The following is a 72,089-nucleotide window of genomic DNA, read 5'->3' as shown; positions in this document are numbered from 1 at the left end:
TGGACAATTGCATTGAAGGAAATTTCACGTTGAGTTATAGGAAAAAATTTAAACTATTCACATTCTAGATTGACATCACACAAATGTGTGTGATGACAATTAATCACGGGTGTATATTTTACATTTTGTGTTACAGGACTAACAAAATCTTGGGACTGAGTAGTTTAGCAGGAAGAATTACTATGAAGGATTCATCCCAGATCAGAGCAAGCTGAAAAATCCCTATTTCTCAGAAATGTTCCTGATAGTCCCAGTTTTACCAGGACTACTTTCCTTGGCTGGAGGTAAAGAACAAAACATCAGGAAAGCATAAAAAAACTTCTGCATGCTCATTCATTGAAGTTCTGTGTCTCCTCGGATTCTTTTAGGGAAATGGAAATGAAGGTGAGGATCTTATTCTTGAAAACGCTTCTTGAAGGATGAAGGGTTATTTGAGATCAGGCCTATGGCCATACACATCACAGTATTTCTAGTCTCCGTTGTCACAGCTGGCAGAATTAGTATTCAAGTACTGAGAAATATTTTTATAGTTCTGCTTCCTGAGAAAAAATAAGAAAGAAACGTTTTGGGTGCCAGGGTAAGTTTCAGACAAAACAAAGCGTTTCGTTGTTGGCTTTTGTGTGTGTGGTCCCATCTGAAAAACTCTGTAGTCAGTATCTGACCCATGATTCAGTAGAAGCATCTTTTTATTCCTCCTGTAATATTCAGTAAGAAAAAGCTTCGGGCAAAGATGCTTCAAAAGAAGCATTCTGCTTCTTTCAAGGCGAGAAACCTTATGCAGGGTAACCTGGCCAGCCTTCAAGGTGCCTGTTAGCTTCCCCAGGATTAAAGCCTGCAGTTCACATCCCCTTGGCGAGGTCTATGAGGGGACTGACATGGCTCCTAACTCACAGTCACCTCCTCTTTTGCTGCAAATTTTTAATACATTTAATTCTGTCAGTACAGAATTCCTGCAAATATATTAGTCCATCTTCTTTGTATAATTGCCAAATAACAAAGCTTCTGCCATTCCCACAGCTTAATTGTTTCTTATAATATGATATAGCAGGGAAAATACTAGCTGAGCCTATGTAAAAATATCAAGGCAAATATTAGGTATAAAATACAAACCAGTGAGTTACAGTTGGCAGAAGCAGATCTACAGGAGGTTCAACTACAAACTCTGGCAATATTGCAGGCCACCTACATGGCATACTAGCAGGGAGATCTTCTTTTCTAGATAATTTTCCATCACCTCTGGGCAAAATTGTACTTTCAACTTTAATTCAGGGGGAGGATTTACAGCTACTTCAGCACCTGTGAGATAATCAGGTAAGGGAATAATTTGGTTGCATCCATTACAGCTGAATCAGGCACGTTTCTGTTTTTGCAATGTCAAAATTTTTCTTTTTAGGATCTGATCCTGCCACTGGGCATTTTCACTCTCAAAGCATACCACTTCTAAAGACGCAGAATCAGAGGATGACTGAGGCTGGCTGTCACCTCTAGAGACAGTCTAGTCCAAACTCCTGCTCAAAGCAGTTGCCTAGAGCAGGTTCCTCAGGTACATGTCCTGTCCAGTTTTTAATACCTCCAAGGACAGAAACTCCACAAGCTCTCTGGACAACCTTATTCCAGTGTTTGACAACCTTCACAGTAAAAAAAATAAAAATGTCTCCCTTATTGTTAATTGGCCTTTCCTGTATTTCCACTTGTGCGCATTGACTCTTGTCCTGTCACTGGGCGCCACTGAGAAGATCAATTCTATCTGGCTCCATCTTCTTTACACCTTTCCCTCTAGCCCCCAGCAGATATTTATATACATTGAAAAAATCCCCTGAACCTTCTCTCCTCCCAGTTAAACAGTCTCAGCTCTCTCAGCCTTTCCTCATATGAAAGATACTCCACTGCCTTAGTGGACAAACTGCAGTGTGTCCTTCTTTGTTTACTACTGGGGACGCCAGGACTGCATATAGTGCAGATGTGTCTGACCAGGACTGAGCAGAGGGAAAGGATCACCTCCCTTGACCTGCCAGCAACATTCTGTCTAATGCAGCCCAGGAGTCTGTTTGCCTTGTATGCTGGCTTATGGGTAACTTGGCGTGCACCAGGACCTTCAGGGCCTTTTTTGCAAACCTGTTTCCCCGCTGGTTATCCCCAGGATCTACTGGTGTGTAGACTCATAGAATCATAGAATGGTTTGGGTTGGAAAGGACCTTGAAGGTCATCTAGTTCCAACCCCCCTGCCATGGGCAGGGACATCTTCCACTAGATCAGGTTGCTCAAAGAGCCATCCAACCTGGCCTTGAACACTGCCAGGGAGGGGGCAGCCACAACATCTCTGAGCAATCTCTTCCAGTGTCTCACCACCCTCACAGTGAAGAACTTCCCAATATCTAATCTAAATCTACCCTCTTTCAGTTTGAAACCATGACCCGTGATCCTATCACTACCCTTCTTGATAAAGTCCCTCCCCACCTTTCCTGTAGCCCTCCTTGAAGTACTGGAAGGCCAATATAAGGTCTCCCCAGAGCCTTCTCTTCTGCAGGCTGAACAACCCCAACTCTCTCAGCCTGTCCTCCTAGGGGAGGTGCTCCAGCTCCATGATTGTCTCTGTGGCCTCCTCTGGACCTGCTTGAGCAGGTCCATGTCATTCTTGTCCTGGGGCCTACAAAGCTGGACACAGTACTCCAGGTGGGGAGTAGAGGGGGAGAATCACCTCCCTCGACCTACTGTCCGCATTTCTCTTGATGCAGCCCAGGATGCGACAGGCTTTCTGGGCTGCGTGCACACAATGCTGGCTCATATTCAGTTTTTCATCCAAAAATACCCCATGTGCTCCTCCGTAGGGCTGCTCTCAATCTACTCATCGCACAGCCTGTGTCAAATGCCTTGCAGAAGTCCAGGTAGATGACATCAGTTGCTCTTCCCTTATCCACCAATGCTGTAACCTCACTGTAGAAGGCCATCAAATTTGTCAGGCATGATTTGCCCTCAGTGAGGGCCTTAGTGGTTTACCAATAACCTCCATATTTTCCATGTGCCCTAGTATATTTTCTAGGAGGGTCTGCTCCGTGGTCTTGCCAGGCACAGAAGTGAGTCTGACTGGCCTGCAGTTCCTTGATTCTTCCTCTTTTCCCTTTTTAAAATTCGGGGTTATGTTTCCCCTTTTCTAGTCAGTGGGAACTTCACAGGACTGCCATGACTTCTCGAATAGGATGGGTAGTGGCTTAGCCACTTCATCCACCAGTTCCCTCAGGATTCACAGATGCATTTCATCAGGTCCCATCAATTTGTGCACCTTTAGGTTCCTTAGATGGTCTTGAACCTGATCCTCTCCTACAGTGGGAGGTTCTTCATTCTGCCAGTCCTTGCCTTTGCCTTCTGTGACTTGGGCGGTGTGGCTGCAGCACTTGCCACTGAAGACTGAGGCAAAAAAATCATTGAGTACCTCAGCCTTCTTCATATCCCAGGTAACCAGATCTCCCATTTCCTTCTGGAGAGGACTCACATTTTCCCTAGTCTTCCTTTTGTCACTGATGTAGCTATGGAAGCTCTTCTTGTTGCACTTGGTGCCCCTGTTCAGGCTTAATGGCTTTCCCAGCATGATGCCTGGCTGCTTGGACAATTGATCGGTATTCCTACCAGGTTACTTCTTCTTGCTTCCACCCTCTGTAGGCTTCCTTTCTGTGTTTGTGTTTGTCCAGGAGCTCCTTGCTCATCCACGCAGGCCTCCTCGCATTTTTGCCTGACTTCCTCTTCATTGGGATGCATCGCTCCTGAGCTTGGAGGACGTGATCCTTGAATATTAACCAGCTTTCTTGGGCTCCTTTTCCCTCCAGGGCTTTATTTCATGGTACTCTACGAAGCAGATCCCTGAAGAGGCCAAAGCCTGCTCTCCTGAAGTTCAGGGTAGTGAGCTTGCTGTGCAGCTTCGTCACTTCCCTAAGGATCTTGAACTCCACCATTTCACTGCAGCCAAGGCTGCACTTGAGCTGCACATTCCCCACCAGCCCCTCCTTGATGATGAGAACAATGTTCAGCATAACACCTCTCGTTCTTGGCTTCTATATCACTTGGAGAAGGAAGTTATCATCAATGCATTCCTGGAATATCTTGGATTGCTTATGTCCTGCATATCCTGACCTATAAACTCTCAGTCCGCTCCTTATTCATCCTCAGGTGGAGCTTCATGCACTCCAGCTGGTCATCGACATAGAGGGCAACACCCCCTCCTCATCTCCCCTGCCTGTCCTTCCTAAAGAGCCTGTATCCTTCCATTCCAACACTTCAGTCATAGGAGCCGTCCCACTATGTCTCCTTAATGCAATAAGATTGTAATCCTGCAGGTGTGTGCAGGTCTCTAACTCCTCTTGTTTATTCCCCATGCTATGTGCAGTTGCATAGGGGCATTTAAGTTGGGCTCCTGATGAAGCTGACTTACTGGCTGGAGTCGTTGGAATTCAGCTGCTCTTCAGGTACTCTCCTGACGATCTGTGAGCCCTCTCCGGGCTCTGGGTGACTATTGCTGGCACTGGAATCAAACTGGTAGGAGTGGCATGGATTGAGGTTCCCCACCCCTGGCAACTTTAGTTTAAAGCCCTCTTCACCAGTTTGGCAAAGCATATGGCCGAAGATGCTCTTCCTCTTCTCTAACTGATGGACCCCATCAGTACCCAGTAGGCCAGGTTTCTCAAAGTGAGTGCCATGGTCTAAGTAGCCGAACCCCTGGCTGCGACACCAGTCCCGTAAACAATTGTTGATTTGCCAGATTCAACTGGCCCTTTCAAACACCTTCCCTTTGACCAGGAGTGTTGAGGGCATGGGATTATTTCTCTCTAGGGGCAGGACTTGGCATTTCCCTTTGTTGAACTTCATGAGATTCCTGTTGGCCAATACTGCCCCTTGGTACAGCACTAGTTACTGCCCTCCATCTGGACTTCATGCCCTGATCACAACCCTCTGAGGGTTTGATTTTCTCCATCACCCTCCCTGGGATCAAGTTGAGGGTGACTAGCCTGAAGTTCCCCAGATTCTTCTTCTTGCCTTTCTTGAAAATGGGAGTTATGTTTGCTTTCTTCCAGCACTCAGGAACATCCTCTAGTCACTATGACCTTTCAGAGGTAATTGTGAGTGGCCTTACAATGACGTCAGTCAGCTCAGTCAGCACTTTTGGGTACTTCCCATCAGGTCCTATGGACTTCTATACCTACATGTTCCTTGATCTGATCATTCTCCACTGAGGGTAAGTCTTCCCTGCTCCAGACTTTCCCACTAGTCTCAGGGACCTGGGACTGGTGAAGTCACGTATTTCCAGTAGAAAGACCAAGGAGAAGGAATTCAGTACATGAGTCTTTTCTATGTCCTTTGTCATCAGGTCCCTTGCCCCATTCAGCAGTGGACACAAATTTTCCCCCATCCCTAGTTGCTGATGTACCTTTCAAAGCCCTTCTTGTTGTCCTTTCTGTCCTTTGTCAGATTCAACTTCAGATGGACTTTTGCTTTCCTGACCTCATCTCTACGTACTTGGAGAGTGTTCCTGTATTCCTCCTCAGTCACCTGTCCCTGGTTCTACTTCTTACAGGCTTCTTTTTATGTTTGTGGGTTTTTTTCAGAATCTCCTCATTTGTGCATACAAACCTCCAGCTGTTTTTGCTTGATTTCTTGCAAAAGGGAATAAAACATTCTTGAGCATGGAGGAGCTGATTCTTGAAAATCAAATAGCTCTCCTGGGCTGCTCTCCTGGACTATCTCTCAGAAGATTCTTCCAAGAAGGTTCCTGAACTTGCTCTCCTGAATACAGAGTTGTGATCCTGCTTTTTGCTCTATTTCTTCCTCAGAATCCTGAACTCCCCCATCTTAGGCCACTGTAACCAAGATGGTCCCCAACTGTCACATCTTCAACAGGTTGTTCTTTGTAAGTATGAGATCCAGTAGACTCTCTTCCTCTGTTGGCTCCTTGATCACTTGTGTTAGGAAGTTGTCATAAATGTACTCCAGAAACCTCCTGAATCACTTGTGCCTGCTGTGTTGACCCTTGTGGTGGTTTGGTGTCTGGTGGAGTTTTGGCATGGTTTTGGTAGTGGGGGAGGGGACTACAGAGGTGGCTCCTGTAAGAGGCTTTGAGACACTCCCCCGGCTCCCATTTCAGGCAAGGCCAGACCAATGGTGCCTCTCGGAATAACTATTTAAGAGTAAAAGAAGCGGTTGAGTGAGCCTTTTGTTCGTGTTTCTTCGTTGGTGAGAGGAAGAGAGGAGGGGGATGGGAGAGAGCCAGCCCTGCGGACACCCCGGTCAGTGAGGCAGGAGAGGGGGAGCTGTGCCGGGGCAAAGGTTCCCCTGCAGCCCGCGGTGGGGTGGCGGCTGAGCCCCTGCAGCCCCTGGAGCCCAGCGGTGGCCCAGAGGTCGCCCTGCAGCCCGCGGAGAAGCCCAGGCCGGAGGAGCAGGGACCGGGCCCGGAGCAGCCGCGACTGCGGCCGCGCTGGAGCCGCCCGTGGGTGGGAGGGCGGCAGCCCCGGGAGGGACCCGCGCTGGGGGGTTCTGGGGAGCTGCGGCCCCGCGGGAAGGACTCGCGTTGGGGCCGTTCATGGAGGGCTGTCTGCCGGGAGAGGGACTCCGCGGTGGGGCAGGGGAGGGCTGCGAGGGCCTCTGTCCCTGAGGGGGAAGGAGCAGCGGAGACATCTTGTGCCGGACGGACCCATGACCCCCATTCCCTGCCCCCTGCGCTGGTGGGGGGGAAGAGGGAGCAGAGCTGAGCCCGGGAAGACCGGAGGGGTGGGGGGGTGGGGGGGTCGGGGAGGGGGTATTGTATTTGAGACCTAGTTGTATCTCTCATTATCCTTAATGGTGTTGGTTGTTTTATTATCATTTTATTATATACATTTATAATATAAATGTGTTATTATTTATTATTGTATTAAATGTGTGTTGTTTTCCCCAAGTTGAGTCTATCTTTTGCCAGTAACCATGACTGGTGAGTGAGCCCTCCCTGTCCTTTGTCTCGACCCTCAAGCCTTTTTGGTTGCATTTTCTCCTCCCAGTCCCTCAGGGGATGGGGTGGGGGTGAGCAAGCAGCTGCATGGGGCTTTTGGAGCCAGCTGGGTAGGCTCAAACAATTACAGCCCTCTAGCAGATATTTGGTGAACATGAGACTTCTTCCAGTTGTCTGAGGAAGGCCTCACCTACTTCTTCCTGATCAGGTGATCTGTAGCAGACACCCAACACAACACTGCCACGTGTTGGTCTTCCTTCTAATACTAATAGCTCTCAACTGGCTCATCATCCATCCCAAGGCAGATCTCTGTGCATTTCCACTGCTCTTTCACATCAATGGGTTCTCCCCCTCATTGCTGCCCGGGCCTTTCCTTCCTGAGCAACTAGTATCCCACCATTGGAGCACTCCAGTTGTGTGAGCTACCCCATGACATCTCTGGTATCCCAATGAAATCGTAGCCCTGCAACTACACACAGACCTCTAATTCCTCCTGATTGAGGGTGGGAGACCCAGAGTACATCCAGCTATCTCTGAGTTTAGCCACACATAGTTTGCAGGACTTAGTTTGAGGCAGAACAGAGAATGATCTGAAAGCTCGCTGCATATTTGAAAAGCAAACATTTTTCAAGTAGTTCTGTTATCACAGTCTTTGCAATTAATGTTGACGGCATTGGCTACATACACAGACAATGCTCTGCACACTACTTAACCTTTCTAATGAATGACTTCCTATTATTTTCCTCAGCTATAACTTATTGCAGTTAGCCTGACAATGATAATATATTAGCATATTAATGCTGGCACCCAACATACACCATGCTAAGCATGAATTGCTAAAAGATGCACTCATAAATAAGGTGCTTCAGGCTCTAGCACTGTCAGTTTCTGCTCTTCGATTAAACAACAAATTTTCATGTGCTTAATGCATCATGATTAATCATTTTTACTGTTCAAATGTCTTCAAACTTTTTTTTTTTCAAAAAAACACACAGGTTTTTTGGCATTTAAAAATTCTTAATTGTTAAAAATGGCTTCATACCTTGATGTCACCATCTTAAAAAAATGTATTTCTGTCCTTTCATACTCACTATTGCTAAATAGTGTCTACCCCTAGTTCAGTAAAAGCATGGAGACATATTTCCTGTGATGGAGTCTCTTACCAGACAACATTTGACACCATATCCAGAGAATACACCTTGTGGGTAGGTTTGGTTGTTGTTATTGTTGTTTTAAATTGATAACTTCAGTACAAACAGCATTCTTTGGAATATTTAGTTTCTCACTGAATATCTTAGCTGCATACTTACAGGTACAATTTAAAAAATGGGGAAAGAATTGTGAAGTAAATCACAATCTAATGACAAATCAATACTAATCTTCGTTATCTTGAGATTCTCTCATCAAACCCTGTTCTAATGAATGTTTTGAAAGCACCACCAGGAAAGTAAGATGAAAAGATTTTAAGTTTCATTCACATGTTCTGGGATTCTGTAGATAAGTAAGGGCTTTACTGAATTTCAAAGAAACACTAGTAAATGAATACAGGGAGGGTATAGGGGAAGAAAGCATAGCAAGACTGAGACCGCAAGAATTGCTAGAGGCAAAAAGCTCCAGGGGAGGGGAACATTAACAATCAAAATCATTGCTTTTGAGAGAGGAATTTAACTTTTCTTTCTGTCACTATGTCCTCCTTTTTTCTTTGGGGTAGTGTTCATTCCACCATGGAATGCAGTTTGAAAGACTGGAATTATTCTTGGTCATTATTCATATCAACCACGGAGGAAAGCTTTTATCTTGTGTTCTGGAGAGAGATAGACAGTGTTTGGGTAGTACTTCACTGTGGCAGTAATCCCACTGACATGAAGTAGGAGTAATGATAGAGGTAGAGTGACCATCAATACAATGGATGCTGATATTTGAAATGAAGCACTTGTATTCCTTGCTCACTTGTGTCCTGGATGGGAACATTATTTGCAACTCTATAGCATTTTTTTGTGACTAAAACCAATTTATGGTGTGCAACTTTGTTTACAGAAAGATCATCTGTTCCAGTTGCAAATCTTCGTGATTTCTGGCAGGCTGAAAGGGTTCTTAAGCAAATACAAGCCAGTTTTTGAGTAAAAGCCTTCACTGGTGTTTCTGTGATGTATCTTGCTTTTCTGCAGTTAGTAATGGCCCTGAACCTGCAGGATTTTTTGCTGTATTTCCTTGACAGGCAAAGCAAATGGAATTCAGAGGGTTTAGAATGGCTTTCCTTGTACCATCAAGCTTTACAAGAGGTCCCCCAGTGCTATGAAGCTTCAAAATTGGCACAGGAAGAGAGAAAAGGCAAAATAGGAATCTAGGAGAGCATGCAGTTTGCTCTCACTGCGCTTTGCTGTGCAGGTCTCAGCTAGTGAAACATGGCATAGTGTAGTTTAACCTTCTGCCTTCTGGAAGAGCACATGGAATGAAGAGTGCAGATATCATTCTTTTAATCTTCTGATCTTTTTCTTCACTATTTATTCTCGTCCTTGAATATCCAAAATATCTGTGTGAACATAGGTTTCTTATGTATCCCTCAGTTTACATACTTCTACTTTCTGACTTCATAAACTTAAGGAATAGGGTAGGCTGAAAGAGATATCTGCAGGTCACCTAATTCAATATCCTAGTCAAAGAAAGATCAACTTTGAATTTAGATCCAACTTGGAAGCTAGATAGGGTTGCTCATGACTTTACTACAGGTAAACTTATTTTACAGGCAGGTTATCTATATAGCTTTACTTTCTTGCAAAGGACTAATTCAGCCTGCATGAATTTATTCTGATCAAATAATAGCCGTACCACTTCACTGGAGCAGTACATTGTCTGTTGGCTTTACCAACAAGTTGTTGTTCAAGGTGCCATTACTGGACACCATAGAGCTTTGAACAACATGTCTTTCTGCTCATGAAACTGTCATTTACAGTCTTCCTACTAACATTCAGCAGTCTTTCTTAAGATAGAACTCCATAGTTAATGCTCCAGAGCACTAACCAACTTTATTTGGAACAGCTTATCATGTATGAATGTGTCTGAGAGATTAATCAATAGGAGCGTGGTGCTGTCATCACCCCTACAAATCCAACTTAATCTGTGCAAAAGTTCAATTATTTTAGATTACACTTATGAGAGCAGTAGAATAGAATACTCTGGATAAAATTCCTGATCTGTTTTGAATAATTTTGGAAAGGAATGATGGAGGAGCTTTTTGTTATGAGAGGAGTTGCCCCTTGCCTTTGCATGCAACACGGGAATAGTATTGTGCAATCAGACTATCAGTTCTGAGACAAGTAATTCTCATGATTAAGATATGTCTGTCCTACCTGGAGTTTACATAGGGTGGTATCAGAATCAATGTGTCCAATGCAGTATCTATAAAAAAACCCAAAAAACCATTTCCAAATTCTGCAATGCCTAAAAACAATTCTGTCCTGTATGGAAATGTGGGAGGCTTTGGGCAAAAGCTTAACTGATCTTCAACGTAGTTTTAATTGTCTCACAGTCCTACACATCACAAAAGACAAATATTTAATTATTAATGTGCTAAATAGCATATTTGCTAAAATATTTATATCTTTCTACTGACACTGTTGGAAATACTACCTATGTAATTTCTCACCTTATAATAAATAAGGAGAGCATAGATTAAAAAATTACAAAGCTGAAGATTTGAAGAGTGTTCTTTGGACAGGATAGCATAACCAAATAGAAAAAATAGTTATTATTGCAAGCACAGAAATCTACATATTTAAGAGAAAATGAATTCTCTTTATGTCATGGTATCAATGTTTACTTTTAATGAGTTACAATTTCAAAGAGAATTAATGAATTAATTACAATTAAATAAATACAAGGGATTAATTAATTATAATGAAATCTTAAATTAGTTGTTTATTCTTGTACGGGACAGATGGTATTTTGAGGGGTAAATTCTGTGAATAGTATTTCTTTGAGAATTACGTATTTGCATCACGGTCAGACTGAGTCTACTTGTTGCTAATAAATTTTAAGTATTTTATATTAAATCTCCCCCTGATTTTTCATTCACTAAATACACAGTTTACTCAAATCATGAAAGTAATCAGTAATAAATATGTTGTTGTGTTAATTTCCAGAGATATGTGTTATGGATTCTGTTTCTAGTAAATTGAGTTAAATATTCCATAATAGCTATTTGTTCCTTGTAACAATAATATTAAATTCAGCAATTTCATTTCTTGTGTCCACCCCTATGAGGAAAGTAAACTAAATAAAATAGAGATAACATAATTATTTTCTACTAAATATGTACAGGTTGAATTTAATTCTGAGTTAGGAAGCCAGTTTCTTTCCTTATTAGTGTTAATAAAGATGTATTTATTTCTTACTTCTGGTTTCCTGATTTAACATCAAACAATGCCAATTTCTGGATGGCAAGGATTTAATAGAAGGAAAATAAAGAAGAATCACTGGACACAAATTTAACTTTTCTGTTTAGTGCATGCTCTTATACTTATTGAATGAAATTGTGAATGTTTAGAAAAAAAGTCCTCTGCCCCCTGCATGTATTTCTTGAATTCTTTTTGAATATTTTGAAGTTGACATATAAACGTAGAACCACATAAACCAAAAGGGCTGAAAAAGAGCAGCAGTTCTCCTTTAAAGGAAAGCAATAGTTGTAGCCATCTTGATTCAATTTCTTCTTTGTCAATTTTGTTTTCTATTAGCTATAGCATTTTCTAAACCCTATTTCATTAGCTAATAAAAAAATCTCCTTAAGGGAAACTAAAACTTAAATTACCTATTGTTTTTAATATAATCTTGAATTCTGTTCTCTATATGGTAATTCATATGAAAGCTTTAATCTACAGTAGTATTCAAATTAGATTCTTGCTTTACTTGAGCAAAATCTTAACCTGACATAGCCTCAAATATGTTCTCAAGAAATAATTTTGCAACTGACATTCCATAAATAAGTAAGATTTTTTGGTTCTTGTAGGTCAAATTTTGCTTTATTAATTTTTACTCAGAAGCAGCAAAAAAAAAGGTTTGGTGTTTGACCAAAGATGACAAGTTCTATTCAGGGTTGTAGGTATCCAAGTTAGTCTAAGATACTTTAAATTAAAAACTACACTGCTCAGAACTCTTGTTTTGATCTTCTGTTAACTTTGAAGCTATCCAGTTTCCACACATTCTGTGTGTTCTGGGACCTGGCCAGATTTTGATGGGCCATATAGTGGAGCATGCCCATGGCCAATATGGACTCTGAAACTGTCTGTAGTCCACAGTTAGGACTCTGCAGGATTCAAGCCCATGATTATTGTCAAATCACACTTAATACACCTCACAAAATACAGTGCTGACCAGAGTTGACTTTTTAAAAAAGCTGGATCAGGAAGGAAGTGATGGGTTTCCTTGTCAATGAACAGCTAATATTTATATGATTTATACAGAAAATAGCAAATGTGACTTTCTTCTCATTTTGTAAGTTTCTTTTTCTGCCAGAGAAACAACCTCAGTCATTGCCGGTAAAAGAAGGAGAAGGGTCCGCAAATTCTCTACCTCTCTTAAGGTGTGCAGCAAGACCAGAAACAGAGATGCAGCATAAAGGGAGAATTCTGTTTCTGTTTGCATTACTACTTCCTTACTTCATCCAATACTTAAAAAAAAAAATCTCTCACACAATTTTACCTGCGAGATGACAGGGTCATGAATTCTCTGCCTTCTCCCTTTCCAGTCCCATGAATCCTTCCTTCCTTCTTGTACCAGAGCACGGCAAATGCAACTTCTGGTTGCTGGGCAAGCATCCCCATTGTTGTCGCCCTTCTGTAAGGCAGTTCTTTTCTCAGGATACTTTCTGGCCAGCTGAGAGAGCTCCCTTATGACATTTGATTATCTCTTTATGCTGTATGCAGGGATCCTGGATAACTGAGAGAGCTCAGGGCAGTCATATATCGTAAGGTGCCTAGGAGACATCAGCCATTATAATATTTCATATTGTATCTTTTTTTAGTGTCTGGGGTCAAGTTTCAAGACTCGGATTTAAGACAGCACTAGTACAGTCAGCTCAAGGAACTACAGTTTGCCACTGAAAGATATTTCATCTCCATCAGTCTTCTAACATATCCTCCTTTTATAGTTTATTTAATGATTTCTTAAAGGCCATCATGAGAAAGACTAATTGAGAAATATTACTCAGAGGAGTAACACATTTTACTGCTAGAGCTCTAAGTTCAAACAGGCGTAAAAATACGTAAAATCACAAACTTTCTGTTTAAGTTTTCAGTGAAGATTGACGTGTATGGTTAGACTACATTAGATTAGCAGTCATTAGTCAAAGGTGATAAAGTAGCCTAAATGTAATCTTTTGGGCACAGTTCACTGATTTTTAAATATTTTTGATCAGATGCAGACAAGTAGCATTTCTATAAATGTTCTTTCCAAATTCTTTTTGGCACTGAGTGTTACCTCCAGAAACCTCTTTTTGCACAAACAATCTAGCAAATTTAGTTACTGGCAGTGATGTTAACACAATGAATACTTTTAACACAACAGAAAACTAATTTTACACTAAAAAAAAGTTAATGCTTGCCTCAGCAAGGTAAAACTATTTCCCTGTCAGGGAAAAATATTGATAGTTCTCAGTATATTTGATTGTGTCTAATCAATTTACTAACACTATGAACTTGCAGTGAGCTGCTTACAAAAAACCCAAGATTAAGAACCTTTCTCTGGACTGTTTTCTTTACTTTGTGCACCATGATATCCTAAGTGACACCACTAATCTGCCAGAGCTCTGTAGACACCGTCTACAGTTCTTAACCTGTGGAATTTGCTGTAGTAAGAAAGGAAGTAATCACAAAAGGAATTACAAAAAAGTAACTGTTTATATAGCAAAGAAGGAAGCTTTTTTTAAAAAAAAAGAAACACACAAAAGCATCCTCTTAGAAGTTCATATTCCGTCACTGTTTTTTGCAGCCTGAATGGATTTGGGTTTTTTTCTCCTTAGTTTTCTCTCTGACTATGGAATGTTGATAGCGTCACACAAGATTGGCCTGATCTAGCAAGAAGGATGATAACTGTCATGAAAGCTCCCATGAGTTTGGATAAAACTTGGAAAACAGTGATTGCTTTCCACTGACTGGGTCTGCTTCTATCAAGCCAAAGCAACCTCTGCACTGATTACAGGGGAATTGCAAGAGCACAGGTGAACAAAGTGACTCCCGGTGCTTGAACTTACCAGTACCCTGAAAACTAAATGGTGCTACACAAATCAGTCTTGCAGTGCAACGAGATGTGTCCAGATATGAAGCTTTTCCTCTCTTATCAGGATTTTAACAGTGCCATTCACCCTGACTTCTGTTCTTCAGGCCCATCATCAGAATTTACATTTCTGCAAAGCTAAACCAAGTTTAGAGACATTTCTGCTGTGAGATCAGAATAGAGGGTCTACACAACACCAAGGATCTGTTCTTCTTAGTGTATAACAGAGCATGAGAACATCTGTCTAGAAAGCTTGCAGCAGTGACTAAATGATCCTTCAGGTTAGGGGAACATCCAGAGCCCTGAAGTTATTCCATGGTATGGCTCCGGTGCCCAGTTTCCTCAGTATAACAGATGTGCCAGAAATGGGATGATGCAATACTAAATCATTGTTGTACTTTAGCACGCCCCATGACTCTGAACCTTCACAAGGGGGTCTAATTCCTCAGTGACATGAACTGAGCAGCCAAACCACATCTCACAGGAAGTGTGAGATGAAGCCATATTTTTCCCTCGTACTTTTTTAGCTCAGATGCGTTTGGTCACAGAGCTTCAGAGAGGCTTCTCAGAAGTTATAGACTTAATATAACTGAATCTGTGTTTTGGAAACTATTATATTATGCTTTAACAAGTTAAGTAATGTGAAAACTTGTTATGAATACTGTTGGTAGCTGCCTAGACCAGTCTGGGTCCTGAGTGAGTGCAGGTATTGCTCGTGGCTGCAGACATTCAAGCTTTGCCCGGTGAGCCTTAGCTACAAAACATCCAAAATATCTGGTCTGTAGAGAAAGCTAATTGTGAACTAGCTTTCTGAAATGTTATTCTGGTTCTTAGGAATCACCAAGATCAGCAAAAACTTTCTTGTGTGAACTAAGAAGACTGCAAACTTTCCTTCTTTTGATTCTTAGTATAAAGGTTCTGATTCATAAGAGGGCTGGCATTAAAACTTTGTTCCATGAAAATTTGCTCCATTTTGGAAAGACATAATCCCTCCTAATTGAATACAGGAATGAAATTGGTAGCCTATACCAAGAGAATTTATTTTGCAAATCCTGATGAACTAACTGCAACAATATACAAGCAGACAAATAATTTTCTTTTTTTTTCCCTGAGATATTACTGGTGTTTGTTGATGAAAGTTTTGTAGGAACTAAGCTGTTCTGCTTTCCCCTGTTCTGTTTTATTTTTAGAATCTATCTGATAATAAGAAGAATCTAATGGATTCGTAGCTAGATTGCTTATTAATTGATTATTCCTTTTCTAAATGAGGTTATTTGCTTACCTTATTTTTGCAATTGTCAATATTTAAAGGCTTGGTTTTGCTTTTGCTTTTGTTTACAGAAAAGTTATTTTGGGGGCAACTAACAAAATAACCTAGCTTGTTTTCCTGCCTGGTTTCAAGCTCTTTCTGTTTCTTTTCTCTGATATGGCTGTTTTATTGTTGAATGAGAGCTTCACAAATGCGTGCTCACCTAAAACCTGACCTCTTTTGCCCGAAGCGTGCTTGGTCTTTCTGATGATAGAAGTGACAGTAACAACATTTAGGCTCTCTTAAGTTTTTCAGAAGCCTCTAGGGAAGCACCTTTATGATTACCTTACTTAAGTACACAGTACTTTAAGGTAAAACCACAAAATATTTATTCATCTAGATATTATTGGATAACCTGGGCTGCTAATGTGATTTTAACTTCAGACCTACCCCTGGTTTATTCCTGGCTTCTCCCAGTAGTCTGTCAGTCAAGTTAACAGGTACGATGTGCTGCCGCTGCTACATTTCAAAGGATGGTGGGACTGTGACTCCAGCATGTACTTTTTTATAGTACATTTCTCTGCACATTCCAGGTGTTTCAGCGTAAGACACAATGTGAAAAATGGTGTAAAATCACAAACTGTAATGCCTGCCTTTGTGGCAGGATATTGTCATTACACTAGCAAATAAGGAAGGCTATATAATAACAGTTCTGGAAAAAACATTTTCAGAAAAGCTGCTTGTAAGGTCATTGAGATGACCTTGGTTTTACTTTAGTCCCTTAAACCAGAACTGGAGATGGTTGTTTCCGAAAAGGAAGAGAAAATTGAAAGCAGAGGACTCTTCTTTGTACATGAAGAGTCAGACAGAAGGCTGGGCGGTTTGGATATGTGTGCATGCGTATGCATGAGAGAAGCAGGGGAGGAGAGAGGGATGGTTAGTTGTCTCTTTACCAGCTGTTCTTCTTTCCCATTGACTTTTTGGAGTGCTCTTTCTTCTGCAAGGAAAGGGACCCAGTTTGGGAAGAGTCATATCATTTATTTTTTTTTATCATCCACAGTGATTTCAAAAAGCAGTTAATATAGACAGATGATACACTGCTTTTCTGAATTGTGTCAGTTGTGTATTGTGAATTCCTCATTTACAGATGGCAATCAGTAGCTAGAAAAGCCCATGAGTATGTGATGGTACAGTAAAGTTATATCTTGGGATGAATCTTAAGTATGGATTCTAAGGCTTCCACTAAAATTACTCCTTTCATTGTACGGGATTTTCAGTCGACATGCAGGTACTGTTTATCTTGCTCTAATATTTTCTTTTACAATGTACACTGATTGGGTGGTCTTGAGTCCAAAATATTTTTCCAGTCATATTTTGAATACAGTGACCTCTTGTTTCAATCAGGCTGACTGACTTTCTGAATGCATAAATGAATGAAATAATGAATTAGGTGTTAATGTAGTTAAGTATGGGTAAATTTACTAGCTAGAAGTAAATGGATTATTGGTAGCACTGTAAAATACTCAGAGAAGTATTGCTACCATTGTATTGCATATTAGCCAATGCATTGATTAAACAAAGATCTTTGTGATACAAGCAAGATCTAAAAGAGTTAGTCTGGAAAACTGTTTTTAAAAATCTGTCTTACTTTGGCTTGCTTGTTTTCACTCACATTATTTCCTATATTCCCGATAAGCAGCTTTCTGCTTCATTTGTCCATGGCTCTGTAATATGTAAACTACTAGCATACAAGGAAATACTTAAATTAAAACACAATATACATTGATTTCTTCTTAATTCCCTAACGAAATTTTCTTAATACATTTAATAAGACTATGTCTCAGGAACTACTATTCTTTTAAGGACCTACACCTCCTCTTAAATCAGAATTATTTGTTTTCCCTTAACTCATTTTTTGTTCCAAATATAATTTTTCTTTTAAATCTTCTACCACTGTTAATAATTGCTGTTATTCCATTTCAGAAAACTATTACTGGTCTATCTTTGTGATTTTCTTTTTTATTTAATTTTAATGTTTTCTTAGAAATTTAAAGCCTAATGAATTTGCGTGTTGTATGATGGAATTTAAGAGCTTTTCATCAGGGACAGCCAAATTCTATGGCAGAATCTGAGTTTTAAGAGCGTAAATAAGGCATTTTTTGGATTATGTTAGACACATTTGGTCAGATGAACCTATGCTAAGACTGCTGAACAAGTCCGTGACTCTCAGAATAATAGGATAAAGGATTTTCTTCTCATCTCATAACTGAATTACAGAGAAAGTACCTTGTTCCATGCTACTGTACCAGGTACTTGAGATTCAAAGGTAAAAACCTAAATTATAAACACCACATATTTCATGATAACTGTTCTGAAATTTCTCTCCTCAGATACAAATCTTCTCAAATGGATGTCTTATACTTGATAAAGACCAGATCTGAAACCAATTTTTTTTTTGTCCTTAAAGGATTAGTTGCTATAGGATTAGGATTTAAAAAAGGGAAATATTCAGTGGAGAATTAAGGAGCAGCAAAGGCCAGAATATTTATTACTTGCTTGGATGAGTACTTCAGTAAAATCAATGGAATGATTTACATACACAATTCCTACTTGTTCTGAGCTGAATTTCAAGAGCTATATAACTTAAGTGTATGTAGGAATAATATATTGAAAATGAAATGTTATGTATTTGTGTTAACACCACTTGTCTGTTTAGAAATCTGACATTCATAGGATATAGACTAAAAGAAACTCTAGTTCTTCCTACCATGTCTGCAAAAGCATATCAGAGAGCAATGAGGACATAAGAAGCATTGACATCATGCAGGACCAGGGACACAGTTTATATGTATTTGTTTAACAAAATGTATTCTTCTATTCAAAAGTGAAAAAAGGTCATTGTCTTTTAACTGAAATGAAAACAGAATTATTTTGAATGAGCTGAAACTGTGCGTAACTGAAGTTTGCTAAACTTCTTATTTGTCTTTACATTAGTTTTCATGGGTGATCTCATCACAACTCTTCCGCCGTGTGGGTTTAGGGGATAAACCAGAAGGATAGGAGAGCATAAAAGATTAATTGGCCTAATTCCAGTAAATGAAGAATATTAAAGACATGGTATTGAAAAGTGGGCTTAAATCTAAGGGATTTAAATAACATTTTTGAAGTTGTAGAGAGAGAGTGGTTTACACATGTGATTAAAATTTTTTTTTTTTCAAATGACACCACCAGACAGCTAAATTTGTTTCCAGATCAAAGAGCACATCTCCATGGACCATGATCTTGCCAGAACTGTGGATCTGACTCCCAAAGAAAGGCTGAGCTTCATTTTCTTTTAAATCTTCATTCCTGGATTTTCTTTCCAATGGAAACTAAGTCACAGGAAATACAGACGTATTTGAAATGTAACTGATTTCACATCATCACCCAGAAACTCAAAAATCCACTAGTCTTGGCATAGCCCATAGTAATCAGAAGAAAATGTTCAGAAGCACAGAATATTATAAATTAAAATCTATGACAGCGATTATATAATGATTGTAAAGAATAAAGAAACAAAACAGACCCCAAATGACTCTTAACATTTTTTAAAATAGTGTTGTTTTTTTTTTTTTCAGGATGCTCTTGGCATGATCACAACACTACTGAAAAAATCAAGAAGGCTGTCAGTCAGACTTTTTATTCAACACTACTGGACAGTAGCTATATGATATCAAAAGCATTTGAAAAGTTGTTTCTCATTAAAAGTGAATGTGGATTAGTTACCACATCACTATACACACAGACAATCCAAGAGATAGGAAAAGGATTTTTAGCCTACAATATGAATAGTTCAGTAGAGGTATGCTTAGACTGTCAAATATACCTGCTCTAGACAGGAACACCACACTGCACATGAATATCCTCTCTGTAGTAGATTGACTGTTCCCAGCCTGTCCAGAATTTGTTGAGTCTTTATGTCTTATCGTTGCATAACTGGGTTTAAAGGGCTTCAGTCTGAAGCGTCCAGATAATAAGCTGGTTATGATGTGGTGTATCAGAATGCTCATTATGGTACAAAAGTGAAAGTATGTGCTGTGTTTCCTAAAAGTGATGTTATGGTGGAATTATACTGGAGAAGAAAAGCAGCAGAAGCTGAAATTGGTGTCCATTGCATCACAAACTTAGAGAAGTCTGGAACCACACACAGATTTCATTTCAGAAGAAAATTACAATTACTTGTTCACACCAAGAAATAACCTGGCAATAAACTAGTATTTATGTATTTTGGATGACCAGTAACTAACACCTGGAACTGAACTATAGAGATAAATTGTTTAACACTATATATGTAAGTTATACTCAAAAATTGCTCCCGTCAAAGGAGCACAGATTTTCATCTGTCAAAAGCACATGAGGTGAGGTGAGGTTCTGGAACATAAAAATTGAAACAGAAATACAAAGAGGAGAAAAAACTCCATGCCCATAAGTTTACTTGAAATTTTGCCTGGTCCTTAGTGGATTTTCAAGATTCCTTCCAAGGCAACTCTTAGCTATCTTGCTGAGGCAACAAATCCTGAATGATTTGTACACTAAGTATCAGTTCCCAGTGCCAAATTTTTCAGTAGAGAATCTTTTTAACAACTTCCCTTTTCACTGGCTATCTGTGGGATATGAACTGAGCTATAAAAACATATCTTGATTCCCTACTATTCATAGACTCATCATAGAATCATAGAATTATAGAATCATAGAATAGCTTGGGTTGGAAGGAACCTTAAAGATCATGTTCTCCAACCCCCCTGCAGTGAACAGGGACATCTTCAACTAGATCAGGTTGCTCAGAACCCTGTCCAGCCTGACCTTGAATGTTTCAAGTGGCAGCGCATTTACCACCTCTCTAGAAAACCTCTTCCAGTGTTTCACCACCTTCATCATAAATAATTTCTTCCTTATATCTAGTCTGAATCTACCCTCTTTCGGTTTGAAAACGTTACCTCTTGTCCTATCACCACACTCCCTGATAGAAAGTCCCTCCCCATCTTTCCTTAGCCCCCTTTAAGTACTGGAAGGCCGCTACAAGGTCTCCCCAGAGCCTTTTCTTCTCCAGGCTGAACAACCCCAAGTCTCTCAGCTTGTCTTCCTAGGGGAGGTGCTCCAGCCCCCTGATCAACTTCGTGGCCCTTCTCTGGACCTGCTCAAGCAAGTCCATGCCTTTCTTGTGTTGGGGGCTCCAGAGCTTGAGGTAGTATTCCAGGTGATGTCTCACGGGGGTAGAGTAGAGGGGCAGAATCACCTCCCTTGACCTGCTGGCCACACATCTTTTTATGCAGCCCAGGATATGATCGGCTTTCTGGGCTGCAAGCGCACACTGTTGGCTTATGTTCATCCTATCATCCACCAGCATGCCCAAGTCCTTCTCTCCAGGGCTGCTCTTGATCCACTTATTGCCCAGCCTGTATTTGTGCTGGGATTGTCCCAACCCCAGTGCAGGAGCTTGCACTTGGCCTTGTTGAACCTCATGAGGTTCACAGGGGCCTGCTTCTCGAGCTTGCCCAGGTCCCTGTGGATGGCATCCCATCCCTCAGGCTTGTCACTCAGCTGGGTGTCGTTTTCACTCCTCTTACTCTTAATGCAAATTATTTTATTGTGTAGTGTCATTGTCACAGGACAAACACATTTCTTAGCCATACAAGGCTGTCATGAACTCTGATTTACTGTTCCTTTATTAGATGCTTAGTTTTATTTGACTCCCTGCACTCCTCCCCCTCCAGCGTAAATTAGTTGCAAATTTCCTCTCAGGTGACACCTGAGATGTGTTTTTGAGTGGTATTCAAAACATTTATAAGTTTTCTGTATTATTTTTAAGACCATCATTACATATTCTGGAATCATTATGACAAAAAAAATTTTCTCATACAAATGTTATTTTAAATCTGCATTTTTTTTGTTTATTCCAAGCATTACAGAGAGAACAAATCACAGAAAAAAGATGCAAGATAGAGTAGCAGAGGGTTTGCTTTTGCTCTGCAAGACTTCTGCCTCCAGTCACAATGTTAGTTTTAGGGAATGTCATCAACAATATCTAGAAGGAATCTTAACACTCTGTGTATTACATTTTTAAAGCCTCCGCTGCTGAGGAAGAAAGAATGAAGTGTCTTACCTTACTGAGTATGTGGGAAAACCCAAAGCTCCTACCATCTCTGTAAAAGTCTCGTCCTACCAGGTACTGAATATAACTGGTCCTGAATTTTAGGTTATCTTGTTCAGGAGAAATTTCTACATTTGAGAAAAAAAGATTACACAATTTTTAGTGATTTTTGTTTTCCTTTAACAACAGATGTTGCTAAAAGTTAACTCCATAAACAATGTAAGGCTGTACTGACTAAATGATGCTGAGGTGTTTAAAGAGGATCACGTTGCTACATGCTTCCTGTTGTTTTTATAGCATTGCTGCACAGATATTCCTCCAACATTCATCAGAGCCAAAGAACAGGAAAGGTATCATTGCAAATAGGACTTTCAGAAGAAAACAATAACATTATTCCGTTATTACGAGCTTTAGAAGGAAATACTTTAACTTTTCCTCAGGTATTTTTTGGGTCCCTTGAACAAGTTTACATGCCCTCTAAAATTAGAGCAATCTTGAAGGGCAAAAAAATCTCTTTACTGTATATCAAAGCACTCAGTAAATGTTATCTTGGAAAGACTCTGACACTGCTTTCTACCTATGTCTTTGGCAGATTCATGACATACTGACATATTTTCAGGATGCTTGAAATTCGTAACTTGTATCATATTTCACTGATTTGCTCTGTTTTTATGATAAGTTCTTATTTTTCACCTATGAATAATGTCATTAGAGCTTTACTACAGGATTCCAAGGGTAAGTTTGTTTTTTAGTTGATTTGTTTTGTTTTGGTTTTTACTATCCTTAATTAAAATCTCTTATTTCATTTTTTTTGCTAATACAGACAGTAAGTCTTTGGACCTCTTTGCTGCAATAGCATAGTGCTGACTCATGTTCTACTTGTTTTTCCAAGATTTTTCTGGAATAGCTGGGGGAAAAATAAGAGCTAACCATGCAAGCAGCGACTCAGTGAAGTAGAATACAATGAAGAATTTCACATCATCCTGTTTCCCATCCCACCTGCATTTGCCTACAGGCACTTGAGATGGACCTTGGTCATGCAGCATTCACAGAGAACATGTGAGAATCTCCCCCATCATGCTGTCCCCCAGACACTTCCCTCACTAGGCATAGATAGTCTTGCCCACTTTGACAGGTGAATCCTGTCCCTGCTCAGCAGTCCTCATGTATGTAGTGCCTCCTACTAGCATTTTCTCTTTTTCTTCTCTTCTGTGTGTTTTTTTCATATGTTAATATCCTAAGTCAAGAGAAATACTTATACTGAATGTAAACATAGTGGAATAATTAGGGGCTGTTATTGTGCTGCATCTTGCAAAGTAACCCAAACATGTGATTGTGTCATTCCAGATGACTGGAAGTCATAGTTTCATTTAGGCTATATGTTTGCCTGACAACTAAAACAAGGAGGCAGGAATTGGCTGATGTGTGCTACCAGATCATCAGTGCTATATAACAGCAATTTAAATTCTTCAATTGGTTTGGTACTGTATACCCATGGTAAATTATGTGACAGAAGAATGACAGAAGATACACGTTTGGGTGACTGTCAGGAGCATTGCATTTTGGAGATTCTGAAGGACTCAAATTCTGAGAATACAATCTTCCCAGACCATGTTGCTTTCGTTTTATAACCTGGTTTAACATGCTAAACTAATAAAATACACTATCTGAAGATTATGCCTGGAAATCAGATGTGATTATAATGAATAATCCTCCCATTTTAAAGTGCATTTTAAGAACTTTGAACTGCCAGTATTTAAATTAGTTCAGTTACACTTTGTAAAGCTCCATAAAATTTACAGCTTTATAAGACTAGCTTGGAGGGTTGATAACACTGACAGCTCTTCGTGGTTTGATAGACATACTAAAAATGTTAAGTAAAAAAAAAAAAAAAATATTAATCTCATGTAATAGAAACAAGACCTCATGTTTCCTTGAATGTTTCAGGCAAATTTGTAGAAATCAGAAAAAAAAAGGTCCTCTTCTTTTTCTTGCTTTCTCATTATTAGTTTAAATTAGGGTAGAAAGCAGAGAAAACATAACATTTTTGAAGTAACTGACTGAAAACAAATCATCCAGAAAAGGAGAGGAGATGGTATATGGAAAAAGGATGTGAGTAGGAATCACTACTGTGTATGAGATTCAGGAGAAAATGAAACAAGGCTTAGGGCAATGCTTCCCAACTTGCAAATGAATCTAGCTATTTCTCCCCAAGGCTTTGGAAGAAAGATAAAAGTGAAAGACACTGTCAGTATTGTCAGTTTCAAAAGTTATGACATAGGTCTGTGTATGACATAGAAGTCCTGGACATTTTTTCATTTAAATTATGCATCTGGGGGAATTTTTATTCTCCAGGTGGCTTTTCAGTTTTCAGAATGTCCTTGACATGTTTCACCTCAGTCATGATACTAAAATTTGATCTTTCTAATGAAAGCTAAGATTCTTACAGAACCTGAAGGCTGAATGAGCAGCATGCAAAAACATTAAATATCCTTATAAAAAGTCAGAGATGCTAGCAGTGCATTTTATTAATCCTTGCTTAATACCTCATAAGTGCTGAGGCTCCTCAAAATTATTAAGAAGCTTTAATAAGAAAAAGGAAAAATGGATATCATACTTTGTTTGGACTCCACTATGGATCCTCACATCCAAGTTCTTTCTGTGTAATATATCCATTGAGACTTTATCATATGGTAGTTTGATTACTACAACATCCTTGACAAATGAAATCTTCCCATGTTCCCCACCAGAACACTACTGGAAAAAACATCTTGTTCCGTTAACATAAGTAATCTTTCTGAATCTCCCTATCGGTTCTCAGTTTTCTTCTACAATTAACTATTGATTCTTCTTAACAAATATTACAGTTGATTCTTCATCATTTAGTCTTAGATTTCTTTTTCACTGATAAATAAGTTTTAATATGTACTGAAATTATTCTGCAGAAAGCTTGTCATTATTATCCAGTAAGTTGGTCTAGATGATTCAAGGGTCCCTCACATACAAACTGAAAATGAAAGGCATAAATATGAAAAATATATTCAACATAGGGTTAAGCTCTCAATGAACTGAACACTTGAAAAGAGCTTGAATGAATGGATGTAATGGCTGTGTTACAGAACTCTGCACTGTCTTGACTTGGGCTGAGAACACTGGTTTGTTTAGACTAATGAAAATGGAAATTGCAGAATGAAACCAAAGTGGCAGGCCCTGGGCCAGCTCCTACTGATGAAATTGGAGATTTTTTCAGTGTCTAGAAATAGTATCACATAAATTCTGCCAGATATCGTAGTTCTGGGATGATATTTGTGGGGTTGGCAAGGTATGTTAGATGGATTCAAGTTTCTAGATAAACATTTCACACAGCTCAGTCCCAGATGCTTTTACAAATCTAGAAATGTAGAGAGACAGAATCCACACAAATTTATTCCAGTAATCATGCTAAGCAAATTTTTTGTTCAAAGGAGAACATTTATTTATCCCAAATCAGTAGTAATCTGGGTTCTACTCTTTAAATAGAGGTTTAAAAGCCATTTGGACTAGAAACTGTACTATTTGCAAATGCAGTAACAGAAACACTGACGATTTCCCAAGTATGGAGAAATCAACTGTTAAAGAGCCATTACATGCATAGATTAAAGACACTTAAACTTATGTGCTTCTAAGCCTTAAATACAAAGTTGTATGATAGTATAGTATGAGCCAAGGTTGTGTATAGATGACATCATGGTCCCTGAGTGTGTTCCTCTCACTTTACTTTTGTATTGTTCATCCTGTTAAAGTAGTTAAAACTATCACACTAAATTACTCATATAAGATCCTCCTGCGGTCAATGAAGAGACATGAATCACTTTTCAGTGGAGTTTATTCCATCAAAAGACATCTGTCTGAGATGAGTGGATAAATCTCCTTATGAGAGCGTTTGTCCTTTTACATTGATCATAAAAGAGCCTAAATGACTAGCAAAACCCAGACATTACCTTTTAGCTGGTTAAAGTCAGGTAACAATAATCCCACTGCCAATGCTGGAGCCCTTTAAGCCTGTCTATCTCATCTAGGATGCATAGCTTGTTTTACAATTTACTGCCTCACAGTCTGCCCTACACAAAGAAAGTCTATTTCTTCTTGATGAATTTTACCTTCAGTTTTCCAGATACGCCAACTATCCTTCCTGCACTAACGAGACATGAAAAACATCACACTAAGCTCCAAGCTGCAACTATTGGGAAGGCTTATTCTCTTGGCCTTTCTAACATCAGAAGTTGTTGAAGTCCTTTTATTTTATCTTTGCTAAACAGAGAGATATGAAGATAGCACTGAAAGTTTTGTTCATGTTACTACAGTCTTTCACTCTAGTGTGGTTGATGTCCCTCTAGTGAAGTAGAGAAGGATGATGTGAAATGTACAACATGCTCATGTAGGAGCTGCTTATGCAGCTGAACACTATTCACAGCCAAGTACAGAGGAGCCAGAGCACCTCAATCGGTAAGTGCCTTGGGGCTGACAGAATTTTTTTAGAGGTTTGAAATGTGTTCATTATTCACCCCAATTCCCCTCTTCGAGATATTCTTTGATATCTATACAGAAGTGAATTTATATCATAGGATTCTACTCACTGAGGTCATTTACCCTCCGTACAGATATTTATATTTGAAAAAATGCTGGAGGGAAAATTGGAGTAAAAAGAGAAGGAAATGGCAGATAGTTGGACACACTCTACAACTGAAAGTAGATTTGTGTTATCTTGGGAAAGCAGACTAAAAGAAATTATTTGATTTTTTCCACTGAGGGTTTAGTGAATCAAAAATTAGGAATATCTGAATGATCTTACAAGTTTAAGTAAGTGAAAAAGGGCAACTGCTTTTAAAGAAATATACTTCTTTATATAAAACATTTTTTTGAAGAAACTTATATTGACAATAATACAAACAGAGAGGACAAAAATCAGCCTTTCTATTGATTCTAATTATTCATTCCATTGTTTTATTGGAATTTTTGCCTAAAGGCAACGGAGGAAATCAGTAAGTCGTCTGATATAGTGAAACACACAAAGTCTTTTCATCACCTGCATGTGAGAAAAAACAGCGTATGCAGGCTTTCAGAAGTGGGCTTTATTGAACTGAAATTTCCTGTTCCAAAAGGAGTCGGTTCACTTACATATTTCTGCTTTATAATTATAACTATACAGCATGCTCTGAAGGAACTAAATCAAAATTAATATTCCACAGGACTTGTGGAAGGTAGAGAGGAATTGGTATAGTTGAGTGACTCAGAAATAAAATGGTAAACATATTGAGAAATTATGAGAATAATCTCTTTCCTTAAAGATGACTCAGCACTGAGATGTCAAATGTCAGCCTTCAAGTATGAGCTGTAATCTCTTTATTAATCATCCATAACAAACTAAAGTATTTCAAGCAGAGATGTAGTCTTTTGTAATATATTGGAGGGAACCACAGGATGACAGTTATGACTACATCATTATTAGAAATATGCTGAAAATTTTGGAAGTTTAACATACATTTCTTTAATAATCTCACAGACATTGTTGACTGGCAGCTACTATGTTTGATTACTCACTACGTGAGGAACACCAGTTCAAAGAGCACCCAGAATAGTAAAGAAATAAGGAGGGATTTACTAACTAAACTTATTCTGTGTGGAATACATAACAACAAATTGAAGAGAATTTTGATTGAAACTACCTTTTATAAGTCTTTGATCATTTCCTGTAAGAATGGAAACAAAAAAAATGCTTTATTTCCCAGAGGAGAGGAAAACTACAGAAATTCAATCAGGATTGTAACTTCTAGGCTGCTAAAACTTCAGTGTTTTTTCCCACCATGTAGATTTGCACATCTAATGGCTAAATTATTTTTTGCTACATGAAAATATTATGCATAAATAGAATTAAAATTTTAAAATCCTAAGCCACGTATTTCTTTTAGCATTTATGGTAGCTGTAGTCAGACTTCCTTGTAAAAAACTATATATGGCTTGGAAAAACAAAGCAGAGAAAATGAGTATTTTATATTATGAACACTAAACATGACAAATATCAGTTTATAGTAGCAATCCAAGAGCTATCTCAAATCATATCAACTATCCTATTCAAGTCAGTAAGTAACACTGTTTATAATAATGTTCCACTTGTCGGCTTATTTTCATTTAAAATATATTTTATGGATACAATGTATACAAAATAACTTAAATCCTCCACAAAAATGTTTATATAATAGCTCCCCACACTATGTTGTTCCTAGAAGTAAACTCCAACTTGCCTTTTTAATTTTTTTTTCCTTTAGCTGTGGTTTTCTTTGCAGTTTCATTTTGCAAAAGATAAGTGTAATTAATTCATGATTTTCTTGCAAGGTTGGGGATTTTTGTGGGTTTTTTCTCCCCTTTTGCTACAGAAAGTACCCTTGATTTATTTTAATCGTTCTATTAGATTATATTATTTGCATAGATGAGTGCCTTACAAGTAGAGAGAGACAAGAGTTTAGTGTATGAGAGCAAAGACAAGCACAGAAAAGTAGTGCTGGTCCCAGTGTTTAGCAGAGCTTAATATAAAACCCAAACTCTTCCAAACTTTACTGTTGTTCAGAAAGTGAGGATTTTGCCAATTCTTCTGCCCTGAGATAAAAGTTGCACAGAGAAGGTTGCAAGTATCAAAAAGATACATAAATCATACCTCTGTATTTACATCACACTGCTTTTCAATCATGTGCCATATCTGTCTGAATTTGAATTCTAATTTTGAATATATTTTCATTCTGTTAATCTATATGATATCATAAATAGATATTAGACAATTAATACCTCTTCTGGAAAACCTGGTGTTTAGTATGGACAGGAATACAGGGAAGTATATTAAAATAAAAAGACACAAACTTCTACTTGACGTAAGTAATTAATATTTGTAAGGCTGCCAAGTTTGCCTTTCTTAGTTCATAGATTTTTCTCATATACATTAAACACAAATGTTTGAATTCTTGTCAAATATCTACAAGCCTGTAATTATACTTTCTCTCCTCTGCCCAGCTGAGGAGGGGGAATGATAGAGCAGCTTGGTGAGCATCTGGCATCCAGCCAGCATCAGGCCACCACATTTACATATCTAAGAATTATCATTAAAATCCGCGTTCGTCACACAATCTTCACAACCTTCACAACCTTCACTTATATCAACAAAAAACAGGAGACAGTTGTCATGGTCCACTCAGTGGACTCGTGATGGTTCATTTGCTGTGGTCTGGAAGTGCAAAATTAAGGCGACCATGCCAAAGGGGTTTGCCACAATCAAACAGTGAAACTTTATTGTTTGCCTGTAAAGCAGCATGCGACAGGTAAAAAGGGTGAAAGGAACAGAGAAAGTAAAGTGAAAAGAGGAAAGAGATCAATAGCTACCACAGTGGGTCCAAGGGGTCCCTATGGTCCCAGGTCCAGGCATCATCCCGCTGGTCCTAACGATCGTCGTGATCCTTGGTGGGAGAAGCTTCCAAAGTTTGGGTACTGAGGAGCCCTTCTTTACGCCAAGTAGCACACCTTGCTCCTCCTCTGTATCTCCACCTCTTCTTCGCTCCATTGATGCTGATTGATCCTTCTTGATAACAGTTCTCAGGCTCATCCTTGGCACAGCACTCTTTAGCCAAAATAGAGCCGTCTTTCCTCCGCAAGGCTCCCTCCTTTGGCTGTTATGATCCCGCACAAGTTTTTTCAGAAGGGAGAAGCAGATAGCAGCATCTCTATCCTTTTGCTCTTTCCTGCCAGACGCAGCTCTCATCCTTGCTCTGTCCAGGGCATAATGTCCTTACAAGCCTGGCATTCCATTCCCAGGATCAGCAACTGCGTCTCAGGCAGGCTGCTGCAGACTTATGTCAAGATGTTAGCCTAACTTTTGGGGTACTTTACTGTTCATATCTCTGATGACAAAGTTGAGACAACGCTGTTTTCGGACCAACTCTTACAACGGTCTTCCACAAACTGCTCCAGCATGTGTCCTTTCCACCGGGTGCAGTCCTCCAGGAACAGACTGCTCCAGCATGGGTCCCCCATGGGCCACAAGTCCTGACAGCAAACCTGCTCCAGCATGGGCTTTCCATGAGGTCACAGCCTTCTTCAGGCATCTGCCTGCTCTGGCATGTGTTCCTCTACAGGCTACAGAGTGGATATCTGCTCCACCGTTGACCTTCATGGACTGCAGGGGGACAGCCTGCCTCACCATGGTCTTCACCACAGGTTGCAGGGGAATCTCTGCTCCAGCACCTGCAGCACCTCCTCCTCCTCCTTCTTCACTGACCTTGGTGTCTGCAGAGCTGTTTCTCTCACATATTCTCATTCCTCTCTTCTGGCTGCTTTGTCCCAACGGATTTTTTATTCTCCTTCTTAAATATGCTGTCAAAGAGATGTTGCCACCGTCACTGATTGGCTCAGTTTCGGACAGCAGTGGGTCCATCTCGAAGCCGGCTGGCATTGGCTCTGTTGGACATAGGGGAAGCTTCTAGTAGCTTCTCACAGCCACTCCTACACACACCAAAACCTTGCCACTCAAAACCAGTGCACATTTTTTTTAACAGATTTGTGCAATCACTCTGCGTGGGAATTTGCTTGTTGAGATCTTCAGGAATGCTGGAGTAGAAAGATCAGAAATCCCCTGCAAGGGTCTAAAACACGGATTTTTCCTATATTTGGTCAATATTTCATCCTGGAATTTTTCTTTGGAAACAAATACACATAAAGCATGGACAAATTATCAGGAAGGATATGAAATCTGCATTGAGAAAACACAAAACATACTCCTTGAACAAAGACAATGATTTCTTTATATATAGAAAGTTGTTAGAGATGAGTAACTGGAAAGAGCAGAGATAGACACGAGGATGGGATACAGTTGCCTAAACAAAGGCTGCTACAGACTTTTGAAATAGGGCCTGGTTTTACTGATACACCTTATTTTAGACTGCTATTCTGTATTGAAAGAAATTTTACATTGGAATTAACTATTTATCTCCACAGACTATAATGATATCCTTGACTGACTGACTTAGATATGCAGTTATGCAAGATGAACCCCACGCCAAGCATATATCAATATAAGAAATTAATGTTGTGATTAGTATACTGAATGTTTCTCTCAGATATTCTCACTCCTCTCTTCTGGCTGCTATGTCCCAGCAGATTTTTTTATTCTCCTTCTTAAATACATTATCACAGAGATGCTACCATCATCACTGGCTCAGTTTCAGCCAGCAGTGAGTCCATCTTTGAGCCAGCTGGCATTGGGTCTATCTTCACTCATTAACTTGCTGTACATGGCATCCTTTAACTTTTAGTGAAAAAGTATTCTCATTTAAGAATGTTTGGAAAAGCTGGAGATGGATAAGAGAAGACACTGTCTAAGTCTTTTGGTAACTTTTTAAAAATATACTAGTTTTAGTTTTAATTTAAAATTAAAATTTCTTTGAATTAGGTAATCATCCATTTTAATCTAAGACACAGAAGCAGGAATTTCAACAACTTTGAATTTAATTTTACCATAAAAAAAGAAAATGAAAAGTTTTTAAACACAAAAAAGATTGTTTTGAGTTTATTTTAAAGGATTTGGTGAAAAAAATCCGTAATAGACTTAACTATAAATACATATATTTTTAGCAGAAGCTTTAAAATAGCCTTTTCCTGAACTCGGTCTAATTTATAATGAAGAAGTCCTTCCTTAAGAAGTTCCTTCCTTAAGTGAAGGGGAAAGAACATGAGTAAATCAAAGGACATCTAACAAAATGTAATGGGTTTGCATGGCAAGGTTTTGGTAGTGGGGAGAGTTACAAGGGTGGCTTCTGTGAGAAGCTGCTGCACATTTCCCCTATGTCTGACACAGCCAATGCCAGCCAGCTCTAAGGTGGACGTGCCGCTGGCCAAGGCTGAGCCAATCAGCGATGGTGGTAGCTCCTCTGTGATAACGTGTTTAAGAAAGGGAAACAATGCGCAGCAGCAATTGCAGTGAGTGAGAGGAGTGAGAATATGTGAGAGAAACAACTCTGCAGACACCAAGGTCAGTGAAAGAGGGGGAGGAGGTGCTGCAGGCACTGGAGCAGAGGTTCCCCTGCAACCTGTGATGAAGACCGTGGTGAGGCAGGTTGTCCCCCTGCAGCCTACAGGCGGTGGAGCAGATGACTGCCTACACCCCGTGGAGAACCCCACGTCAGAGTAGGTGGATGCCTGAAGGAATCTGTGACCCCGTGGGAAGCCTGCACTGGAGCAGGCTCCTGGCAGGACCTCTGAACCTGTGGAGAAAGAGAAGCTCATGCTCGAGCAAGTTTGCTGCTAGGACTCGTAACCCCATGTGGGACCCACGCTGCATCAGTCTATTCCTGAAGGACTGCACTCCATGAAGGTGACCTATGCTGGAGCAGTTCGTGAAGAACTGTAGATAGGTAAGATATTCTCATAGGGAGTCATTTGAACAGGGAAGCAAGGTGGTAACTTGTAAAAAACAGAGAAGAGGTGATTGCAATTGTCAAGATGAAAGATGATCATTAGGTCCTAATATTAGATTTCGGAGGGAGAGCAAAGCTAGAGCTCTTAATTTCTTTCCTTTCCTTAATGGATAGTTTAGGAAATTCTCTTATCTGCAGATGTTTTATTCAGGAATTACCTCATAAAGATGTCACTAAAGCTGAAGTGCACAAATATAAGATATAGGAGAATAGGTACTGAAATGTAACATAATTACTAAAAATGAGGCCTCTGAAAATATTTAATTATGAAGTAATGCAACAGACTACAATTTATATTCTTAAATGAGGCAAGTAATTTTTGAAAGATATAATAAGTATAAACCTCATATTAAAAATAATTTTAAACTTTTGCATCATAAGGAAGTCTGGACATGTTTTGAAATATCTAATTAATCTTCCCTCTTACTTTGCTGTGTAATCAACAATGTAGCCTAGAGCCCATGCCAATGCCAATTGCTTTCTTGATGGCTAGAACATGTCAAATTCTCAAAATCAAATCCTTTCTCTTGAAAATATCCAGTTCACGGTTCAATCCAGCTTTTTTCTAAAGCCATGCAGTAACTTTCAATCCATCAGAATTTGATGATTTTAAAAGAGCAATTTAAACAAAATAACTTGAGTAATTAATTCTTACCAAAAATTTATTGTGTTTTATTTGGGGAAAAAGGGGAAATAAAATGGTTTCTGTTTTCCTCTTCCCCATTGTTCTCTGGCTTCTTCGTCTTCCATTTACACACTATGAATAATAAGGCCAATGAAGAAAGAAATTGGTATATACAAACTGCTGCTGAAAAGTTCGTATTTTCTACCGTATTTCTTTTAATGTCTCTCAGATATCTTTGACAGTGATATGACATCCCCTTAGTACTTATATATGACAATATCCTGTTTTTTGTTACTCCTAACCGTAATGTTCACAGCACTTTGGGAATAATTCTGTACAAAATCGAAACTCCAAGTCCCTGTAGGACTGTTCAGAGTTTATGCAATTCACAGGTATAGCAGAATGTATATGCCCATTAGTACGATTTCGAATTTCTTGCTAATGTAATTTTAAAGAGACATTTTTTAAACTGGAAGGAAAAAAACATGCTATGCATCCATATATATATATATATATATATATATATATATTTTATTCAGAGAAATTTGCTAGATTGAAAAAAAAAAACCACTTTAAATTTGATCTGGTTTTATTTTCCAGATTCACAGCAACCCTAAGAGGATCAAGACTTTATCATGACATGAGGTATACAAACTCTTCAACAGGAGCATTTTCTGTCTCAGTAGTTCACAGCTGAGTTTAATGAAGAGGAGTGGCTTCACCTTGAAGTCAAGATTAATCTAATATTTTAAGACTAAGATTGCTGATACAGAAAGTCCAGGGTATATTTCCAAGTGAGTCTGGATATTGAATAACAGAATAGATTGCTTGTTTTTATGAGAACAAAGGCAGCATTTGATGTCTGAAAAACAAAGGCACAAAGTGTATTAAACATTTGTTCTGAGGAAAAAGAATAAAAAGACAGTGGTTTCATTATCAACAGTTTTCTGAATTTGTGTAAATCTTGAAGTCTTCTGTTACGGTTTTGTAATAAAAATAACTATCACTTGATGTATTGCCCAATATTCTAGTTATTAAGTGCCACATTCCCTTTGTCTAAACTTCATCTAAACCCTAGTGTAGGGGGATTTCCAGTGCAATGATAGGCCCCCTAACAAACACGATCCTCCATTTTATGTCATTGTGTTCCCCCAGTGCTTTAACTTCTGAGCTTGAGACTTCTGCTCAGACTTCTGAGCCTGTCTCAAAAAGCACTGCCATCAGGAAAGTAAACTTCTAGGACTGCAAGATAAATGAACACATATATACTCTGTTCCAATTCCTGCAATGATCTTGCATCACAGATTAGACCTTCACACAGCAATGGCTCAAAGTTAAACACTTGTATATTCCTATGCTAGTTAGAGCACTCATTCAGAAAATTATAGAGCTGAACTGTACATCTTTGTTAACCAAAGGAAGTCTAGATTACTATTACATAGCTTGTGGCTCCTGGGAGCCAGGTAGAAGAACATGTAGAACCTTAAATATACTCAACAGGTAGTTGCTAATGGAATTTGACAGAACATAGTGTGGTTTGGCTAACGTTCATGAAGACAAACAAAGTTAAATGGAAAATATCAATTTAGGTACGCATTTTGCCAGACATATCAGATATAGCTTAATATACAATATATCACAGTGATCATACCCGTCTAAAGGTTGCAAGAGTTACAGTGTATTATGCCTTTACTAGGAGGAGGATGATAAATTCACTGGTTACTGTGAAAGGAGGAATCAGGGAAATTTCTCACTGGCAAAGGATAATGAGAGGAAGGGAAGAAAAATAAAACAGATGGTGGAAAAAAATCATTAAAAGATGGAAAACAGCAAGTTCAATTGGAAAGAAGCAAAGTATTCAGAAGTAAAATATGAATTAGAGCATAAAAAAGATGATGGAAAATTCCAGTTGTCCCTACTTTATCTTTTAAGAAAGACATTCCCATCTGATATGGTAAGGCATATATTTCATATGACTTAAGGCAACCAAGAGTTAAGAATCTAGTCTGCGATGGTCTTGCAAGATCTTTCTGACACACTGAAGAGAAATCACCACTTACACCTGTGTCTTTGTTGAACCTTGTTGCAGTTTAACCCCAGCTGGCAACTAAGCACAACAGAGCTGCTCGCTCGCTTTCCCCTAGTGGAATGGGGGAGAGAATCAAGAGAGTAAAAGTGACAGAACTCATGGGTTGAGATAAAGACAGTTTAATAGGTAAGGCAAAAGCCATGCCCGCAAGCAAAACAAAATGAGGAATTCTTCATCACTTCCCATCGGCAGGCAGGTGTTCAGCCGTCTCCAGGAAATTAGGGCTCCGTCACATGTAACAGTTACTTGGGAAGACAGGAGGCACCATTCCCCTTCCTTCCTCTTCCCCCGGCTTTATATGCTGAGCCATATGGTATGGGATATCCCTTTGGTCAGTTGGGGTCACCTGTCCCAGCTGTGTCCCCTCCCAACTTCTTCTATGCCCCCACTACTTGCTGGTGGCGTGGTGTGAGAGGCAGAAAAGGCCTTGAGTCTGTGTAAGTGCTGCTCAACAGTAACTAAAACATCCCTGTGTTATCAACACTGTTTTCAGCACAAATCCCAAACGTAGCTCCATACCAGCTACTATGAAGAAAATTACCTCTATTCCAGCCAAAACCAGCACACACCTTAAGACTGGGATTTAAGAAAATGGGATGAATCATCTTCTGCAACTGTCATGAACTACAGAAAGGAAAAAACCAACAGTAGACCTTTTCCTTTAAACAGTTTAAGTTAGGTGAGATGACTCCCACTCATGATAATCACCTCACTCATATAACTGAATACTCATAATTTACATAAAAGGAAGTAGAATAACTTAGTTCTTTCTAATATCCATCTGAAAGTGAGCCATTGAATTTGGTTTCTCCACATATATCTTAAATAGCATCTGAAATGCATATACTCGCTTTCTTCCAAATTGGAGCAACTTGGCAAAACTTTGGAGTGTTTGTTAACCTGAAGCTTTGTCTACGAAAGTTTTTACCAAGTGACACAACTCAGTTTCATCTAAAGGACAACATTGGATGGTATTACGTTACCATCAAGCCTGTAAAGATTGAAGTCTGTATTTCTGAATAACATCAAAATAAAGGAAAATACAAAGTGGGAAGAAAGTCTAGGTCTCTCAAGCTGCAGACAGAGCTTCTCAATTCATGGTGTGCATGTCCAAATTCTGTAACAATACATTACATCTCAGTTACCAGATCATTAAACAACTCTGTCAGCTTTTCAAAATGTTAGTTCTGAAACCTAAAGACATTAGGATTTTAAACAAATGCTAAGGTTAGATTTTTCTTGCAAGAATACAAAGCTTTAGCTTTTTTACACCAAGACTTATACCTTTATGAATATTGTATTTATAATGACATTTCTCAGTTTAACTAATATTTCCAACCCTCTCCACCTTACTCTGTTCACAAAAGTAACTTAGATACCCCATATAAATAAATATTGACTTGACTTAAATATGATGAGATGGAGATAGGATGGTCATAGATAGCATGGAGAGATGTTTCTTCAGTATAGAGAGGGGTTTGTACTGATTTTTAAAGTATATAAAAAAGAGAAACAGAAGAAGTAAGCAAGAATCAAATTTCAGGGGGTGGGGTGGGGAAGGTTATTGACCCAGCAAACTTGTTAGTTTTCTTGTCTTTTTGATTAACATGATGCATATGATCAAGTGGGTTAAAACAATGTTTTACTGAGATCACAGAAAGCCCTATGGAAATTATTCCAGCTTTGCAACAAACTCACAATGAGTCTTACCATTAAGAATGCTTGTGAATATCTGGAGTCTCCTTCCGTAGATGTAAGTGAAGAATGCAGTAACATCAAGAAATTGAGATTATTTAATTGGGAGTTTCAGACCTATTCATGTCTTCTTTTTTTTCTTTTTTTTTTTTGGAACGTAATTTTCCCATCTGCCTTACCTCTCCTGTCCATGCCTTTCTCTCATTACCACCCCACATGCACCCTGTCTCAGGTCCTGCAATCCAACTCTCTTCCCTCCAGCACCCTTCTCCCCCAGTCTGACTGCATTTCATGCAATTTTTTCAAATCCAACCTTCCACAAATCTGGCCTTTGTTTTATCCAAACTAAAACCCCAGCTTCCATTGGAAACTCCTAACAAACCCTCACAGCTGAGCTACTTTCTTCCAGTTGCAGTCCGAGTCCTGATCACAGGTCCCTTCACTTTACGTCACCTCCCATACCTCTGCTTTCCTCATTGCACAGAGAGCCTCTGCTTCTTATTTAATTAATTGCTTTTATGCATTAAGAGTGCCACAGCCTCACTTGCAGCTTTTACATCCTTGATTAGTGCCTCTTTTGGCTGAAAGGATGTGAGTGAGTTCTTGCTGGAGAGCGAAATGAAAGAAAAGGAGGAGAGGAGACACAAAAGCTTGACAGATTTTTTTCTTCAGCTTCTTGAACTATGGCAACTTTTCCGTTCTCTAGTTACATTTCATGCTTCCCTGCCGGTGTTTCCTATTATAGAACCACTGATTTAAATACAAGATACTAAAGTTTTTCAATAGTTTATAAAAATATCCCTGAATCTTGAGCCTGTTCTGAGAGTGAACAGTCACCTATTGTGGTGGGAAGCTGAAAGCTGGCAAAGGAATAAAAAAAAAACCAAACAACCAAATTAAAACCATCATTCAAACTTCACCTAAATTATACTTTACATGAGTAAAAATCCAGAAACCTAATTTCATAGCTGTATTGCTGGGAAACAAACATGGTAATATGGTGGAGTGGCAAAAAAGTGCTCCCTTCTACTCTACAAAATAGCTTAATTCCTCGTTCTGTGTTCATCTTTCTCTTACTTTTCCTGAAGTCCTAAAATAGTTAGCAAAGTACATACTTACTTACAGATGTTCATTCCAATATTGACAGACAAAATGTTAAGAGTAAAGATAGAGGTAAAATTGCAACTGCAGAGAAAGCTTTTTCTTAAAAACAATGAAGAACACAGTTTCCAGGGCAAAAAAAAAGCCCAGAGAGTAAATAAATGATCACACTGTCATTGTCTGCTAATGACTTCAGTATTGAAAAAATAAGTAAATGTGTATTTTTACTCAAAAGATTTGATCAGCTTAGTTCTATCTCGAATAATCTTACCATCACTCTAAATCAGCTGTTACAATTGCTTTGGGAAACAAAGGAATATCAAGAGAACACTTAGGATTATTTTTCTGCAAAAGCATCTTGGTGTTAACATCACTTTTTACAACAACATTTTGCAGAAGCATGAATAACAAGTGTTCACTCTTATTACTGCAAGTAGTGAATGGCTAGAGATAGTCTGTTTTTTCTTTGGTCAAATAGGAAAGAAGCTGATTTCCAAATTCCATTAAGCTTTGCATCAGTAAAATTAAACCCAGGATAAAACTTAATGTATTAAAAACATGCAAAGGCATGTTTGCCTGTCACCCTCAGCTGAGCAAAAAACAGCAGGAAAAAAACCTACTAAACATTGTCCAACTACATTTTTAGCTCTTTTAACTTAAGTTCATTGAATAATCAGTGAATTTGTCAGTGACACCTTGACACTCTCACTCAGCTGACTTCCATGTTACCAGTCAAATCACATTTACACATGAAGTTTTTAAAGGACTTTTTTCTCAGTCTGTCAATACTATTTCTTCTTGTTCATCCTGGGTATCAGACCTTGGCTTTACAGGCTTGTCTGTCTGAACATTTTTCATTTGTGTGAAACTTTCTTTAATTATTTGGTTTTATCAGTTTTATTTAGTTTTCTTCTGAAATGGGGGTTATGCCTATTTTGTATCATGCTCGTCTTTGCATGATACAACCGATTTTAATGCAGACAGTAGTAACAAGTGTTACTACTGCAAGTAGTGACAATATTGCCTGTGTAGAGCAAGGTATTTAAGACTCTAATAGTGATGTGGTGTAGAGAAATACAGTCCTAGTACAATAACAGAAGCCTTGAGATGTGGAGATGCAGGGTGGATATAGAAGAGTACAGGCAGAGAACAATAAGAGATGAGGCACAGGCTGGGCGCTGGGGCCCCACAGATGTAAACAGCTCAGCCATGGTCATTAAAGAAATGCAGACCTGGAGCTTGACAAAATAAGGTTTTAGAGCTAAGAAAGAGAATAAAGAACACAGAGAGCAAAACTCAGGAACATAGCTAAAATGCACCATATACACTACATGCGGAAATGCAGACCAATGAAGAAAGAGCAAAGTGTAAAAATGTGTCAGCAAACATGTAAAAATAGCTGCAGCTGAGTTAAGAAGGAAGAGAAAATAATGAAAGACAGAGGACGAAGTAGAAAACACTAACATCAGCATCACACTCTTCCCAGCGAGGAAAACATATTGCTGTACATCCACCAGACTGAAACCGTTAAACAAACAATAATACCAGACAAAGAGGCAGAAACTAGGAAGGCTGTATATGAAAATTTTATCTCCATTATTATCGTGGAGACCTCTTTTTTTTTGCCTCCCATAGTAACAGTACCCAGTGTAGCAGTTTCAACTATTTATTCCCCATATAGTCGTACCCATTTCTTTATTAACTTTTTCTCTAATGGTTAGATCTGTCCTAATAATATGTCTTGCATTAGCATTAGACAATTATAATTTCAAAAGTAGTAAATAAGTACATACACACTCTACATATATACTATATATATACACACGCTATATATATAGTGTATATATATATACAGTGAATATATATAGTTATATACTGTGTGTACACTGTACATATACAGAATTAATTTTCTCCATAATATTGGGGTTTTTTTTGGATTTGTGGCCAAAACAGTTCATAACACAGGGATGTTTAGTTACTGCTGAGCAGTGCTTGCACAGATTCAAGGCCTTTTCTTCCTCTCACACCACCCCACCAGCGAGGAGGCTGGGAGTGCACAAGAAGTTGGGAGGGGACACAGCTGGGACAGCTGACCCCAACTGACCAAAGAGATAGTCTGTACCATCACAACATGCTCAGCAATAAAAGCTCAGGGAAAGATGAAGGAGGGGCTAGGGGGACATTTGAATTTATGATGTTTTCATCCTAAGTGCCCATTATGTGTGATGGAGCCCTGCTTTCCTGAAGATGGCTGAACGCTTGCCTGCCCACGGGAAGTTATGAATTAATTCCTTATTTTGCTTTTCTTGCACACACAGCTTTACCTGTTAAACTGTCTTTACCTCAAACCATGACTTTTCTAACTTTTATCTTTTTGATTCTCTCCCTCATCCCTCTGTGGGGAGAATGAGTGAGCAGCTCTGTCAGCCTGAGCTGCCTACAGGGGGGTTAACCTACACTATTTTAAATATGGAAATGTTGTATGTAAGGAGAATGTAAAAAAAATAAATTCAGGAATTTGTCTAAACACCAGACTCCGTTAGGTTTTCTAATACAATGATGTGCTCTGATAAAAATCAGTCTAGCATAGCCAGAAGAATTTAGTGAACCTAAAATATATATGCAGTTTAAATTTGTAGTCTACAATATGCTTAATAGCTTTCCTCTCAGACCGCATACCACATGACAGTGCATGCAGAATGCTTTGTAAGAACCAATTCATAGCTTCATTTTGATAAAATCACTGTGAGTTGGTACCTCCTGACTGCAGATCAAATACATAGACAAGAATTTCAATCTGAGGATTTACAAATCATGTTTATACATAGGTGCCTAGGTTGAAGTTGGTCAGGGTGTTTAAATAAAAGGATTTCTTGCTATGGCCTGTTTAAAATTGTTTGTGCAATGAAATTCTGGTTTTGTAAACATTCAGTTTTTGTGGATATTTGGAAATGTAGTGCATCTATATTTCACACTAGTGCTGTGACTACATGGTGATAGTGCATGAACCTGGTCTGTTCATGAGTCTCTCATGGAATAGAGAGATGGTTATTTCTACATTGCCTCCAAATGATGGATGAAATTCATATAATATGGTGGTAGTTAGGCAATCAACATTTATCAGCATTTTACATATTTTTTTTCTGTCAAGTGGAAATAGAAAAAATAACTTCCACAATGTCATAGAAAACAAACAATAGATAACTGAAAATAAATCATGGCCATAAACTAATCCTGTGGAGATTCTTTGTCACAACTTTGTATTTAAAATACACATTGACAAGGACTTAGTAGGCTGGAATTCTCCATAAAATCATTTTAAAATAGATGCATCCTAGCATATTTGATGATTCTTTAATTTACTTTTTTTCTTAAATGCGGGTGTGACTAAAAAAAAGGAAGGCTAAAAGATCAAGTAATGCAATGAGAAGGAAGAATGCTAAACTCAGTCAAAGAGAGCTTGATTTTGTTGAGGAAATGAGAGGAGTTTCACATATGCAGCAAAAAGAGAGCAGGTAGGGATAAATAACTGCTAAAAATCAGTGAAGTCTCTTTCCACAGAAAGCATAAACTGAAATAAGAGATATTTCCCAGTAGTCTGCAGTATTTGGTGCTTTCTTTTCTCAGTGAGAAAAGCAGTTGTAAGTTCAGAAATCTGGTACAAATCCTATGTGTTGCTGTATACATTTTCTATGACCATGAAGTGTCATATGAAGGAGCTTAAATTAAAAAAACCCAAAAACCTAACCAACCGACCAACCAACCAAAAAATCTAGAAATCCACAACTTCAGTAAGGTCTGAGGAAACCTGTGAGGAACCTACTTAAGTGGTCCAAAGCAAATGCTCAGGCAAGTGATTGGGCCAAGAGCACTGTCTTGCAGGGGCACACATGATATTGCCATTATGGAAGGGAAACACTAACACCCTCAGGAACCCAGAGGTGAAATCCTAGAATCATAGTAGTTTGGGTTGGAAGGGATCTTTAAAGGTCATCTAGTCCACCCCACACCCCCTGCAATGAGGAGGGACACCTTCAAGTCAGAGCCCCATCCAGCCTGACCTTGAATATTTCCAGGACTGGGGCATCTACCATGTCCATGATGTGTGAACATTGTGGCTGGATTCCCTGGCAGAAATCATCAGTGTCTGACAGCAATCATTCAGCCAGCATCTGCCACAGATGACTTAGAACAATATTTCCACCAGCCAGTGTTATATACACTTTCTTGGATAAATCAGCTTGTGAAGTAATTTCCACATACATATGGGAAAAGCTGCTTTCAAATACAGCCCTGAAAACCAGCACTAAACAGCTCTCTTCTCAACACCTTTCACTCCAGCACATTCTAGTATGCTTTTTTTCTTTTTCCCCTCCCAAATGTAGCTGTTCATTGTAAGGTAAGCTCCCTTAGCAATATTCCACTGCCAACAGCACTTTTTAAAGAGCAGTTTCTAAACTTTCATCGTGGGATACTTTTTACACACCATGAATTTTATTGGCAAAGCACAAAGAAACTTTCTATTTTAAATACAAAATTGTGAAGCATCTTTTACCTTTTTCTTCATCTTAGCACTACTCAGAACTAGTACTCAGAAGTGAACCACTGGTCACATCCACACTGTATGCTCTTCAGTCTAGATCTTCCAGTGCTCCTTAAAAAAAAAAAAAAAGTTTGTTTTTTTTGTTCTGTCATTTTTTTCATTTAAAATTGTCTAAATGACATAGCAGCGCAGCAGTTATTATTTAGTTACAAGGGATAACCGAAGACCAGCAGACAGTGGCTCTGTGGAGAAGTCCCTGGAAGTCCTGTAAGACAACAAGTTGACCATGAACAAGCAGTGTGCTCCTGCAGCAAAGCAAGCCAACAGTCTCCTGAGTGGCACCAGGCAGAGTATTGCCAGCAGGTCAAGGGAGGCTTCCCCTCTGCTCAGCCCTGGTGAGACACAACTGAGTGCTCTATCCAGTGCTGGCCTCCCCAGTACAAAGCAGACATGGGCACATTGAAATGAGTCCAGCACAGGGCCAAGAAAATGATTAAGGGGCTGGAGAATCTTTGACATGAGGAGGGACTGGGAGAGCTGGGACTATTCAGCCTGTAGAGGAGAAGGCTCGGGAGATCTTACCATGTGTACAAATACCTGGTGTGGGAGACGGACAGGAGTGTAAAGAAGATGAAGCCAGACTCTTCTCAGTGATGCCCAGTGACAGGGCAAGACACAATGGGCACAAGATGAAATACAAGAAATGTTAATTAACCATAAGGAAGATTTTCCCCACCCCCTTTTTTTTTTTTTTTTTTTTTTAATCTATTGTGAGGGTGGTCAGACACTGGAATAAGTAATCCAGGGAGGCTGTGGACTTTCCATCCTCATAGATATTAAAACCTGACTGGACACAGTTCTGGGAAACCTGCTCTAGCTGACCCTGCTCTGGACAGAGTTTAGACTAGATGATTGTTACGGGTTTCCAGCCCTAAATATTCTGTGATTCTGTGACTGTAGGTGTAGGAATGTACGGAAGTGCAAAGCATATGGGCATAGTATTAGACACAAACATGGTAGAGAAATTTTGCTCTTGGAATTGTTTTTGGACTGAACTATTCTCCTCAAGAGTACTTTCTGTTCACTCCGGAAGGTACCTAGGACTGATCTGCAGGCTAATGTGGAAAATCAGAGAAACAGAGGAATGGAGAAAGATATATGCAAACAAACCTGGCAGTTCAAATAAGTTATTCACTTTCTTTTTACAATAGCTTTTCTACAAATCTGAAGATTCTATTTAGACTAAACTATTCCAACTCTTTCTATATTTAAAGTCATGCTTACTATAACTCTGATCATTATTTGACATTAAAGGTACACTTTTCTTAAGAACTGATTGATTTTCAGAAAAGAAATATGCATTAAACTAATGTTAAAGAATAATACTGTACATAATGTCACTTATCAGCATAAGTGATGGACTTTTTCCTACTATACTAGAACTATGTAGTTTGCATATGATTTCTTTTATATCTTTCATCAACAACATGTGATGGGCAACATTTAGAAAGTATTTCTGCAGAAAAAAAAAGCTCCAACATTTTTTCTTAGAAGTTCCAAAAATTGTACTTTTTTTTTTTTTTTCTGATACATCTCTGCAAACATTCTAGTCTATATTTTCTCTTTAAAAACAAGGAAACTTTTAGCCATAAAAATTTGCATTATTATTTCTCAACAGTAGTTTAACTAAAATTCCAATGGGATGCCAATGGAAGTATGTTCACTGAGTTAAGTGGATTCTGGGAGTAGTCCCCGTTCAGGCTTCGTGTTTCTGACCAAAGTGGTATTGTATTAAATAGAGAACTGGCAAGAAATATTTAGTGTCTCCTTCTACTGTACACTACTATATAATACAGCAAATTCATATCAGCTCAGATCTTCTGTCTAACATAACAGGAGTCAAATATTAGACCTAGCTGACTTTAAAACACCTATGCATTTTTCCTTGAATAAGTATTAGGGAATTGCTTATATAATTTTGTAAGTATATACCTAGTTGTTAGAACTCAATGGGAAAATATTAACCGCCTGAAAGCATTATTATCTGTGTAAACTACCTTCTTATAAAATTCTTTTTCAAGATCTCATCTCTTGACTTGAATTCCAGAGAGAAGTAGATACTGAATATTTTTGCACAATCTTTCCCATGCTTTAAATGTGTTTATTTTGTGTATGAGTGGACAAACTTAACTATGGAAGAAAAGAATGATTGAAGTTCAGGGAAAATTTCCCATAAATTCAATCATTCATTGCAGCAGATGTAGCTGAATGTCATCCACAAAATGATGAAATAGGTATAAATGAAAAAATTAAGGTAGAAAAAGCTCTTGTAAAAATAATGCATATGTAACGATGTAACTGAATGAAAAGACTGAGATAAAAACTGCCATCCTACATTCACATATGTCTAGAAACAACTCAGGACAGGTAGATACCAGAAAATGTCCAGGAAAAGCTACCCAATAAAACTGAGTGTCTTCAATCTGTCTCCAAACTAAAATTAATATAGACAGTTAGGAACTATGAAAAAAGCCATCTGTTAACTAGTGAACATAAGGTCCACAGAGTCAGTATGGTACAAAGGCAGAGTCAATTAAGTTTTATTTAAAACTCTGTTTGATTCCCAAAGATCTGAAAGTTCTTCTGCTGAAATGAATCTCAAAATGTTGAGCAAACTTAAAGAAACAAATTCTGATATAATAGAGAAATTGTGTATTTTTTTATTTACTGTTTCCCAGTAGGACTTCCTGTCTTCCAGAAAGTCTACAAAAAAGTGAATCCATATACTCATCACCTTTTATATTTCTCATCTCAATTTCCGAGTTTGCTTTGAAGATACATAGATTTTCTGGCAAAATTTTCCTTCTTATTTTTTAGTTTTTTAAAAAATCAAAATGAATTTGTGAGGAGCATAGACATATATATCTGACATGTTAAATGAACAAATTTCAACTTGCTTCTCCCTACCCCACATTCTATTTTCTACCTGATAATGAAAATCCAAAGGAGTATTTTTTTTCTAATAAAACCGTGCACTTACATGAACACACTGCCCTTATTTTGAGGATTAAGATTTGATTTTATTCAGCTGGTTTTTAATAAGAGAGGAAGAAACATGTTATTACCAATTTTACATGAAATGACTAATCAAAACTCAGGGACTTTTTTAGGGTTTTTTGAACTAGTTCCTATTGAGCCAGCTAATGCTATTAAGCGCAGTGTTCATATACAAAGAATATAACATGTTATATTTCTCCTATCAGTAAAAAAAAAAACAATAAAGCAGAAAACAGTTGAAACATATCTCTGAAGTTGGTTAGTGAGGTAACTAATGTGCCAACATATTTTGTTCATATACAAGAGTGGTCCTTACACTCATATTCAAAGACTACTTTTTATTCTCAGTAAATTCCTGATTGTATTTGTACATGGCCCTATTTTGAGCAAGGTAGGCACCTGTTTAGGTTGGTAGTCCTGCTTTCATTTCATACAAATTAACCCAAGCAAGGTTACTCCTAAGCACACAGGTCTCAATGAGATTTAAACGAATCAATTACAGCTGTGCAGCTGCTGTCCAGAGCTTCAGCAACACACAAGTCTTTGTAACTGACATGTAGGGTGTGATAAAACTTTTGGGCTGCAGCATTCCCAGGGAAAATATTAAGCACTGATACTATCAAAGGTCTTGCTTGATCTGATGTAGCTCACTTCACCTTCTCAGTCAAGGCATTATAAGGTGATAATCTGTCTTAATAATAGGGCCTCTGTAGAATCATAGAACAGTTTCAGTTGGAAGAGACCTTCAAGATCATCGAGTCCAGCCTTTGTCCTAGCTCTATCAACACCAGTAAACCATGTCCCTAAGTACAACATCTACTCGTCTCTTAAACACCTCCAGGGACGGTGACTCTACTACCTCCCTGGGCAGCCTGTTCCAATGCCTGACAACCCTTTCAGTAAAGAAATTCTTCCTAATATCCAGCCTGAACCTCCCCTGGTGCAGCTTAAGGCCCTTTGCCCTTGTTCTATTGTTTGTTACAAGGGAGAATAGACTGACCCCCGCCTCGCTACAACCTCCTTTCAGGCAGCTGTAGAGAGCGATAAGGTCTCCCCTCAGCCTTCTCTTCTCCAGGCTAAACAGCCCCAGATCCCTCAGCCGTTCCTCTTACGAGACATGCTGCAAATTCTTTACTAGCTTGGTAGCCCTTCTCTGTACCCTCTCCAGCACCTCAATGTCTTCTTGTAGAGAAGGGCCCAAAACTGGACATAGTACTCGAGATGTGGCCTCACCAAAGCCATTTTACCCTAAGCATCAAACATTGTCTGTAAAAGTTCAGAGTGAATTTGCTGGGGAATCTGCAAAAATGGGTATGTTTGTTAGATTACCTAATACCAGAATACGGAAAGAAAGGAGACTAGGCTCTTGAAATATCCTTTTTAATTTTGGGATTCATTCGTCAATCTTTGAGCCTGAATGGTAAATCGGAATAAGAAGTCTGGACAGTTTTGGAAATCTGACTAACCTATCCGTTTAAGTGTGTATGTGTGCAAAGATTCTTATAAGTGTCTCTTCTAAAGCTGAATGGATGTCATATCTGCAATAATACATAATAATTGGATAGATAAAATAGCTAATAGCTGTAAGCGTCTGAGTCTGCAGTACATAAAAATGCTTATAACCCTCTTTAGCTAGTAAACCAACATCTCATCCCGAATTACATAATAGCAAGTGCTTTAGGCTGTGCTTATAGATTATGTGAAGTCAGACTTATTAAAAATACCTTGAAGCCATGAAAGGAATCTGTCTGTGACCAGGTGGAATGTGAAACATTTTTAGCAGATCACTGCTGTCGCGGTTTAACCCCAGCTATCAATTAAGCACAACACAGCTGCTAGTTCACTCTCCCCTGGGGTGGGATGGGGAAAAAAATTGGAAGGGTAATAATGACAAAACTCATGGGTTGAGATAAAGACAGTTTAATAGGCAAAGCAAAAGCCACCACACAGGCAAAGCAAAACAGGGAATTCATTCACTACATGTCATCACCAGGCAGGTGTTCAGCCATCTTCAGGAAAGCAGGGCCTTATCATGCGTAACAGTTACTCGGGAAGAACACTATCACTCCAAATGTCCCCCCTTCCTTCTTCTTCCCCAGCTTTACATACTGAGCATGGCACCATATGGTATGGGATGTCCCTTCAGTCAGTTGGGGTCAGCTGTCCTGGCTGTGTCCCCTCCCAACTTCTTGTGCATCCCTAGCCTCTTCGCTGGTGGGATGGTGTGAGAGGCAGAAAAGGCCTTGACTCTGTGTAAGCGCTGCTCAGCAGTAACTAAACATCCCTGTGTTATCAATGCTGTTTTCAGCACAAAACCAAAACAGAGCCCCATATCAGCTGCTATGAAGAAAATTAACTCTATCCCAGTCAAAACCAGCACAACTGTGATTCAAAATGTTAATTCAATGGCAAAATTAATTAGAAGATAATTATTTTAAATATGCTACTAATGAATTTTTTTGTGGAGCCCTTCAAATTACACAAAAAAATCAATAAGATTTGACCCAGAAATTCTGATGATCTGTACATTCTGTAAAAATAGTTCAGAAGAAAGTATTTTTATTTTGGAAGGGAAAAGGCAATAATTGCGTTAGGTTTGACTTTACAGATTGTGCTTTCTTCCTTTATTCTTTACTCATTTTCTGTTTTCATAGACTTTACAGCAGTTAATGCCATATTTGAGACATGACTTTCAGTTTCCAAAGACCAAAGCTCGACTGTCCTGTTTCGTGTCACATCAGTGACTGCTAGGCACACACTGGAAAAGCAAAAAAAAAATCTGTTTCGCTTCATATCTGTCTACAACATTTAATAAAAAATAAAATGCTCCATTTAATGGGAAGCTATTTTACTGGTATCAAAATCAGCAACAAAAATGTTTTTAGTGTAGAAAGAGAAATATTAACTAAACCAATCAAGTCTGGAGATAAACAGGTAAGAAATAATCAGAAATTCTTATGTTCTCAGAAGGTTAGCTTACTATGGTTTCTTTTTTTTGAGCTGCTTTTTTTGGATTTAATTTCAGTCCTAGGGAACAGGTTTCTTGGACACCACAGAATGAAAAAAGGGTCATTGAATTCTATAGGCAATGAATGCTTGATCCTTTATCCTGCAAGTACAAGATGTAAGGCAAACAGAGGTTTGATGTTTTGTGAAACACTTTCCGATTTACTTTAGTGTTCCATAGGAGATAAATCCTTTCTCTGGTCTCTCTTGTGGTTTTCTATTGTGCCTGCTAAACTGCAGCATGTTTTGCTGAATATCACAGAGCAATAAAATAAATTAAATAAAGATAGAAACGAAAAAAAAAGACAAACAAACAACAAAACCAAACCTCCTTCATATTTGATGTGAAGATTTGATAGTATAACAGAAAATAAGACAGGGAGGTGTACCATCACCTTGAAGTGTTTGCTTCAACACCTCTTCATAGGACACATCAAATCAGTTTTGCCAAAGAGAAAGACTAACACAGGAGTAGAGGCACTTAATGCAGTTTGCTTCAAACTTGTTCCACAACCTTAATTTAGAAATATTTTAGCAATTATACAAATTTCTACCAAATTTAAAAATGCCATACATTGCTAGTTGGAATTTTTTTTTTTTTTGTAAAAGAAAATGGTTTTCTGAAACAAACTTCAGAGCACTTGTGAAAGTGCTGAAAATCCAGTCTTAGCCTTGCTTGTATTGAAGACCAAATCCACAGTTCCTTCAGCATGATTACATTGATTTGTCTGAAAAAATAACAATAAAAAGAGGTTAGATATTGTCTTGGAGCCTTTTCTATAAAAATATTTTTGTTATTGATTCTAAACACAGGCTGGAATAAATCTTATACATTTATGTAAACAAAGATATTAAAGTCACTCTTACTTAGGGTTTGACTAAGAGTCACTAGTGCCTCCTGACTCCCATTTGTTGGCTCCTCAATATGGATTGTTTAGGCTTGTACCTTTGGATGACTTCAGAGAGGTTATGGCCAAGAAATGTCTATCAATTCTGAAGTACCAAATCATGAAGAAAAATGTTCCTGGGATTTACCTACATGATACCAGGCTGCTGTAATGAAGCAATTTCAGTTATTTATATGGCCAGTATCACTGGAGACAATGCCTTTTTAACTGTCCAGTTTTGAGATTTATTTGGGTCAAAGTATAGTTTGAAAATATACATTCAAAGTATTTTAATCAAATACTCAAACTCTGAGCCTTATCTTCAGAAAATCCTACCTTTGATAGATTAAATTTAAAGAATGAGTGTTGAAGCTCAGGAAAATGTGTGAGACACTAAATAAATGGTAAGGAAAGGGGAAATAGTACAAAAAAGCAAAGGAAAATGGTAAGGAAATGGCAGTAAATGACAGAGAATAAAACCAGGATTTTATATATATATATATTTTATATATATATACATATATATATATATATATATATGTCAAGAATGATTTTGCTATATGAAGTTGGAAGCAGAAGGGAGAAATGGGAACACCCCCCGCCCCCCCCAAATCTGGGGGAGAATGAGAATTAAAAAAAAATAGGAAAAGATAATGAAAAAAAAGTAGCCACCAAAAGACAATAAAACACAGCAGAAATAGGATTTTACTAGGTACAGTAAGGAAGGTCGGTTTTGGTAGCATCTACAGCTAAGTGTCAGGGGAAGTAAATAGGAATGGGAAATTATACCTTAAGGTGATGAATGAATAAGCAAGCTTACATAATAGAGTTTGCACTTCTTGGCAATATCTAGACTTTGCTGAGGTATCAGAGAAATGGTACATGCAACATTTGCATTCCTGGGGTGCATGTTGATCTTAGTCACAATTCATAGGTATTTTGGTTTTATATCCTTGGGGTTATTTTACACCACAAAGATACAACTTACATATTAAATCCAAAGATTTTGAAGGGCTAGCCAGTCATTCAGCAAACACTGTTACTGAAACAAAACTAATAAATGTATTTTATGAATAGTGGCCTTTTTTATTAAAAGAGCATCTGTGGTGGTCTCCAGCAAGTGCTTGCTTTTATTTTTTGTAGTTCATAGAATCACAGAATGGATGGGCTTGGAAGGGACCTCTGGAGATCATCTAGTCCAACTCACTTGAGTAGGTTAATTATGCCCACGCTGAAACTGATAAAAAACCTCCACCAAATAAGTTTTAGAAATAACCCCTTTCTATTCAGGTTTTCTGACTTTGCAAAGAAAGCACGTACCTTTTTCATATATACTACTTAAAGCTCCTGCTAACCTAATAATGAAAAAGACTTTGATGTCTTTCTTTGTTTTCTCTTCCCCCTCAAAAATTATATGAGTATTCCTAAATATGTTTTGAGAAATCTATTTCAAATGATTTATAAATGGCAGTAGAACACACACACACAAAATTCTCCTCAGATTTTAACAGGTACTGATTGTAACTGTATTTTATACTATGGTAACCGTATATTATACTACGAAGCATTCCTTTCCCTTTCCTTGGATGAAAAAACAAAAGCTAATTCAATGCCTATTTCTAAAGTATTTGTTGTTGTTTTACTTTCTAAGTTGTTCCTTGAATTTTTTTCAAGCCACTGAAGAGTCAAAATATGCTAGCTAAACTTTGAAACTCATGTGGAATGGGTGGTAATTACATCTGGATTTATGCTTTTGAATAGTGGGCTGTTTCCACAAATTACCTTCAAGTTCCTTCACAGAGAGACAAATATTTAGAGTCCTATCTCTTTGACAAGCAGCATGGCTCACCAAAAGAGTATTACCCTGTTTTTAATGAAACTTTGCCATTTGTGAGGCTACTTGGAAGTGCTTATTTAGGGAAGGGAAGATGATGACCAACATTGTGCTGTGTGAAAGAGCAATTTAATGAAACAACTTAGATGTTTTGAAGGTAGATGAAAAAAGTATCACTTAGTGAGGTTTCTCAATAAGTAAATATAGAACAGCTTGAATGCAATTGGAAAAATTGAGCTCTTTTTTTTGGTTGTCTTTAATTTTACATTTGTCAATGTAGTTTAAATGAAGGACCAGGAAACAGAATACTGCAGAAACTGAATATATTAAAAGCTTCTAATGATTTTCATTGTATAGTCCTGTGGTCCGTGTTAGGTTTTACAGAGGTTTGGAAAATGGATTTACCAGGAAAATATATGTAGGGCTATTTCTTTTTTCCCTAAATGGATAGATTTTATTGGATGATAAATAAATAAATTTTTACTTTGATAATGATGAAACCATGTAAGTAATTTATTTTAGGTTAGGAGTTTTCTTTCAACATAAGTGACATAGATTCAAATTCAGCAAGAATCCCACTGAAGTAATTTGTGCTACCCTATGCTTATAGCTACCCACATTCTTAAGTACTTTGCTGAAGGGAGACCCAAAAGGCTAATTAAAAGTCTGGGGAAGTCTTGGATCATAACCACAGCTGGTTGTGTAGATCCATAATGGATGGATTTTCATAGAAATTGAGTTATTATCCAGCCAACCCCCACCCCACTAACACAAATCTGGACCACAGAATTATACATTGCAAATTGCCAGAGATAGACTTCCTTTGTATTACAAGCACAGAAGGAAGGAAAAGTGGCTTTTTATTTTTTACTTTTCTTTCTCCTTTTTTTTTTTTTTTTTCTGAAACTATGTAAAAATTAAGAAAATTGTCCTTGTATTAGAAACTGTCTTAGATTTAGCCTCATTTCTCATAATTTCAGGCGTACCAGTTAGGAACATGATTAGCTTAAACACCTTTTATAATGCTTGAGTAATTTTTACTTTACAGAGGCTGGTACAGCCCCCACTCCCACCTCAAGGCTGATTGCATTTATGAAAGAGATCCTTACATGCATATGACCAAATGATGTAATTCTAAGTCTGAGTGCTTTTAAGCTCATTTAGAATTATTTAACTTGATTTTCCATCTACAGACCAAGTGCAATCTGATATAGTGTTGCACAAAACACCATAACATAATACCAAATTAAGTGTATAATATACTCTGTTTACCTAGAATACTTACTGTATGGCCAATAAATGCACAGTCTTTCTTACACTTGTGTGCATAAGAATGAGAAGAGTGAAATTTCTGGATTGCTTGCTACAGAAGACTTCAATGTACTATTTAATTGCCAACAACTCCAAAACCCATAAAAAGTAGGGTTTTTTTAATCACAAGATTAATGTAATTTAGAGAAAAATGCCTGAAATTTGAAACTATGTGCATACAATGCTCCTATTAAAAAGTTACAAAAGCGTCAACATTACTCTTTGGGACAAAGATTTATTGGGATCAGATGTCTGATTTGTGGAATTATAGATTGCCTTCGAACTACCATGTAGCTCACTTCTACCCTGTGTGTACAAGGATAAATCCCACAGGATAGCTCTAGTGTATTTTAAAGAAATACATATCACAGATAATAAAAGTTGATCCCTAAAATGCAATAAATACCTAAAAAAGGGATTTAAGAAAATGTTAGATGAGTTTGCATCCATTAGTGCTTTATTTGATTAGACAGCACTGTGTCAAGCTACAAGACAATAATCAAATTACTTTAGAAGATAACGGTGCTTTGCATTGTAATCATTTTTTCTAAGATTATACTAAACATATTACACAGTCTATCTCAAAAGTAGACTCTGATTTAGTCCCTTCTACATAAGGAAATATACTATTGAATCCAAGGAGAGTTTTAGCTGATTACATTCTGAAGAACTTGGCCCAAATTATACGTCGGTTTGCTCTTTCTCTTTCATTGCTAAAGCAGAAATGGTTGACAACTTCAAAACAGGCCATGGAAGTGTTCATATTTTAGTTAAGTAACTAAAATGTAGCAATGTGCAACATATATCTCTAACAGAAGCTTCATTTTGCATGTTGCTCATATCTTTCAGATACCATCTAGAAAGATCTTTTTGCGTATAAACCTCAATATGTCTTGTCATACTTTTCAAATTTTTAATCAATCTTTGAAAAAACTTATTTTTTGCTGGTTAAATTCTAAAAACTTTTATAAGGAAAGAAACATAAACCAGCTCAGTAAAGCTAAACTCTTAGCTGATCATTCTTATTCTTCTTTGGGCAGCTGAGTAGTGTCCTAATAATACTCTGAATTTTTTTTTTTTCTTTCCGCAAGTAAAGGTGAAATCAGATTTAGAAGAATGTCACCACATTCACGTATATTCAAAGCATAGGTTCAGAGTACACAAAGAAAAATGACCAGAGTGAAATCAAGACTTCTTGACTGCTATGTATTGTGAATTATCTACTTTCCTTTATGCTTTAAGCAATATATGTATTTACATAACCTTTATTAATTTCTATTGAATTTTCTATGAAGTGCTACTTTGTAACTATTTTAAGTATTCATGCTATAAATTCCACATCATAGGTAGTGTAGTGAAGTTTCATCTGTTTGCAGGTTTATTTCGTTCTTAGTGATAAGTTCTTCTCTACCTGTTAATTTTCAAAAGTAAAGGAACTACAAAAAAAGGGGGACTAAATAAAAAAATCTCTTCTTTACAGCTTTTACACTCTGTCTCAGCAGTTCACAGACTTCATTGAAGTGAATAAAAGAATGAATTTTATCTTAAACCAAAAACATAAAAAAATTAAATAATAATCAGGGGGAAAAAACAATCCAGCTAAATACCAGAACTAACAACCTTGCACTTACCCAAATACAGAAATGTTTGTTGTTTTATAGTATGACTTGACCTTCAAATTATTCCATGACTGACCAACTACAAACTCTGCATTGGAGCACTGAATCAAACTACAACAAATTTTTATCCTACATTGTAACCATTATTTTTGTCTTTATTCCTTTATGCCTACCCTGCTTTTATTCAATTTGATCTTAATTTGTGCTGATAATGTACATTTAGACCACTGTAGACTTCAAAAGCACAGACATTTAACTGAAGAAAAGTATCTGGCATCAAATATAAGGCAAACAATATGAAGCACTCTTTTTCTTTAACATTGAAATTGTGGATTCATTGTACAGGAAGATACAGAGCACAAAGTATAAGTGGCCTTAAAAGGGGTCAAGAAAATGTAGAGTGAGCATGGTCTCTAGCAACTATTATTATGATTGTTCAAGTCAAATTTGTGGCTTAGGATGTTTCTAAAACACTGATGTTTAAGGATTTCAGCTGGATCTCAAAATCTATGGTTATTCTTGTGTTCTTTCCCTATGTGATGTTAGGCTGGAGGTAGTTATCTAGGTTTATTTTTTTAAACTACTAAAAACAATTCTCCAATAATCTCTGCTCCTGAAGCTGTGGGATCATGGCTCAGTTCAGCTGATGGCAACTTCTGCCAACTCAATGCTGCACCTGTATGACTCTGTATATACTTTATCTTCTGTGTTGTTAATCTTTGGTCCTTATCCCAAAATCACTGTGATTATTCAAATATTACTCTTCTATTCCTGAGCACATAGTGTTGACTGCACTTGAAATTAAAAAATGGGGTCAGGGGACCTTGTTATGACTTCTTTAGTAGTGCAGTTCCTATGTAAGCAGAGAAACAAATTTAGCTGAATCTTCACTAAAAATATCTGCAAAAAATGAATGCAGTTTTGTCCATATCCTTGATTTAAGTCTAAGAGTTGCTCTGTTGCATGTGAAATAGATTCTTTCAGGAGGAAATTAAACCAAAAGCTCTTCGCTGAGTGTGCTTCAGAGGTGCTTCAGCCATCCTTGGGAAGGACAAAGATCTGAAAAAATGACCGAGCTTTCCAATAGCTTTAGATCATGGGCACTGGGGGAATGTGTTACAGGAAATCAGAAAAAACCCTAGCCTTAAATAAATGAACTGACCTGCACATATCATTTATGTAGGTGACTTGCACAAACAGTTTTAGTCTACTTCTATCAAGTCAAACTACTTGATAACGTAGTTATTGCTCGCTGAGAAAAGTGAAGGGCATATGAAAATACCTCACACCAGAGCACCCGAGCTAGCTTCTGGCCAGTTGGCACCATAGAATCATAGAATAGTTTGGGTTGGAAGGGACCGTTAAAGGTCATCTAGCCCAATCTGCTTGCATTGAGCAGGGACATCTTTAGCTAGACCAGGTTGCTCAGAGCCCCATCCAACCTGTCATTGAATGTTTCCAGGGATGGGGCTTCTACCACTTCTCTGGGAAACCTGTTCCAGTGTTTCACTTCCCTCATTGTAAAAAAAGTTTCTTCCTTATATCTAGTCCAAACCTACCCTCTTTATTTTAAAACCATTACTTTTTGTCCTATCATACCATTAGCATTAAGGGAACCACAACCTGCCCCACTCAGTTCCGCTACTAAGAACTGCACAGAACCAAATCCAGACAAGGATGTCACAAAAGGCACCTCTTTCTCACTGCAGCCTGAAGAACCTCACAATCTGCATCACAGCGTGAAATACTTACCGTTTTGTATCAATAACATTTTACATTCGTCTTGCATCACAGAGTACTGGATATTGGGGAATAAAGTCCTGAGATTTTCTGAAAAATTCTTCATCTTTTCATGAATGCTATTACTCATGCATGTTGTTCGTAGTTCTTAGCTTAACAAGACACACCTCATGGTGCAACTGATAAATGTATTAGAAAATGTCTTAAGTGACTAAATTATGTGAGCTAAAAACTCCAAGAAAGGTTTTTCTCATACAAACTATTAAAATAAGCTGGGAATGGTATTTAGAATTGAAAGATCTCAAGTTTTTTTTGTATTCTAGATTCAATGGAGGATTGTCTTTCTTATTTCAGTTTATAACAGTTTTCTTTTTAATTTCAAGAAACATCTATGTGTAATCTTTCCAAATATAGAACACCTTCCTGAGCTGCAGGCATCACATGTGAGCTACTCTAAATGCTATGAATGGATAAACAGATAGATGATTTTTATTGTCTCTCTGGGAAAACACAGGGTGAAATCTAAAATGCATGCCACTCTTTCAGCTCAATTTGACATTTAAAATATGAATGGATTTCCAAAGACTTGAAAATGGTGCTCTGTGTGTGGCAATTGCCTTAACTTTTGTGATTAATTTGCTGCTTGATGCTTGTTCACGGGACTACTCATTAGTGACATTAGCTCTTAGTTGATGCAGTATACTTGTGCTTATTCCATGAGAATTAGACTTGTGATGTGGGGAGATGAGCTAACCAGGGCCTATGGCTGCAAAGCCAAACACATATTCTTGTCTGTCCCTCAGCTTTAACTAACATACTTTTGCCTCTGGCACTAGAAGTTTTCCTTGTGAAGCCAAAGTACTTTGGCAGTCAGAAACGTTCTGAGTGAAAGCTGAAGAAAGCTTTGAGCATTTCTTAAATTAGCTTTTTTAAGTCATAGCCAAAACAGAACTCACTAACTTTTAAGCAAAACAAAGCATGTCCAATGACCTCATAGGATCTTATTTCATAATGTTACTACCCAACTATTTTAACTTTCATTATCAAATACTTTATTACCAAACATATTTGCCATTGAACGGATCTGTCTCTTGTTCACATTTCAATTCTCTTTTCTCTCCCAAACATCAGAAACAGATGACCGGATTTCTTTTGTTGTGATTTGTGTTGACTTTACTGTTTTCAGACTTTTTCTTTCATATATTAGGAAATCTAGAGTTAATTGCATACTAGTGACAGATTTTGGAATAAATTTTACTTATATTAAAAACTCTGCAATGTTGCTTATGGGTAAGATAATGTTGGGATGAATAAGCGACTGAAATTTCTGTTCTTGGGACAGAAAAATACATCCCCCATAAAATTCAAAGAAGCTAGTCAAAACCATACGAATCCCTGAGTGGGATTTAAAGACAATAAAAATGAGCTCAGAGTATGGTTGCAATTTCCAGAGCAAATTAATGGCAATTAGGTACTTGATTCTTACATGTTTCCAAAAAAAAAAAATCAATCCATACTTTAAATTTGCATGGAAACGGAAGGAAAAAAAAAAATCCACCGACAAAACAAAAACCAAAACACCTGGGAAGAGCTTAGTACAAGCAGAAAAATGTAAAGCAAGACATATTAGTCATGCTTTAATTAAAAGACTTTGTCTCCATTTAGGTTCATAGTGATACTTAGTACCACTGCATCTGACTAGGTGAGTGCCTACTTCTTCCAGAGATTGGCCATTACTGAAGATTTTAAACAGCCGCCTACACCAGCTCACAGCCAAATCACCTATCCGTACAGCCCTTCCCTACTGCAAACATCTAATGACTCTTTTCTCCACTGGCCTTATTAACATAATAAGCAGTAATTAAGAGCACCTGTGTCTAACTAGCATTTAGCTTGGGTTTTGCCGCCTCTTGTCAGATCTTGTTCATTTAGTTCAAGCTTACAGTTTAGCCTAATAAAAGCTGTTACCTCTCCCTACAAAACATTAGCATGACCTCTATCAGCCTTCTGTTCCACAGGGCAAAGAACACAGTAGTTCAATTGCACTTCATAGAATATATTTTCAAACTTCCAGTGAGTCATACTGTACCTCTTTAAGAAAACGTCTGTCTTTCCTCACATGTTTGAATTTGTTATCCATGCTTAAGAATTTACATACTAGGAAAAGGTCATGTATTATCATTATATTCTACGATAAATGTATATTTATGTGGGGTAATTTCTGACGCAGCTACATCAATCACATTGTTTTACTCTAGCTGTGCTTATATAACTCCCCCACGTGGACAGTCAATCACTGAGTAAATCCAGCTGTCCTTAAGATTAATTACTTTACCTCTAAATAATAAAAGCATTTTTATTCCAAAATAATTTTGACAGTAGGGAGTCATATTAGAATAGTTTAAAGTGAACCAATTATTCTGCCAGTTTTATGCCTGGAAATTTCTCCATGTAGACAAATCTTTCAGTTGATGCAAGCTCCTTTGCATAGCCAGTCCCACAGTGAGAGCACAGTGTCTGTCATGCCACTAGGGATATCTCTTCCTTATGCAATAGGTGTCTGTGGTGGACGTCTGTAGGAATAACTACCAAAAAGAATAACCACAGCATGACTATGAAACACTGTGTTTTGATTTGTTTTTTGTTCTCACACCTTCCGCAGTTTCCCTGACTGATTTTCTTCCCTTTCTTGCGCCATTTTTTTTTCCTTTCAGTTTAATTTCCCATTCACTTTAATTAAGCTCTCCCCAGGCTCGCATGCTTGCAAGCTCTTATTTATTTATTTTAAAGCAAGCTGACTAACTAGCCAGAATTTTTGCAAATCTCTAAGCTCTCATTAAAATCTTCTGTCAAACCCTTTCATTTTATTTTTAGTGAGACAGAGCTAGGCATAAATTGGAAAAAAAAAGAAGTAGGGGGAGGATTAATTACTCTATTTAAATAAAATAAACTTATTACTACATAAAAGTAGAAAAAATAGATAGAAAGGTACACACATGTTGTTATTTATATTACAGAATAGGGAGGTCCTAATAGACCATTTCCTCCCCAGTCACAACCACCATGTGCTCCTTGCTCTGTTAACTCCATCTTTCTGTGGACTAGAAGAATTCACATAGATACCCAGTTTCTACATAATTTCTTATCATCCCTCTTAAATTATCCACATGTTTCATGTAAAATCACTGCATTTATTGTTGCACTCAGTATGTAGAGCAATCACATGACTATCATGTTGTGTCTGGAACATCTGAGTGAGTATAAGGATTTAAGCATAAACCAGCTCAGAGAAAAATATGACTCCCATTCAAATCAGTAAGAAAATTGCAGAAGACTCTCTTACCTGCTCTCCGCCCATGACTATAAATTTTCTTGGAAAAACACAGGCAGCTCTCCACAGACTTTACCTCTAAATTCTCCATGAAACTGCAAGAAGACAGTACGTACCTAAGAATTTAAGGATTTGTTATTTTTATCACCACACAGTGGGTAAAAGACAAGAAAAAAAGAGGGACCAGATCTTATTATTTTTTTCAGAAACTTCTCCACAGCAAAACTTTGTTTATTATTCTCCAACAATTTTTGTTAGGCTCTGTGGTAGTGCTCTTATCTGAGCCAACTTGAATTATTTCTGTGTGGTTTCACAACACAGAACATCAAATTCTTCAGTAAAATTTAAATATATTTCATCTGCTGTGTCCTCTGAAACTACTAATCCTGTAATTTTGTCAAAAGCAGCAATCAGACTTGACTAGAAAGATTTAAACATCTTAATCTGATGCTCCTCATTGCTTGAATTTCAGTTGTTTCTGTCATGGATTGATGTTCTGCAGATATATATTTACACAGTTACTTGAGAGTATTTTGATGCATTTGACTTTTGTGTGATAATTCAAGGGTCATTGCTCACCAGCACAGGTAATGGAAAGCTAAATACAGAGTAATCATAACATTTCGCCAATAATAATAATAGTAATAGTAATGATTTTACTTCGGTTCAGCTATTTTTCAAAAAGGGTATTTCATGCCACTGTATATGTAATTTATTTTAATACTTTTAAAGGTTAGCCTTTATTGATTACTTTGATAAGGCAAGTATGCAATTGCTTATTAATGAAACAGTTACTACAAGGACTATCATTTTCAATGGAACAGTACTGTAGTTCTCAGATAAACCTCTCTTTTCATTATCGTAAAGAGTGAAATTGTGTATCTAAATTAGGACAATCAGTGTCCTAATGGAAGATCAAGACACCTCTTTAGAACAGAGAAAGTACACTAAGCGAAGTGGCCAACATTTTTTCTTTAAAAAAACTGTACAATGCAAACAAATAATACACTATTTATAATAAAATAATATTTTAAATAATATTTTTAAAATAAAATTATTGTTTTATAAGTCAATTTTTCAGTTAGACAACCTTGATCACTTGGTGCTTATTCACGAGCACTCTTATAGTTGGAAGTTTCAGGTAAAGAAAAAACCTAAAAATTTTCTGACAGAATGATTTGGTCTTAGTGTTAAAGAAACTTGGTTCCCAGGTTCTTTCAAGACAAGTAAACAGAAAAAATAGAAGAAAGTGAAATTATTGGTACCTTTTATGAAAAGTTAGTTTGTTCCCTGCCCATAAATCATGTCCTTTTCCTCCTGCTCTTAACCATCATATATCACCAGTATTAACTGATGAACTTTGCTATCTTTCTAGCCCTTTGTCATCTTTCTTCTTTATATATATATATATATATATATATATATATATATATATATATTAACAGCAAAATATGACAGGAACATCAGCATGACAGTAAAGTTCTGCCATTCACAAACAGAGACTTAGAAATCAGTAGAAATCAGACTGGATGCCCACATTCGTGCCACTGAAATAGAAATACAACTAAGGGGTTAGAAGATGTTTGGTAAAGAAAGATAAAAAGACATTTGAATGAAATACACTGAGCTATGGAAGACCCCGAAGAGAAAGATCATGGGAGACATCAAAAGAAGTTCCAGAATGAATTGAGGTAGTCTTATAGTAACAAAGTAAAAGGAAACGTAGCTGCTGTCAAAGCTACAGATGTTCTCTCCCAAATCTAATGTCAGGAAATTACAGAGAAACCCAGCAACCTGAGGTGGTCAGACGAATTTTATTAGCATCTCAGTGAAGAGAACAGCAGCATGACAAGTATCACCTCTTCTTTCCTTTCATAATGACATTTTTGCCAAGATAGTGAAAAATTCTCTCAGTGTAAGCATATTTCAACAGAGATAACTGACTTTGCTTTAGATTTTCTTAACAAGACCACCTCCGTGTGCAATAAACAAACTTTTGGAACATATGAACCGGTACAAGCCACTATAAAATTGCAGTGTGCAACCATGAAAATAATCACGGACAAAGTGCTGAGAAGTCAGTAAGTAACCTGTTCACCTGCAGAGAATAAAATTCTCATGAAAGTACTCCTGCGTCGTAGAATGAAAAATATGAAAAAAATTATAAGCATATAAAAGACAGATGTACGTGGTGTTTGTGTAACAAAATTTAGGCATTATTTATGACATCTCTAGCCCTCCTCTGATATCTCCCTAAATAGACTGTTAAGAGATGTCATGAGGGAAATGCAATTTTATCTAACAATAGCACTGAGCTGGGATTTCCTGTGAGCAATTCTGTATGTTGAAAAGGATGGAAATTCTAAGAAGTCATATGAGACATTAAAACTCAGACGGAAAAAAAAAAAAAAAAAATGGAGAGAGGAGGTTCTTGGAATACATCTTCATAGTTAGATGTGTGTTACTCTAAGTAAATGTATGATATGTTTGTATGATTAATCATGTATAAAATGTTCATAAGTCTGTCAGGAACTATTAGCAGATGAAGCAGGTCTCCAGCAAACATACAGAAGGTGAAAGTGCTGGGATAGGAAACTTGAGTGAAGAAGAGACAGAGGCCAAAAAAAAAACGAAGAGAAAGCTTAGGAGACAAGAACTGTGTTACAGTTCAGGGCCCAGTCATGGACAGAGAGTTAAATGGATGGATTTTAGAAACAGTATAGAAGAAAGAGGAAGGGATTTTATGAGCCCTTCAAGGAAGATTTCTGAAATGGAGTTGCTGAGGACAGAGAAGAGATTAGAGAAGCAGAGGAGTGATGGCTGAAGGGACTGCAATAGCGGTGGATATATAAAAAGTTCCTGTCTGGACTGGGGTTAAATTTCAACACAAGAAATAAGATGCAAGTCTTGAGAACTTTGGAGAGCAGTGGAATTTCACTGCTAAAAATGACAAAGATAAATGTTGATAATGATGATAATTTGTATGCATTTATATACTGGAAGAATGTTGTGGGTCTTCTAAATTTATTCTGAAACAAAAGCTTTGAATTTTTTTAAGATCTTTGCATTGTTAATGCTTAGTATGTATTTCTTATTTGTAATAAAATTTCTGAGCACACACAGATTTTCTAGCTCAAACAAAAATGTGTGACAGTGCTTTAGTGACCCTTTGAGTGAGTCACCTTTCACTCCATCCAAACTGAAGTCATACAGTACCAAAACTAGATATGTTGTATAATATTTCATCAGTATAGTCTGATATAGGAGATTATGGGGATAAATATCTGCGAGTATTTTATGGCATTTGAAGACTGTTTATTTTGGCAATAATTTAAAAGTCTTTAAAACACTTTCCTAAATTCTTCAGTAGTGATAATTCGACTCTTGTAAATTTTTTGTTTCTTTAGAAAACTGGCTGCAGGATATTATTCTAGCTATTCTGTTTCTGGTCATGCCTATAGCTCCTAGTTTAAGGCCCATGAAATTATGCAGAAAATGCATTTCTACTTACTAAAATTACATACAGATTCACTAAGTAGCTTAAAGTTAAATTTTAGCATTTCAAAAAAAGAAGAGACCAACATCATAATCTTGAGACAGAGATTAATGTTGTCACTCTGTCTGTGTATGATATTTCACATGTAAAGCAGAACTGATGGAATTTGACTTCTGAGTTTAGAATCAATTGGTAAAAGAAGCAAGAAAATGATTTTCACACAAATATTGTTTTATTCATTTCCAGAATAAGCAAGGTTTTTTTTAGTCCTTACTGATAAAGTGTTTGGTGGCCTTTAGATACATGAAAAGTGAAGATGGAGTTACATTGTATTTCCTAGACAAGGATTTTATAAGTGAACCTGTAGGCATTTAAGCACAAAAAAAAAGGAACTCCAGTGAGGATCCTGTAAAAGAAAAAAAAGAAGAAAAAAAAAAAAAAAAGAACATAACCTGGTCTTTGAAAAGAGAAAAAGAGAAAGTTTAAAAATGTAACACCAACGTATGTGTCTTTATCCATGCAAATTTAACATACACTGAAAAATGGGAGTTAAACTTGACTTTCTTCTTAGAAAATTACAGTGCATAATAGGTATTATTAATAACAACTATTATTTTTGTTATACTGAAACATGTCCAAAGGATAATACAAGAATAGTACTACTCATAACTAGTCATGAGCCAGTAGTACCTATTCTGGGTACTTGATAATCGCTGTGCAAACCGTTTCAGCAGAATATATCTCCATTGACACAAAGTGATGGGATCTATTCCATGGCCAAGCTGATACACTTCCCTTCAACACAGACAAATATAGACTGGAAATATACTTTGACTCTCATGCTTCCCAGGATATTTTTTCATCCCAATAAATAGAAGACAACCTGTTCAGAATGACACACATTGTATATTTCAAACAAAACTGAAGCAGGGTGAGTTAGTAACATTCTACCGAATGAGAACAAAAAGAGTAGAACGGATATGAAACATTCATTGTTCAAATGAAACTATGTGGTATGAAAGCCATTTATGTCAACGATTCTGTCCAAAGTATGCTGGCCTAATGCCTCACCTTCATTGTGTTTCTATTAAGTATTTGAAAGTGCTGTGCAGAGTTGAAACTGTCCTCCAGAAGAGCAATAAAATCAGCAAACGGCAGTTGTTCAGGACCTTGATAGGTGCTTATAGGACTTGTTTGTCCTGAACAATGAATCTAAAACTGTTCCCAGTGTTTTGTCTGACATGGTGTACACGACAAAGATGAAAAGAAATTGGGCAAGGATATTTTGTGGCAACACTCCACCAGTCAGGCTGAATTATCTAAACTGTTATCCATCAGTGCACACGGTGCTTTTAGAAGTACTGTGAAAGACTCTGACAACCATTACTATTTCTGAGTAACTCTGCATTAGTGGAAGAAGAAAACATAGTGTTTCAGATTAAGGTGTCAAATGTTTTCTTCAAATCAGCTATAGTTACAAAGAAGCAATAATAGTTCATAAGAAATTCCCATATTTTAACAGAAGACAGAAGCTTGGCAAGTACAGTAAGAGAGATAAATAATGACTTGCCATTATTAAACTAACGATAATGAATGACCTACGACAATCTTTTTTAAAGCAGAGCAGTGCTGAAGACAAATAATGTCTACAGTTATTTGTATGAAGTTGATATTGCTCTCTTTTAGATTACAGATGTTGAATTAAATGCAAATTAGGAAAAAAAAGTATGTAGTCTTGTACTTTTGTATAATGAAATAACTAATACATTTTATGTTTCTTCACAGTACCCAACATTGTGCCAAGAATATATTAATTAGTATTAATTATTGTCACAATATCACTAGCATCAAGATATTCACATATTCAGAGCTTTTTCATAGCATATTTTGTACACTGCATGTATCAATGTCTGTAAACATGAATGCGTATGTTGTGTGTGTCATATTTGGAAATAAATAGAGGTACTGTACAAGATCCTTTCCTTCCAATTAACTCTGTGAAGGTCAGTAACTTTCCTTTCTTACCTCAACAGAATAATGTTACTCTTCCCCTTACATAGAACTTATCTAATCTCTTATTTCTTGCAGGCATAATATTTAGAAAGAAAAACTGGTGCTAGTTTCATTCGGTCCTCAGGGAGGTTAAATAAATCACTGTGCATGTTTATCTAACTCCTTACAAAGTACCTTATCCCTTACTGTAGAGGGATCTAATGCTTAGACTTGATTTTATATGTTTTGAATGGATAAAGTTAAATAAGATTAGTCCTACTATAAATGTGTTTCTATTTTAAAGAATCTGAGTTTCTAATATTCAACATATTGCTCATTAGGGATTTCTGTCTAGTAAACCAAAATTCGTTACCCAATATTAGATTAATTATATCGAAATTTTACTTACAAATGCCTGAATACAATGCACTGTTTTCCACAAGTTTAAGAAAGCCATAAAGAATTGCATGTGTACTTTGCATTACACAGCTACTGTGAATTATGAAGACTGTAGTTTTTAAATAGTAGACAGTAATGCACAAAAGCAAAAATCAGTAGCAGACATAAATAATTTGATATCTTTGATCACTGATATCATTATTTTGTAAGGTTTTCAGAGAAAGCAGTATTGCATATTGCTTTTGGAGAGAGAGGACATAGTTTGAATCTTGTCTATTATTATTTGCCCTTGTAAACAGTCCTTCGCCAGCTTTCCTGTGGGCCTCCCTCAGGTACTGGTAGGCCACTATAAGGTCTCCCCAGAGTCTTCAGTTCTCCAGGCTAAACAACCCCAACTTTCTCAGCTTGTCTTCATAGGGTAGGTGCTCCAGCCCCCTGATCATCTTTGTGGCCCTCCTCTGGACCTGCTCAAGCAGGTCCATGTCCTTCTTGTATTGAGGGCTCCAGAGCTGGATGCAGTACTGCGGGTGGGGTCTCACCAGAGCAGAGTAGAGCGGGAGAATCACCTCTCTTGGTCTGCTGGCTACACTTCTCTTGATACAACCCAGGATGCAATTGGCCTTCTGTGCTGCAAGTGTGCCTTGTTGGCTCATATCCATCTTTTCATCCACCAGTGCCGGCAAGTCCTTCTTAGCAGGGCTGCTCTCTATCACATCATCCCCCAGCTCGTATTGATTACATGGATTACCCCGGCCCAGGTGCAGGACCTTGCACTTGGCCTTGTTGAACCTCATGAGATTCACATGGGCCCACCTCTCCAGCTTTTCCTGGTCCCTTTGAATGGCATCCCATCCCTCAGGTGTGTCAACTGCACCACTCAGCTTGGTGTCACCTGCCAACTTGCTGAGGGTGCACCAAATCCCACTGTCTATATCATTGATAAAGATAGCAAGTCCCAGCACAGACCCCTGAGGGACACCACTTGTCACCTGTCTCCATCTGGAAATCGAGCCATTGACCACCACCCTCAGGTCCCATAGACTTATGTAAGTTCATGTTCCTTAGGTGGTCATGAACCTTGTCTTCACTCACAGTGGGAAGGACTCTGTAACCCTGGTCCCCGTCTTATGGTCCTTCAACTCTGGAGGTGCGAGGAGGAAGGTTGCCAGTAAAGACTGAGGCAAAAAAGTTGTTGAGAACCTCAGCCTTCTCCTTGTCTGTTGTTACCATCTTGCCAGACTTGCTCATCAGAGGGAATATGCTCTCTTTGCCGCTTCTTTTCTAATTGACATACGTGTAAAAGCCCTTCTCATTATTCTTCATATCTCTAGCCAAGTTCAGCTCCAGTCACGCCTTGGCCTTCCTGACCACATCCCTACACAACCGGGCAGCATCCCTATACACTTCCCACAATACCTGTCCCTGCTTAAACTGCCTGTGCATTTCCTTCTTGCCTTTTAGTTTGACCAGCAGGTCTCGACTCAGCCATGCTGGTCTCTTGCCTTGCTTTCCTGATTTCCTACACCTGGGGATTGAGAGCTCTTGTGCGGTATGGAAAGCGTCCTTAAAGATCTGCCAGCTCTGTTCTGCACCCTTGTCCCTGAGGACCATTTCCCAGGGGATCCTATTGACTAACTCCTTGAAGAGCTGGAAGTGTGCTTTCCTTAAATTCAGAGTCGTGACTATGCTCCTCATCTGACTCCTATCCCTTAGGATTGTGAACTGCACCTGTGCATGGTTGGTACAGCCCAGGCTGCCTCCAATCTTGACATCCCTGATGAGCTTGCTTACATTAGTGACCATCAGGTCCAGTATCGCATCCTCTCAGGTAGGTCTATTTCCTACCTTAAGAAGTTATCATCAAGGCACTCTAGGAGTGTCCTGGATGACCTACAGCTTGCTGTGTTACTTTTCCAGCAGATGCTGAGGTGGTTGAAGTCCCCCAGCAGGACAACAGCCTGTGAGCACGACACCTCCTGTAGCTGCAGTAAGAAGGCTTCATCAGTCAGCTCCCCTTGATCAGGCAGCCTGTAGTAGACATCAACCACAAGGTTCCCCTTGTTGCCTTGGTCTCTAATTCTTACCTATAAGCTTTTGAATTGCTCCTGGCTAATCTTTAGGGACATCTCTTCACGCTTCATCCATTCCTTAACGCAGAGGTTTCAGTAATGGCCACTGTGTCGTAGCTTTCCAGCAGCACTGTAACTTCCAGCTCCTCCTGGTTGTTGCCCATGCTGCGTGCACTCATGTAGAGGCACTTCAGCTGGGTTGATGGTCATGTCACCTTCTTTGAGGAACACCCCTTAATTCCCTTAAGGTGTTTCATGGATGCTTCCCTGTTGGTACCTATTACTTCAGGGACTCCTGGTTCGTCTCAGTAAGACCTTGCCTGTGCTGCTGTGTCCCCAGCGCGCCTTAGGACAACAAGTTGAAGGCCCTTACTAGCACCTTGTCCCCCTAACCCTGATGTGTTGTCCTACAGCTTGTCGCAGACAAGCCTGATATTATTAACCCTCTCCCCCTCTTCTCTAGTGAAGAGATTTTATCCCCTTCCTCCTTCGAACTTAGTTTAAAGCTTTCTTGATAAGCCTGGCCAACATGTGTGCAAGAATCCTTTTCCCCCTTGGAGAGACATGAACTCCATCTTTCGCCAGTAGGCGCAGTGCAATGTAAACTTCCCCATGATCATAAGACACAAAATTCCACTGACGGCACCAGCCTCTGAGCCATGTATTAATCTGTTGTTTTTTTGTTTTTTTTTTTTTTCCTGCTCCTTTCAGTATACTTTCCTGCCATTGAAGGAATTGAGGAAAACACTACCTGTGCTCCCAGTCTTTCAACCAGTCTCCCCAGTGCCCTGAAATCCCTTTTCATCACCTTTGGGCCTCTCTCTGTAACTTCATCACTTCCAACCTGAAAAACCAATAGCAGGTAATAGAAGGGCATACCAGACCAGGGAGTGTCTTAATGATGTCCCTCACCTGGGCCCCAGGGAAACAGCAGACTTCCCTGTGGGATGGGTCTGGGTGGCATATTGGGCTCTCTGTTCCCTTCAGAAGGGAATCGCCCACAACAACTATCCTTCTTTTCTTATCAGAGCCAGTTGTCATGACTGGATGATCATTGAGGTCCTTTCCAACCCAAACCATTATATGATTCTATGATACCGTTTCAGCTACTTTTTTGTACAGTCTTTTCCATCTCCTTCTCACCTTCTCCCATCTACATCAAGTAAACTCAGACTACAGGTTCAAATAGTCTGCAGCATTATTCAGTTGTCATTTTTGTGACTTTTTAAGCGACAACACTTTAGAAACGGTCTTGACAGCTTAACAGTCAACAAAGTAACTGATGCATGACTTCGTGCATTATTGACAGACAGATTTTCCTCACAGTTTTCAGGTATTTGGGAATAGCCATCAGAAAAAAAGTAAGTAAGAAGTAGTCAGTCTCTATTTTAAAGTACATTAAGCATTCCTTACAATAACTTTATAGGTTCTGTATCTAAGTTCAAAGCTGATACTAAAAATAATGAGATTCTCAGGTCAGGCTCTCAAACTCCAAGACAAATAATTCTCAGGAAGAGCTTCTCAGTAGCTCAGTAAGTAGTTGTTGTACATTATTCATCAGAACACTTAATGCTCTTTTAGAACTTTGATTCCAAAAATATATAAACTTCTATCATTTTATTCCCAGCAGTCAGAAAAGAAATTGGTATGGAGAGGCTTGAATGCTTATAGGAATTTTCCAGCTGATTTCAGTGGTCTTTGGATCACTCTGTAAGTGTTCTGCTGTCCCCTTACAGTTATTTTCTGTGGCTCTGAAGCAAGCAAAGGTCCTACGGAGTTTTAGTCACCAAGAAATTGAAGCAACCAAATTGAGTACAAACTGCGGAAAATACTGTTTTGATGCTGATCTGTGTGCTCAGACTGCAAACAATATGAACAATGAGCATCTACAGTTAAAAAAAAAAAGGTATATCGATGAAGTGCAGAACTTCACACAGGTTGGTTCAGCCTGATAGATCAGGTTATATATCCCTGGACAATAATTCAAACTGAATCCGATTAGTTTTAGTGCTGACACCACTGGTATGTCTGACAGTTATGTCAGAACATAACTGACAGGAACAGCTTCAGAGTGTCCAGCCCATTGATCCAGTGACTTGGACATGTTTTTTAACTTCTACATTCTCTGATTTTTAAGACTTCTAAAAATGTAAGAGCATTTCTTCAAAGCATTTGCAATCTTGGAGTCATCAAAAATACAGTTCGGGTTATGTATGCCTTTCTGCAAAGCAAAGGCTGAATGAAAGAAACATATCTGATCTTAGTGTTTCCCCTACTTTACTAAAATGGCTAGAAAGCAAAGGACACAAAGGACAAAGTATTAGGCTGAAAGTTCTCAGCAGTAAGAGCTGGAAGCAAACTTTACTGTCGTTGACATTTTGATAAAATCCTCAGACTCTAGCAGTTACTGTTGGTTTATTGGGGACAATTTCTTGCTTTACTTTTCAAAGATCATGAAGGACTGCTATGATTATTGAGTGTGACCTTCCTACCATTTCTGATCTGTGTTAGCAGGTAATCCTTCCATTGTACCAGCAGGCTGTGGTTTAAGGCAAGCTGAAAGCATCTCTTTTTCCTTCTGTTGAAAGAATTTTACCCATTCATACAGAAAATGCTTGTCTGTCTCAGCAGGAAAAGCCCTGGGCAAGAGACTGGAAGCTGAGAAAAGACAGAATAAACCATTTAAAGAAATTACTGTAGTTTAATATGTCAAATTCAGCCATTAGCCAATGAGGATAATAAGCAATAACAGAGTGCAGAATTTTGCCCCTTATTGTTTAATATGTGGGTGGTCTGTTCACTTTCACACACAGCTGCTTTGTAAGCTTTTGGGCTGCAGCTGCTGAAACAAACAGCAGAAATTTGTTTTGTAAAAAAAATGTTGGTACTTCTAATAGCATTTTTCTAACTCCCTTCTCTGCCATATGTGTCTTGATTCACCAGCTCAGTCCTCTTTAGGAAAAGGGAGTGAAGCAAGGAAAAATTATCAACAAACCGTATCAGTACAGGTTATAATTTTGATCAGTTGTTTAAAAAACCGATGAAAATTCATACTGTGTATTGTATAGACTGCATACTGTTTTAGCACTCAGATCTTCAGAGAAGTTTGCATCCAAGAAGGACGTTTGTTTAGTCATAATTAAATCTGAATTATGTAAATAATTTTAAAAAATCACGTGTGCCAATTCCACCTGCAGTATGTTTTAAAGCTTTATTTGCTGTAAGACTGTTTTTCAACTCTTTAATTATTGAATTAATTTTCTTTTCCTTTTTTTTTTTTTTATGGGTGAATATTGTTAATTTATATGCACTGTAATTGTGTTTGAGGGTATTTGGCTTTCTAGCATTCTATATAATTTAGTCACTGAGAAAAATATCTTTGCCTCAAAAAGAGTTAATTTTCCTCATTTTACATTTTTATTTTTCTGATGGTAAAAACAAAACAGCAGGTGGTATCTAACAAGCATCATAACAAATATCAATACTCTGATAACTGTCTGCATCTTTTACAAATCCCATAGTGTGACTCTGCTTATCTGAAGAAGTGCTCTATTGACAGTAGCGGCCATTCAAAACTATGGGTAAAATAGTGGTTAATGACCTCATTAGATCCATATTTTATTTAAGACTAGTATTCCTTTGAGAAACTGTCTTACATATCAACATGCATAGAAGTCAAAGAAGATGCAGAGGAACAAGCATGGTCTTTCTACCAACGCTGTGGTGAATCTGAAGAAATTTTACTACAGTTTTGAGCCATGTAGTCCTGTTGTCAAAACAAAAGCAGTATTCATCTTCTCAGATCTACATATATAAAGATCCAAAAGATACACAGAGCTTAAGAAAGTTCGTTTCCATCGTCTGCTGTGCTGGGGAGAAAGGAAAATAATCCACCCCACCCTCACCAACAGAGTAGCTCCAGAAGCTCTGCACGAAATTTTTCTGCTCCAGGCAAAACAATCTGGCCTCATCATGCCTAGCTGGAAAATGTTCTAGTAACTTCCTTTTCTTTGAGGCAATTTCCATAATCCAGCTATCAGTTATTCAATGAAAGAAACACACATTACGCTTATGTATAAAACACTGCATGTTTACCAATCAGGCTAAATTATTTGAAATGAGCCCATTCGTACATTTACATTTCCCTGTAGTGTCACACTACAGTAGCACTGGAATCCCTGTAATTGCAGAAAACCATTTGATTTCGGCTTCTTTTGCTTAAACAGAAATATAAATATACAGTATTATGTGTAAGATTTGCTATGATTAAATACATTTCAGAAGCTAGATATCTTCATACTATCTTGAAAGGTTAAATCATTTCCCTTGGAATACTCTAATTTTCATATAAATTACATTACTGAGGGCATAAACCCTATCTTCATAGATCTTGGAGACCCCATTAGCGGAATTAGTTGACAATTTAGTAGTATCTCAAAGTAGCTCAACGAATCCATGAATGTCAGTGTTTCTTAAGATAAGTGCTGGCTGGATTTCCATATTAGCAGAGAACCACAAACAATAATGTCATTGAGATAAAGTATATCAACATATCTTTACTAAGGTTAATGAGTACAAATATGTGTAGTAAAAACCATAGATCACCATAGATCACCATAAGATTTATTATAACTGAATGAGTATCTGTTGCTTAGTTGGGTGTTTTACATGAATGGCAGAAACAGAAGCACATTCAAATTTGATTATGTTGTGATTAATGAAAAGACTGTGCTTGCACAACGTTTGTAACACCATTTGTAAACAATATACTTCACAGTGTTCGGCAGGTTTCTTGACATCAAATATACATTTCAGACCTTTAAAAACACACCGTTTCTTGTTTGTAGTGTGCTACTTCTTATGGCCTCAAATAGGGATATCAGACCTGACCACAGTAAGCAGTACACATACTAATAATAAAAAGATTCTTCCCACACCAGAGAATTTCTGATTTAAGTTCATACACTAGAATTAGTTAAAAACAGCACAGGAAACAATGTTCATTTTGAAACAAAATACAGATTTGATGTTGTCAGGTCATCTGCTGGGCTAAACGAGCCAAAGCTATGCTCAGAGTTCCTGTAATAATCAAATATTTATGAATCATAATTGATATAAAGTATATGCATGATTTATTTTACTAAAAACAAAGGAACTTCATTACAGACATTCAATCACATCACA

Source organism: Leptosomus discolor, chromosome 5 (assembly GCF_034619465.1).
Source record: "Leptosomus discolor isolate bLepDis1 chromosome 5, bLepDis1.hap2, whole genome shotgun sequence".
NCBI classification, from domain to species: domain Eukaryota; kingdom Metazoa; phylum Chordata; class Aves; order Leptosomiformes; family Leptosomidae; genus Leptosomus; species Leptosomus discolor.
This window is presented reverse-complemented; position numbering follows the sequence as displayed.